The sequence below is a fragment of the Cornus florida genome, unplaced genomic scaffold, assembly GCF_030987335.1.
Source record: "Cornus florida cultivar Cherokee Brave unplaced genomic scaffold, ASM3098733v1 CherokeeBrave_3.0.0_Hap2_Chr10, whole genome shotgun sequence".
NCBI lineage: Eukaryota > Viridiplantae > Streptophyta > Magnoliopsida > Cornales > Cornaceae > Cornus > Cornus florida.
In genome coordinates, this window is record NW_026775580.1 from 58,565,419 (window position 1) to 58,630,890 (window position 65,472).

Here is a 65,472-nt window from a genome sequence, read left to right on the forward strand (position 1 = left end):
TATTTTGATGGTGAAAGTGATCAGTGTCCCTACTTATTAAACTTCACAATGTATTTTTTCTCAAAAATGTGACATAATAACCTGTGAAATGTGTAATTGCCGCATACATGAGAAGACAAAATATTTGGATAACACATTGGTACGTAATGAAGCCAACTCAGTTAAAAAAAAAACAATTACGGAAAATTTTACATTCACTAGAATGGTTATTGAAGATTATTAAAGAAAATCTTATAATTATCCAAGATTTCAAATACGCTAGAATGCTTAACCAATGTCAATTTCAAGTAAAAAAAAATCATAATTTACACTAACGGATGACAAATGAAAGAATTAAAAAATGTTAAATTTAGGTGTGATATTAGTTTTGCAGAGGTGTGAAATTAGTTTAGTAGAACTGTGTAAATAGCTTATTTTGATGGTGAATGTAATCAGTGTCCCTACTTATTAAACTTCACAATATAATTTTTCTCATAAATGTCACATAATAACCTGTGAAATGTGTAATTGCCACATACATGAGAAGAAAAAATATTTGGATAACAAATTGATACCTAATGAAGCCAACTCAATTAAAAAAAAACAATTATATAAGATTTTACATTCACTAGAATGGTTATTGAAGATTATAGAAAAAAATTCTACAATTATCCAACATTTCAAATATGCTAGAATGCTTAACCAATGTCAATTTCAAGTAGAAAAATATCATAATTTACACTAACAGATGACAAATGAAAGAATTAAAAAATGTTAAATTTAGGTGTCAAATTAGTTTTACAGAGGTGTGAAATTAGTTTTACAGAACTGTGTCAATAGCTTATTTTGATAGTGAAGGTGATCAGAGTTCCTATTTGTTAAACTTCGCAATTTTTTTTTCTCATAAATATCAAATATTAACCTCTGAAATGTCTAATAAATCATCTAGAGCAGGCTCCAATATTTATTGGAGCCTGCTCTAGGTGATTTTGAGCCTTCTCTAAATAGAGCAGGCTCAATTACAAAGTGGAGCAGGCTCTACTTTGTAGTAGAGCCGGCTCTACTTGGTAGTGGAGTCGGCTCCACTCCACTTTGGGTGGAGCAGGCTTCTTCATGCATTTTTTCATTTTTTCGTTTCCAGCCCGATTTGGTTGCCGCATGCATTTAATACCAATTTTTTTGATAACACATTCATACCTACTGAAGCCAATTCAGTTCTAAAAATTGCTAATAAAAATGCATAAAGGAGCTGACTCCACCCAAAGTGGAGCCGCCTCCACTACCAAGTAGAGCCTGCTCCACTTTGTAATTGAGCCTGCTCTATTTAGAGAAGGCTCTAAATCACCTAGAGCAGGCTCCAATAAATATTGGAGCCTGCTCTAGGTGATTTATTAGACATTTCAGAGGTTAATATTTGATATTTATGAGAAAAAAAAATTGCGAAATTTAACAAATAGGAACTCTGATCATCTTCACCATCAAAATAAGTTATTGACATAGTTCTGTAAAACTAATTTCACACCTCTGTTAAACTAATTTGACACCTAAATTTAATATTTTTTAATTCTTTCATTTGTCATCTGTTAGTATAAATTATGATATTTTTCTACTTGAAATTGACATTGGTTAAGCATTCTAGCATATTTGAAATTTTGGATAATTATATGATTTTTTTCTATAATCTTCAATAACCATTCTAGTGAATGTAAAATCTTACATAATTGTTTTTTTTAACTGAGTTGGCTTCATTAGGTACCAATTTGTTATCCAAATATTTTTTATTCTCATGTATGCGGCAATTACACATTTCACAGGTTATTATGTGACATTTATGAGAAAAAATACATTGTGAAGTTTAATAAGTAGGGACACTGATTACCTTCACCATCAAAATAAGCTATTTACACAGTTCTACTAAACTAATTTCACACCTCTGCAAAACTAATATCACACCTAAATTTAACATTTTTTAATTCTTTCATTTGTCATCCGTTAGTGTAAATTATGACTTTTTTTTTATTTGAAATTGACATTGGTTAAGCATTCCAGCGTATTTGAAATCTTGGATAATTGTAAGATTTTCTTCAATAATCTTCAATAACCATTCTAGTGAATGTAAAATCTTCCGTAATTGTTTTTTTTTTTAACTGAGTTGGCTTCATTACGTACCAATGTGTTATCCAAATATTTTGCCTTCTCATGTATGCGGCAAGTACACATTTCACAGGTTATTATGTCACATTTATGAGAAAAAATATATTGTGAAGTTTAATAAATAGGGACACTGATCACCTTCACCATCAAAATAAGCTATTCACACAGTTCTGTAAAACTAATTTCACACCTCTGCAAAACTAATTTCATACCTAAATTTAACATTATTTAATTCTTTCATTTGTCATCTATTAGTGTAAATTATGATTTTTTTTTACTTGAAATTGGCATTAGTTAAGCATTCTAGCGTATTTGAAATCTTGGATAATTATAGAATTTTCTTCTATAATCTTAAATAACCATTCTAGTGAATGTAAAATCTTCCCTAATTGTTTTTTTTAACTGAGTTGGTTTCATTAGATACCAATACGTTATCCAAATATTTTGCTCTTGAAGTTCAATGGAGCCGGCTCTAAGTTGTTGAGCCGGCTCTTTGAGTTGGCAACCGGCTCATAATAAATATGGAGCCGGCTCTCAGAATTTTTAGAGCCGGCTCCTTGCCAAGCAAAAAAAAATAAAAATAAAAGAAAAAAATAATAATGGACAGCCGGCTCAAGAAGAAATGTGGAGACGGCTCAACCCAATTTTTTGGAGACGGCTCAATTAATTTGTAGAGCCGGCTCTTTTGGGCTTTTTCAGAGATGCCGAGAGATGGATGTTTACCATATAAGTTAACGGAAGGCAGATTTAATGGAATAATGCGTTTTGCACCATTTTAGTGGAGCCCACAGACATATTACAAACTGAAGCATACGTGGCCAAACTAAGGTCTTTCATCAGCTCACAGTATGGGATTTGAGCCCAATTAAATATACCTCCTTCTATTGGAACAAGGCTTATATTTATAGAGGATTCGGCTAACTGATGGGACAGCTTAGGCAGTAATACTTGGTCCATAAGAAGTTACGCAGCTTAGCCATTTGGGTTTGCTTTGCATCCGTACACTTGTCTTGTATATAAGCTGAGGAGGCAGAGACATTAAGAGTTTATGTCTGTCATGTCTTCCTTTAGCTAACAATGTAAAAGTGACCCTAGTGTCACGGGCCTAGAGATTTGGCGCAGCGGCACGGCCCGTGCGGCACCAAGGCGTTGCTTCAGCTCGCGCAAGCGCCCTGGTCAGCCACCACGACCTGCCCTCCCAAGGATACATGCTGACTGGTTTCGGCCTGCCATGGCCTCGTCAGGGGAACGGCTCCAGCTCCCGACCAGTTTGTGCAGGGATGGCCAACTCCCTTCTTCATAGTCAAGTCCACGACCAGCGACAAGCACCTCGAACTGAACCGAGTCGACCTGCCTGAACTCTGAAGAGGTACCATCCTGTGCTCCTGCACGCCCCTTCCCTGGAACCATTCCCAGTCAAACTCTGCTCTTCGCCAACCAGCATGCGTGTCTTCCATCCTCCAAGCGTCTTAGGAATCACTTCGTGACATTCTCCCCCACCCAAATCCTGCGACGTCCTCGTCGCAGTGCGGCGCTTCACTACTGCGTCCACTCCCTTCCAAAGTCTGCCTCCATGCGGTACGCTCACCTTCCCACCATCGCTTCCTTGTGCAGCTCCCTGCACTGCACTCGCCCAATGATAGGCCTCGGACCAAGGGGACGTCCACTCCTCAAGGACGCGACTCTTCTCCGTCATGCCGCCTCCGCGACATCCCGAGCAAGCAATGGCCTTCTGCCGACTTGATGCTCGCCCTTCACCATGGTTTGCATCACCCAAGGACTAAGCACGAACTTTGGTGCGCGCGGCCCTCCGGCTCTTCAATGCGCAACTTCAACGGACGCCTCTTCCTGGGGAGATGGAGGCTCTCCCCCCCAACTGCATTGATTCCTCCACATCGACGCAACTTCAATGCACCGTCTTCATTCTCTGACCCCTCCCGGACCGACAAGGGGGCACCCCACCATGCTTTACCCCAAGTCCTGCTCTGATACCATTTGTCACGGGCCTAGAGATTTGGCGCAGCGGCACGGCCCGTGCGGCACCAAGGCGTTGCTTCAGCTCGCGCAAGCGCCCTGGTCAGCCACCACGACCTGCCCTCCCAAGGATACATGCTGACTGGTTTCGGCCTGCCATGGCCTCGTCAGGGGAACGGCTCCAGCTCCCGACCAGTTTGTGCAGGGATGGCCAACTCCCTTCTTCATAGTCAAGTCCACGACCAGCGACAAGCACCTCGAACTGAACCGAGTCGACCTGCCTGAACTCTGAAGAGGTACTATCCTGTGCTCCTGCACGCCCCTTCCCTGGAACCATTCCCAGTCAAACTCTGCTCTTCGCCAACCAGCATGCGTGTCTTCCATCCTCCAAGCGTCTTAGGAATCACTTCGTGACACTAGGCTTTGTGCCCAAATGTTACTCCCGGTCTGAACAAAGGCAAGTCAAGGAAAAAATGGACTGTTTAACCAGTCTTGAGAGTTTGTGTGAATCATTGTTCATTGGTCCGGACGAATATTTTGTACGGCGAGCTGCGACCTACTGACCCAAGTCGTGTTTTCACTGGTATCCGAATTGTGCCCTAGTCTGGATGATAAAGGCTTTAGATGTAGTTGATGATGTGGCAATGATCTATGTATGTGTTGCAAGTGTCGAATCAACACTTTCTTCATCACAACTCTCCACCATGAATAGTGGTGGTTAGTACTACTGTTTGGGTCGTTCAATTTGGCTGAGGCATTCACATTGATTGTTATGGGTTGGTATGTAATTACTGTGCATTGGCCAACATGATCTGTGACTAGCGAATGCATTCTTGGGTTTAGTTTCCTTGTCGATCGGCCAAGAAGCATGTCAAAATATTATTTTGAGTACAAACAGCAGGGCGCCCCGAATCGGGTTTGGTAAAATCTTTTCATAGGTGGGATGGGTTTGGGAAAGGGGTGCCCCTACCCAAACACACCCCGTTGACATCCCTTCCCACACATAAACCTGCCAATGGATCGGATATGGACCGGATCAAGGTCGATCCGATCTGAATCCGATAAGCATAACAGGTGATCCGATCCGATCCAATAATCGGACGAATCTTCATGTAATGAATCCGTATCCAAAAACGTATTTTATCGGACGTCCAATCCAATAATCCAATTCGATTAAATTATACATTTTTGCACAAATCAAGCAATTAGGGCAAACAAATCTCTCCCCTTACTGCTCAAAGAAACTAAAAAAAAAAAATCAAATCTCAACCATTTTACTCAACTATGTTTCGTATATTCCAGTTACAAGTAGAACAAATGAATAATAATAATAATAATACGAATAGGCCGTGGCCTAGCGGTACCAAGCCCCTACTTCTCAAAAAGAGGTCATGGTCATCATAAACAAAGAAAATGAAAAATCAGAGAGAGATGAAAGAAAAGGATGTTGGAAAATTTCTGAAATTACTTTGTTTTGAAAGATTGAAAATTAGGGCTTCAAATGAAAAAAAAAAAAAAAAACAAAAAGGGAAAAGTAAAAGCAGATAGTATACGCATACAATATACACCAGAGAGATTTCCATTGATTAATGGTGGAGCTCTCTTTCCCGTCATCGTTTTTCTCAGTCCGAAAGTGATACACCCTTTTGGAACTCTTTTTTTGTGGTTGTATTAAAGCAAGTAAATACGTGATATATATTAGGGTGTTATTATTATGTAGGTGAGAACACCATAATTATGTACATACAAAATTGTGATTAGTCAATTTAAACAAATCTGATGGTTGATAGTCAATTCAAACAAAACTAATTGTTGATATTTAATAAGATATAAAATATAAATATATAATATATAATTTTAATTGGATCGGATTATTAACGGATCGGATCAACCCTAATCCAAATTTGATTTGTTAAATTAACTGATTATTGGATTCAGATCATTACTGGGTTATCGAATTTTTTACTTAATCCATATTCGGATAATCGAATCGACCAATTCACAATCTCAAATTCCTCACAAAATCTTTAACACAATTTAAAGAAATAACCAAGGACATACTGCTTTAGATTGATAGCTCTATGTTGCCTGATCCAATTAATTAAACAATGAAACAAACGGATAATTCTCTCTTTATTTTTATGCGTATGTGTGTGAAACTTATCTTCGATCAACGATCGTCAATCACGTCAATAAACTCTCCCCACTAATACTCTCATTTTGCTGAATCATTACTTTGGAATAAATGAAAGATAACATACTGATATTAGCGCAAGCTGATCCATGTTAAGTAATAATTTAACAAATTAATAAATATATTAAATTATATATTAAGTTATATTCTATTAAATACTATTTAATAGAATGGTTTATTATATTTATATTGATGAAATAATTATATTTAAATTCTCTAGTTATGTTGTTATAACCGTAACACTCTTTTATACTATAAAAAGGCTATATGTTTATCATTCTAAGGGAGGGGGGGGGGGGAGGATGGATACGTATATTTAGTGTGAGTGAGACTCTAAAAGAATAGGTTTTCATCTCTCTATTATACTCTTCCATTGATGGGGGAGGATGGATACGTATATTTAGTGTGAGTGAGACTCTAAAAGAATAGGTTTTCATCTCTCTATTATACTCTTCCATAGATGTATATGTGTATATTGTATTTAAGAGTATTTTATTTATTGAGTTTATGAGCAACTAGACTTATATAGACTTGGACCTAGTCTTCCTGTGGTCGTGCACATAGAGGAGTCCCCGCTGTGAGCTGATCGGGTTGTATCTTGGAGTTGACTAATTTCGCTAAAGCACGAAGGGGAATGTAACGACCCAAACCGGAGGTCCGGATCGCTAACCGGGTCCTTAATCAACCCGAGGACACACGAGAGGTAAAATGGTCATTTTACAATGTGAAAGGATAATCTATCCTTAAATTAGACAAATGAGGTTTATAACAATCATTCTTAGTCATTCCATGATATTTGGTGAGATTCTACGGCCATCTGTTATAATTTCTCAAAGTACCCTTACCCGGTTCAAGGAAAATTCTGACACTATTCTACTAAAACAACCATAACTCTCAACATGAATGGAATTTGAGGATGAGGTTGGTCTCATTGTAAAGCTAACTCAAAATCCTTGAAAATTGACTCAAGAATGACCTTATTTGGGTTCGGAACGAAGAAGTTATGACTGTCCGAAGTCAAGCGTTCCAAGCTGTCAACTAAAGAAGACAAAATAATGCACTGGGGGACTTGAACTGGTTCAGTGGGGCTGAACTGGTTCAAGATGGGCAGTGTGCCAATTCTCAAACCAAAGATTCCCCTTTGAACCGGTTCAATGGGTTGGAACCAGTTCAAGATGCCCAGAACTTCAAAATTGCCCCAAACAGCCTAAAATTGTGATTTTGTGCACCTTAGCACTACTTTGGTCCCTTGGTGACCTTACTCAAAGCCCAAACCTGTCCCAAATCTTTCATTTAATGATGAAACTAACACAATTAGGTAGTAATGAAATCAAATAAGGCCATACATAAGTCCGATATACCATTAAAATTAAACAAAAGCGTCATGCATAAAAAATATGGCCTTAAGGCCTTACATAGATGTTGAAATCATAATGAGACCACAAAATACAAATGAATGGTTTTAAGACCATTTCCAACCATGTAGAAGATACAAAATGATCCCTAATACTATTTATAACAAAAAGAGGTAAAAGACACATCGAGCACAAAAGAGTCCAAATCCGTCAACTTTACTAAATTGGTAGAGGATTGTCGTCCGCCACTTCTTTCCCTGAACCTAAAAAATGTTAAAATTAATGGGGTGAGTATAAGCTCAGTAGGAAGTGTCTTAGTAAGGATGGCAATGTGGCGGGGCAAGGTGGGGCGGGGATCTCATTCCTCATCCCCATCCCCATCCCCGCTGAATTTTTCAATCCCCATCCCTGATTAAAATTTCACCACCACGCCCATACCCGCCCCCGCCCCCGCCCCAGCCCTCGACCTCTTATCCCCATCCCTGCCCCATCCCCGGCCCTGGCCCCGATTAACATATATTATCTTTTTAAAAATACATAATTTTTTTTTTATTTTCATATATATAATAAATCTAATTTAGTAATAAATTATTAAATGTAAGGGTATATTAGTAATTTAATACTTAATCGGGGCGGGGTAGGTTTACCCTATCCCCGCCCCTACCCCCGGCGGGTTTTCAAAATTTACCCCTATCCCCATCCCGGTTTACATAAAAGGGTCCCCATCCCCATTATAAACGGGGTGGGGCGGGGACCCAGTGGGGATGGGGAATTTGCCATCTGTATGTCTAAGACACACTTCTTCTAACCTCGTGAATCCACATAAGGAATAGGCAAAAGGAAACATGATCATACTATAGGGAGTACATGGCAACAACTACAACGATATTGTCATCCAAACACATACACACCATATATTCTAATGAAGTGCAATGTCATGCAAATGTCGTTCCCCATATCCGAAACATTTCCGTTTCAACTTCCAAACCGTTAGTGTAATCCAACCCACGGCACCTCTAAGGCGTCACGAAAGAAGGATTGGCTAACTATTCACGACCACAAGGCACCTCCAAGGCGTCGCATCCGGCCTAGTTAGCTCAACCATACTCCCCTCTAAACTACACTAACACCACGGACCACTAGGCGCCTCCTAGGCGTCCGGTTTTCGCAAAACTTTTCAAAACAATTTTTCCCAAAATTATTTCATTTCATTTCAAAACAAATTTTTCCTTTCTTACCCAATGCAATGCATGAATGCTTCATGCTTTAATCACAATACCATGTCAAGTTCACAATTCCATACAATTTATCTATATCTCATTTACATGCTTTTGTGAAAAATTAAATTAATAAACTCTCAATTAACAATTTTGACAACATAGTACTTGACATTCAAATATTCAAATGTATATAATCAAAATCAATAAACAATACAAATAATTTCTATCACTTTCAACACATTATACACCTTGTCATGCTCATTATACATAAAATGTCCATAACCATAAACAATACTCATAATTTAGTAAACAAACTTAACAACTTTTATAGGAAAACTCACCAAAGTAAAAGAAAATTATGGATTAAAAACCCCTACATCAAAAGGAAACAAAACCCCCAAAAATTACCCAATCCAAACCCTAATTTTTGAAATTCCAAGGTGCACCAAAAACACTTTTGCTCCAATCAAATCGAAGATCTCAACGAGCTCTCCAATTTGCCGCAAACGGCATCAACAAACTCCAAAAGGTTGAGAAGAAATCAAGATTTGAAACTTTGAAGCAAAAGGAAAAAGAAAAAGAAAATGAGAATGAGGGAGAGATAGATTTTTGTAGAGAGAGAGAGAGAAAGAAAGAGAAAAGTGAGGCCAAAAATGGCCATTTTCAAAAAAAAAAAAAAAAAAAATGGTGGGTCCCACCCTTTTTAAAAAAAATTCTTTTCTCCTTTTTCATTTCCACCACACAGACATATATATATATATATATATATACACATATTAAATTACATCAACAAAAACACATTAAATAAAATGAATAAATGCAATTGAACCCAAACTAAACCCCCATGCACAACAATTCCGATAGCGGGTCCCACCCGGGACCGTCCGGCCCAAAAAATAGAAAAATGTCGAATTGGCAACCATTGCATTTTCAAGGGTTCTGAACTCAAAGAAATGCCCCAAGCAACTCTCAAACACACCCGACACACTCCATGGGGTCCGGTACGTAAAACAAGAAAAGACGAAAATACCCTCAAAAATTTCAGAAAATTCCAGAAAATGAAAAATGGTGAAAAACAGAAATATTACAAGGAAGACTATTAGCTTTAGGTCAATGTGTTTACACATGACTCAACAATCAGGCTAGCTCTTTCTTACCTATTTTATTAGTGTCGTTTTCATTCTTAATTTCTATTATTATATTATTGCTAAATTATTTATCATGTTAAGTTCTTATTTATCATTATATCAATATTGTTTAATTGATGTATTATTCAGTTTAATAAAATAATTGTTACTTGATTATTCATTGGTGTTGTTGTTCATTATCTTGAATCATTGTGTATAAATATTGTACTTTATATTTTTCTATAAATATGTGGAAGTTCCACAACAGTCTAAAGCTAATATCTCCTTAGTAATATATTGAGTGGTATTTTCTTGATTTGATTTATTATATTAATCCATTGCTTGTTTATACCATGAGCTTATGAGAAAGGTTTGAGGTGAGTTAAATATTATATTTACATTGCATTGAAAAAAAAAAAATTGAGGTATATATATAATATATGTTGCATGAGTTTTCTGCCTTTCTAAGCATCACTTTTGATGGCATGCTTTTACATTATTAGAAAAATATTTCTGAATTTAAAAAGAACCTTTCTATTTCATACATTGATAAATTTATATACTTTGTGTTGGCCTATTGTATTGTATATTCTGTGTAATTTAATTGGATGGCTTGATGGATATTACTGTTTTGGGAGAAAAAAAATTAAGGAAATTACTTTGTTTTAATGATTTGATGTTTGAAATTAAAACTTGTGTATGTATATATATATATCAGTTTGAATATTATTATTGAGAAAGGATCTGCCTTGAAGAGATTGGCATGCATGGAACCGTTTGTCTGTGAGATACAAATTTTATGCTTGAATTTGTTAGTACATCATGAGTTCCCTAAATAATGAGCATTGAGTTTTAGAAACTGATAGTAGAATAATAAATGCATTTAAATGAAAAGATAATTTATTTAAATACATGTTGAAGTGTTATTATTAAATGAGGCAAGTGTAGATGATTATTGGGTATTCAATGAAAATTATTATTTAGTTCATTTACACATAATTTTTGGTCCGTTTTCATATTACCGAAATAAATAGTAACGTATTTGTAGGAAAATTAATATATTTATGTGAGAAACTAATCATTCTTACACTACTTTCCAAAAATGCAATTTCAAATACGTGCTATATATATATATATATATATATATATATATATATATATATATATATACAGAAGTGTGTAAGTGAATAAGTATAGAGTGAATACATAGTATATATTTAATAGAAAAGAAATGGTGGGGTTTTACTTGATGGACGTTTTAATTAGTTTTAACGGCCTAAACTTATTTTGTTCATACTTAATAATATTGTCATATTTCTGAAATTAATATTTGTGATTCTACTGTGTTGAAGGTGCAACTGTTAGCTGTGCCTCTTCATGCTTATGTCAACAGGCTAGAGGAGCTTGGAGATTTTGAAAATTCTTAGATGCAGCTGTCCAGTGTAATTATTGCTTGGTGCTGACCGGAAAAGAATTAAAGAAGAGTTGAAAAGGTCCCTTGGTCAAGTGAAGATTGGTTCATCCCATAACGTTGGTAGCTCAATCACTATGCTGTCATCACCATTTCGTCATCATCAAATTTATTTTATATGAGTGTATATAAATTAGGAAAAAAAGGAAAGAAAAATTGTAATATAGCATAGGACCAACTTTGCTATAACAAGTGTGCTTACATGGCCGGTCATACTTAATGAAATTAAAGTTTTGTGTAGTAGAGGGAGATCGCACGGGCTTGCTCAGGTTCTCTCATCCAATGTGGTGTGTGTGTGCGCGCGCTTGCATCTCTCTCAATCTTACCACTTCCTACTTTGCTACTTTGTAATGTTGCAATGAAAAAGCAAATGCATCCGGATGCGCTAACAAATTATCCATCTCTGATTTTTCAAATGAGGTATTATCGGTGATGAATTATTTGTGGAAGAAAAAAGAGAGAGAGAGAGAAAAAAAAAAAAAAAAAAAAAAAAAGAAAAGAAAAAAGAATGAAGAGGAGAAAAATGAAAATGAGAGAGAAAAAATGAGGAGAAAAAAAAAACGAAAAATCCAAGAGTTGGGTTGTGAAGGAAAAGAAAGAAAGTTAAAAAGACCAAGTGTCTCATTAGGACACAGTCCTATATATGTTGAGGGGGATAGGCCTAAGCCCCAAGGGAGTCACCTACGGAGGTAACCCAACCTTCTAATTGGCGATTTAATCACATAAAGAAAGGTTCAATGGGTAGAAACAATCCGCACTGTGTGACTCATTGACAACACTACTTTATTAGGAGGTTTCTCGAGGAGATTCTTTCATATTCATCCCTGTGGCATCAGTGTTGTGATTTGACGTTAAGGAAGGGCTTTGCCCTGAATGAATTCGAAGCGAGTATACTCTCGTAGGGTATAGGTCACATATACCCTTGGAGGATTCACCCAAGTGAAAGTCGTAATGAGGCTGCAACAGTGGGAGTTGGGCTGTTCCCTAGAGCTTTAATGAGAATCAAGATACCAGCGCATGACCATTAATCGTGTCAACCCGCCAAACCAAGTCTATCATCAATACTATGTGTGTAGTATGTTAAAGTTTGGCTCAAGGGACCGAATTCAAGACTTAGTTCATTCAGGGTCCTCAAATGGAGACTATTACACTAAGTGTAGGTTCAAGCTCAGAAAACACCTACGCCGATTGCATAATATAAAGTTATTCAATATTATTTTTCTTATTTTTATTAAAATAGGTGGGGACTGTTATGGATATGTTAATAAAAATAAAAAAAATATTTAATATAATTATTTTTTATAAATATTATTATATGAGTTACATAATATTTATATTAATCATTATTACATGAGTTAAATAATATTTATGGGGTATATTATTTCAATCATTATTTCTACCATTATATTACCTTAGACGTTACTTATTTACCTTTTATATATATCTCTTATGAAGACTATCACACTAAGTGTAGGTTCAAGCCCAGAAAGCACCTACGCTGATTGCATAGTATAAAGTTGCTCAATATTATTTTTCTTATTTTATTAAAAAAGGTGGGGACTGTTATGGATACTTTAATAAAAATAAAAATGATATTCAATATAATTATTTATTATAAATATTATTATATGAGTTACATAATATTTGTATTAATGATTATTACATGAGTTAAATAATATTTATGGGGTATATTATTTCAATCATTATTTCTAACATTACATTACCTTAGATGTTACATATTTACTTTGTATATATATCTCTTATGTGTATAGTAATTAAGGGGAGTGATATGTTGTAGAGTATACTTTCGTGTATAAGGCTGTGAGCCTATTTCCTTGAGAGTACTTTTACATATTGAGTTTATGAGCAACTAAACTTATATAGACTTGGACGTAGTCTTCCTGTGGTCGTGCACATGGAGGAGACGCCGCTGTGAGTTAATTGAGTTGTATCTTAGAGCTGACTAGTTTCACCAATACCCGCACGAAAGGGATGACTATCCGCTTTAGGTCAATGTGTTTACATATGTCTCAACAATCAGACCAGCTCTTTTTTACCTATTTTATTATTGTCGTTTTCATTCTTAATTTCTATTATTATATTAATCTAATTATTTATCATGTTAAGTTCTTATTCATCATTATATCCATATTGTTCAATTGATATACTATTCAGTTTAATGAAAGAATCGTTATTAAATTTTTCACATTGGTGTTGTTGTTCATTATCTTGAATTAATTGCGTATGAATACTTTACTTTATATTTTTCCTATAAATATGTGGAATTTCCACAACAATCCATTCTAAGAGAACATAAATTATTATAGTTGATAATATTAATTCCACTCCCGAAAAATACACATTAAGCTCAACTTGTTGATGATCCATTAATATTGCTTGGGCAAAACAAAGGATATACTTGTAGAGGAATGAAACACTAAAAATTCCATATGGCTTATGGATTAAATTTTTTGGTATTGTAATTTTGAAATTGACATTTAAATTCACAAGTAAGTGAATAGATTTAAAACTTATGAAATGCAGTTAAACCATTGTGAGGTACTTAGTTACGTTATTTTATTGGATTTTTTTACTAACTCAATAAATAATTTAATGAGCCAATGAATTTTTTTTCCCTGATCTAAGTGTAATTAATTAGATCAAACTTTGTTTTTCCCTTTTCAAATGGCAAGTCTTTTTCATAATGCAAAGTTTAAATTAAGTCCAAATTTGAATTGAAATTGAGACAATAATTCAAGTTCCCTTTATTGAATGAAATAAAATTTATATTGAAAAGTGGTTGACAAAATGGTCTTTCCAAATCAACAATGTGTCCCTTTGTTAGTTGTATTCTAGAAATGATTGCGATCGAGTAAACAACTCTACAAATAAAAGGATTTAATCAACTTAGAAAATGGAGAGATTTGTATAAATTATACATTTTTAGATTCACATGAAGTGAGATATTTTGTTTCATATTGGAAAATATGTTTGTCAAAACTTGTTGACTGAGTTATAATCATTGGTTTATCTTGAGTCCCGGGCTTTGGAGCTAAATGGCAAATGTCTCAATAACGTGGAATTGGATGAAGATATAATATAGAACACATATGTGAGTGAGAACTCGTGGTTTGAAGGTTAGTGGTTTAGGACTTAGAATTTTGAGTTTTGAATAAAAAAATTCAAATTTAGAAAAGCCCGACTAATCGCACCTTTGATGACCGGTCCAACATATCTCAATTGGAACCTTCAAAATGATTTCTATAGAATCCGGTCGGTCACACTTTTGGTGACCGTTCACACTTTGCCTAATACGTGTGGGATTTTAAGTTTTGATAAAAAAAAAATTTTTTGGGTTTCTTTTAGACTATCTCTATTGAGCCGTCGTGCTCACCCAATATTTAACATTTTCAGGAAATGACAAGGATGTCGTAGATGAAGCACCCTCGCAAACTTAGTTGTAACTTGATGATTACTTTTGCTATCTATTTGTAAAGACATTCTTTTAGATATTTGATAACATGTAATGACCTTATTCTTTTGCAGGCTTTAAGAAAAGTCGTTATATTTGTGGCCATGGAGGCCTTGATTTGTAATTGTATTCTTTTGGATCAAATTTTATCATTTAAGGATATATGAATGTTCATATGGGGATTTAATGATTAATGATGAATATAAGATGTTATTTTGATGATTCAATGTAATGGTTGTATGTTAAATGATGTTTATGGGGTTTAATTTTCATATTGGTTGCCTTGGGATTGCCTTAGAATGGGTTGGGAAGGTGATTCACACGATCATATGGACTTTGGGCACCATCTGACCAGTAAGATGCCCTTATCTTAACGGTTAGATGGGCTTGGCAGTGGATGATTTTAGCCAGATCCCTCATTTGTGCGCACAGATCCTCTGAAGTATGGGCATTTGTGCGCACAGATCATCCCATATATGCGCACAGATCCCCTCATGTATACGTACAGATGGCCCCTACAGTTTGTTGTCTTCATTGGAATGTTGATTTAAATGATTAGATGACCCAAGTGTACGCACCTATGAAGCACGGACATACAGGGTAGGGGCGACATACCAGTGTCGGACACGTGTTCGACATGGACTCTCGTGTCCCAGCCTTGGACACGGGTCCGACACTTTTCTACAGGTGTCCTATTTTTTATTCTTTTTTTATTTTTTCAAGTCAAACACGTCGGAGGACACGGCCGGGACACTTCTAAGGACACGGCAATTCAGATTTTTGTTAGAAAAAAAAAATAGAGATGAAGATATGTGTGTGGATCGATCGAAGACAAAACACCAAACGCAACTATAGATCTAGAGATGGAGGGGATGAAAGAGCAATTAGAAGAGAGGGGAAAGCAACAAAGAGGTGATGAAGAACCTAATGATCATGGTTTGTTGGTGTAGATCGATCGAAGTCTACCAAGTCCCAATCTGATTTAGAGAATTAAAGAGAAAATCTTCTTTTAATGGTTTGATTGAACTTTTGTATGCATATTCATTCATAAATCATTATATTGTAAAATAGAGCCATTAATGAAAGACAAGGGAGACATAAAGTGAAGAGACTAGAGGAAATAGAGACGTTGATTAGAGGAGAGAAAAGATAATCCGTCAATGTGGGAAGACTAGGAAGATAACATTGAAAACTTATCTCTTTTTCAATGTATTTGGTTACAAATTTAACTATTCTAGTATTGGATACAAAGATATAATACTTATTTATTGTTTTTATTTTAATAGAAGTTTGGTTGAAATTAATATAAATGAGTTATGTCCATTAATATAAATAAAATTATAAATGAAATTAAAATTTTATATATAATAAAAATATATATTATTATTTTATCGCCGTGTCCTTGCCGTGTCTTATTTTTTTAAGATTTGCTATATCCGAGTGTCCGTGTTGTATCGAACCCGTGTCCCGTGTCAGTATAGGTGCTCACAAATAGTCCAGTATTTGCATTTTGACCCCAGACTTTAGTATAGTTACATATTTACCCCTGGGCATGTCCTAATTATTGAATGACCATAATAAATGACAGTTTTACCTTTTTTGGGTCCCAAGCCATATATGACCATGCCAAATGACTATTTTATCCTTAGGGGACTCTTGAATCACTATATTGATGGAAAATGACCATAGTACCCATATGTGGTCTTGGGTTCGGGTAAGGACCCGGGTAGCAATTCGAACCCTCAGGTTTAAGTCGTTACATAGTTAATTGACATTATTACCCATTGACTTAAATAATTGACCTATTGATCATACAATTACTTTTTGTTTTTTTTAAAAAAAAATCTTTACCATTCATTTTGTTAGACCAAACCACCTTAACATGATGTGGGTGAAAATTGTGAGTGAAATCCACCTTCATATGTGGCCCTAGTGTTATTTTAAACCCATTTTATTATAAATAAAAAAATTAACTCAAAAAATAGATATATATATTTGTTGCCATCCAGCAATCCTTGGTTTTTGCTTGCAGACTAGACACTTTAAAATTTTTGTTGTTAGGAAAATTAACTCCTTCCAACCCACTCAACGGTCGGCTATTGTTAAGATTTAAATGCTTCATTCATCACACACAAAGTAAATATCATCACATCATATCAACATAAGCATATATGGAAATAATAATCATACATATTCACACAACACAATATTTTACACGAGTCACCCAAGTTTAGGGCTACATCCATGTAGAGAGAGATTTTCACTATTATGAATCAATGAAGGAAATATACAACCAGATATCAAAACTACATTCATTTACTCATCATCTCTTTTGAGGCTACATCTATAAACTCGGGAATTACATACGTTCTCCCCTCTCCTCACAGCACTCACCCTTCAACGCCTCATATATTTTACTCTTATCTCTATTTATAGAGTCTTCAAACCTTTGTTTTTTTTTTTTTTTGGACAAATATTCTATAACTTACCTACAAAGAGTTACCATATAAGTCTTCAACTCTAAAATAGAAATCTTTTGGCTTCCACATTTCTTGGACGGGTGCAATCGGGGTTATCATATCCAACTGGTTCAAGAAAAGTTGAATTGGTTCCAAATAACTTGAAACTATTCAATTCTCCTATAACACTACTTACACATCGAATTCAAGCCACAAAACCTAACAAGTTTTAACTCTCACATATATAATATATATTTTTGTTTCACACACAAAGATTTTTGATATTTCATTATAATCTTCTTTGAAGCTTCATTAACTATTATGATGTAGAGTTGTAATGATCCGGTTATTTTCCTTCCAAGGAAAATAATTAATTACAAAAAACAATTAAATCAAAAATTAAATACTAGAAATATCCTTTTAAAAATTAGGGGTATTACAGCCACCTCATTTTCCTCTTCTCTCAAAAAAAATTTCTGATCTCTATCTTCTTCCAAACCATCTTCTTTTTCATTGGGCACATAAACATCTTCAAGGTTTTAAGCTAAATGAGCACCCAAGCCTGTAGGGGAAGTTATTTCTAATGATTTGTAGTGTCTGAAAAGCCTCTCCATCAAACTCTTCACCTTTCCAATGATCTCATCCACTTCTTCCGATGAATACAATTTCTTGTAACAAAACTTCACATACTTCATCTTAAAACATGGATCTAAAACAACAGTAATAATCAAGATCAAATTCAACTTTCGAATATTACAATACTTCTCAAATTTGGCATTCATCTTAATAGTCATTTCTCTAAAACGCAAATCCTCACTTTTTATCCATCTTAAGAGGACAGTTCGCACTCCAAACACTTCACGAAAGTATTTATTGCAAGTAATATATTTGGACCCTGATATGCGCTTTGTAACATTGTAGAAGTACTCTAAAAATTTAGAAAGAACCCTTATCTTCAACCAATCTTCCTCACTCATCGGCTCCTCAGAAACTTCCAAACTTGTATCTTGTTCCACCAAGCGTAATCCCAAACTAGGATTTTGCTCTGCCAAACGTTTAAGTGCCTTTTGAAAATCAATGGTTAATTTCAACATTAGATATGTTGAGTTCCATCTAGTAAGAACATCCAAATATAAAGACTTTAAACTCCAAATTCTTTCCTCCTCAACGCATTTTTTGAACGCTTGTAATCTTGAAGGAGAACTCCTTACATATTTCACAAACTCACGAATACGAAGGATGGACTTTTTTACCTCATTTATTCCATCATTCACAATAAGGTTCAAAATATGTGCAAAACACCTTACGTGAAATAATTCCCCATTCAGCAACAATCCATTTCTTTTATTTAACTTCTGTGCCAACTTTGCTGCGGCCGTGTCATTTGAACTTGCATTATCTACGGTGATAGTGCACACTTTTTCAAGACCCCAACTTAATAAACATGTATCCACGGCTTGTGCAATAGCCTCACCACGATGTGGAGTTGGAAGCACACAAAAAATTATAATTTTCTTGTGTAACTTCCAATCTCTATCAATAAAATGAGCCGTAAGACATATTACCCAAGGTTTTGAATAGAAGTTCATAAATCGGTAGTGAGACACACACGTGAAGCAGAAAGTTCAAAAAGTGTCTTCAACTTATTTCTTTCACTTAAATATAATTCAATACAATCCTTCGTAATTGTGGTTCGTGAAATCATATGGAATCTTGGTTCTGCATAACTCATAAATCCTTTTAAAACCCTCATTTTCCACAAAACTAAATGGAAATCCATCAACAATAATCATCCTAGCAAGCTCTTCTCGAAGAACATCTTGGTCAAATGTCCAATTGGGATCCTGGTTTTGGGTTGATGCTGAGAATTTTCCAACTTTATCCTTATTATAAGGATAATCACAACGCCCATTAAAGTGCCTACTAAGGGTAGTAGTACCATGACTACTTGGACAATTATATAGTTTGTGACAATAATTACATGTGGCTTGCATGTATGATCTATCCTCCAACAATTCTCTTGTAAAATGGTCCCAAACAAAAGATGTAGTCTTATAGGGTTTTTTTTTTCCTTTTTTTTACGATTTACCTCAAAACAAGTTGCTGAGTTTGAAGTTGGTTGGGTTTCAAGTCCACTTTCTTCCATATCTGACATCTTCAAGAAATGCTTGCTGCAAAAACATAAAAATATATAAAGTATCTAACAATTACAAACCTGAATAATAAATATATTACACAAAATAAAAAATAAAAAATGAAGAGAACAGTTTACTAAAAAAGTAGTAGCCTTTTTATAGCTATTAATGTCTCCTTGAACTTTATATTTTTTCCTTTTACTCAAATTAAAAGTGTCTCCTTCAGCTTCTTCATGTTCCATTTTCTGTGATATGGGCTTTTTGTTATATCTTACGTAGTCTTCAAATTAATTATGTTCTCTTATACACACACACACACACGTGTGTATAATTTTAACATGCATGCATTTTTCAAATTAATGTTTTAATAATATTGTAAATATATATATTGATTGTGTTTTGGGATTAACAGTGAATTACCAAGCTCAAGGAGAAAAGGAATGGTACTTTTTCACACAAAGAGATAAAAAGTATCCAAATGGAAAAAGACCAAATAGAAGTACAGGGAATGGATTCTGGATAATTTGCAATATAATAGAGCATTCCTTAAGAAAGCGGGTGGATATTCAAGTGCATAATGGAGATAAGAAGAATGGAGGAAAAATGGCGCAAGTAATAACAAATCAACCCTCAAGAAACAATATACATTGTAGCATGTTTTTAGAAAAATAAAATTCAAATAGTCAGCAGCTAGAATCCTCAGTACACAAATTCATGTAAAACATATAAAAAACAATCTTTATAAGAAAACAAACAAATATTAGATTCACAGAAGTTACTACATCAAGCACGCTTAATGAAAAAATGCATATTCCCCATAAGACTTGAGCTATAACTAAGAGAGGCAAGAGTATAAGCCCTCAATATCTCCCTCTCCTATGCCTATCCTAGAAAGACACCATTGTTGCTTGAACCATGAATGAGAAAGTATAATCAAGAATCTTCGTGCAAACCATATGCCATCTCGCAGAAAAATTGCAAGATTGATGCACATGATGAAAACACGAAGATGGGTTTCACAAGGACTTGAGAGGCATTCGGAGTCCTAATCCGGTATGGATAATCTTTACCTTGCCATGCTAGTTTCCTGCAACCTGAAGTTATAGTTTTAGCCACCATACCTAATTGAGGCCCTATTGACGATCAAAGAGTCAAGAGAACTATTCTTAGGTGAAACGGGTTCAATGTATGAAGTGTTCTCAGCATAATTTTCTAGACCAAAGCTAAAAAGCAAGGCTCTGAATAGTCAGAAACAGATTCAAGCAAAGGAAGCGCAATGACTGTGAGAGCTAATACAATTGTAACTTTTCTTCTTTCATTGTAGAATTGTTGGAACACATACATGTATAAAGATAACATCAGTCGCAAAAATGAAACGCGAGAGTCTAAAATATGACAACCAAACAGCACACATATAATGCACAACTTGTAACTGTTCAGTCTAATTTTCTTCACACAGCTAAATATAAATGTGATCTCACAGCAACATTTATTTGCCACTCTTATTTATGGTACTTTAGAGAGGATCAGTCGACAACGATGGCAAGTGGCACACTTAAAAATTCATGAAATCAAATACTATTATTAAGCATAATTTAAAGATCGAAAAAGTTAATTATTACCTTAACCCACCAGATAGGGATTACACACAGTGACACACACACACAAAAAACCCTAGTATTGGAACAAAGGAAAAGGCCCAAATCAAACGATCCACATAAATTGAACAACATATATGTGTGAAATGATAATTGCATTGAAAATCGAAGACCCAAATAAGGATAGAGTGTGAATTTAAAGAAAACCTGTTCTCTGGTGGCCAGACCGGCGTTTCAACTTTCGCGGGAGTTGCCGAGAGATGTGAGATAGAAGGAGTCCCCGAGAGATGTGAGATAGAGGTGAGGGAGTCGCTGAGAGATGTGAGATAGAGGGAGTTGCTGGTAGGTTTCAAGCTTCGCTGCTCGTTTTGAGTTTCACAGAAGATCGGTAGGAAGGCGATATAGAGAGAGAAGAGAAGGATGAGGAGAGAGAAAGTTAGGGTTTCTGTTTATCGTGAATTTTTTTTTTATTTTTATGAAATGTTTAATTTGGGCTTTCGGGTTGGGTTCGGGTTGAACCCAGCCCAAACCGAATAAGATTGGGTTTTAAAAAAACCTAACCTGACTGAAACTCGAATTGTGAATTTATATGTCCAGATTTTAAAATTCATGGGCTGGACTCGGGTTGGGCTGGGCTAGTCCGCCCAAGTTGCACCCCTACCCAAAAGTGGCCTTTGTATACAGTTCTATTCCGGTTGGTGTCCAAGAATATCCACTTTGTTTGATTTCATAATTTCGTTTCCAAGTTGATAATATTAAGTATCTATAACTTGATGTATTATATTGGAGGTTCCAGTTATGTTTAATTATAGCACTTTGGTTGATTTTGAAATCTTGATTACAAGTTAGTAACTTTGATAATCTATACTTTGATGTGCTATATTAGAGATTACAACTATGTTGCATTGTATCACTTTGTTGGTTTTAAGTTTTAAACTTCAAGTTGATAAATTTGAGAATATATATATATATATTGTAGTATTGTATTGGAAGTTCCAATTTTGTTGAATTGCATGAATGATGTAGTTTACGCTAGAAATGTTTTAAGTTAGATTGGGATGCTCCCTGAGTCTCATCTTTGACATAGACGCTAGGTGGCATGACCGTATGAATTGATTTATATTAACTTAATAAATTTGTAAAACGTTAAGTCTTTGTATGATCATCTCCTACGAATAGCTTTATGTTACTCACCCACGTAGTGGGGACATTTTTCAGGTATAGGAATCAAGATTTGGGATTTACATTATGTCTTGGATGATTTGTAAACTTGAAGTATAGGATTCATGCAAATGTTAGTATGAAATGCTATTTTTTTTAGCTTTATATGTCAAAACTTGTATATTTGGTTCTAAATATGTAATGTGTACATATGTACACCTTTTGTGATGTATTTGACATGTATGAGATGAAGCCACGGGCCAATGACTTTTATTTTGTATTCTAAGTACTTTTACTTTCAATCTTTATTGTTAAAAAATAGGAAAATGGATTGCTTTAACATCACTACATTTGCATGGGTGGTGGGAAGTGGACTTTAGCACTTCCATATGGTCTCTTCAATTATGCATAAAGTGTGGCCAAGGGCTAAACGGTCATTTAACTCATTTTGTAATTTCAAGTTTCAAATTTTCATTTAAAAGTTCATTTTAGGCATTTTCGGGTTTTGATAGGTCGTTTTTTTTGCATCGGCCATTTTTGGAAGCCGCGGACCATTCCCGCACACTTAAAATCACTTATTACGTTTTTGTGTATAATCGTTTTAGCACACAGCACCATTAAGGGTCAAATGATCACTTGGCCCAAAGTTGCATTTTCTTCATTTTTGGCCTAAACTGATCCAGGGGCATTCTGGGCATTTCACAGTCTGTTTTAAATTTTTCTTTCGATATAGTCGGATAGAAAACATGATTTTAATGGGTGTTTCTTCTTTGTGTTTTTGCAAAAAAATTCATTTAAGGGTCCAAAACAGCTCTCAATTTTGGGAAAGCTGTCAAAAAGTGCTGTTATTAGCATTTTGGGCATAGCCCCCCGCGCACGCGCGGTTGTTTTTGGGCTGCAAAAAAATTCATTTAAGGGTCCAAAATAGCTCTCAATTTTGGGAAAGCTGTCAAAAAGTGCTGTTATTGGCACTTTGGGCATAGCCCCCCGCGCACGCGCGGTTGTTTTTGGGCTTCTTTTTGTCCGTTTTCGTCATTAGGTTATAACTTCTTCGTCCGAATTTCGAATCAGGTGATTTTCGAGCCTAACTTATTATTTTTTTTGTCCTCTATCCAACAGTGTACTTGATTACACTTGGATCTTTCTAAAAAATTACCAGTTTGCCCCTAAGGCTAAAATTATCCATTTTTCGTCGTTAGGCAATAACTTCTTCATCCGGACTCCGAATCAAGCAATTTTTGAGTCTAACTTGATTAATTTTTCATTGTCTATCCAATAGAGTGATTGGTAGCACCCAAATCTTGCTAAAAATTACTATTTTTCCTTTGGGGCTAAACTTTTCCATTTTCCTTTTTAAATTGTTTCCGCTTCGCTTTCTTTTGACTTCCGTGACTTCATGGGAAGCCACGTGTGTGTCTTGGGAATGATGTACATTTTCAAAGATGTCGCTTCTATGTAAAAAGACTATCTTGCCCTTGGGAGCTTGTTTAGTCTTTTTTTGATCTTTTGTTTCACGTTGTTCTTGTTGAGATCCGTGGCCTCATGGAAGGTCACTTTGGCGTCTTAGAGATGTAATGCATCTCTAGAGACTTGATTTCTGCTTTTACTTCCGTATTCGGATCCGTTATCGGGTCAAATTTCGGTTCATTACAGGATGCACTGGTTTGAAAAATCAGGGCCGTCACAAGAATAATAATTTTTTTCTTTTTTGGGAAAGATTGAAGTATATCTCTCTTGTTTATTAATGTATTATGAATTTATATCCATTCTCTTTCATTCTCTCTAAAATTGTTTAAAAAACTTAAACATGTATTAATAATGTTCAATTCAAATGCCTGTTCATGTACTAAAAATTGATGTTAGTAATTTGTTTGGGCTTAAAATGATAGAACACTAATGGTGCATCCTCTCTAAATTCGAAGATGTTAAATAGGGCTTATGTTAGTGGAGTTGTGGATCCAATTGCATCAATGTTAAGGTAATGACATGGATGTGCGACCTTGTGGGCGGGTGTGTGTGAGGGTGTGCAGTTGGCACCAATAGTGTGATGACCCTATGGGTGGGTGCAAGACACTGGCAGGCTACCACACTGGGCGAGCTACGAGTGCATAATCCCACATTGCCTGGGTAAGGGAAATGTGAATTGCTTATATGTGGTGATGTTATCTCCAATTGGTATGAGGCCTTTTGGGGTAAAGCCTAAAAGCAAAACCGTGTGGGCTCAAACCCAAAGCCGACAATATCATACCATGTGGTGGAGTGGGTTATTACAAACAGTATCAGGGGACGCCGGGTCTCCAAGGGGGTGGATTGTGATGACCCTATGGGCGGGTGCAAAATACTGGTAGACTATCACACTGGGCGAGTTACGGGTGCACAATCCCACATTGCCTGGGTAAGGGAAAGGTGAAGTGCTTATATGTGATAGTGTTACCTTCAATTGGTATGAGACCTTTTGGAGTAAAACCCAAGAGCAAAACCATGCGGGCTCAGGCTCAAAGCGGACAATATCATACCATGTAGTGGAGTGGGTCGTTACAAATAGGCTACCACACTAGGCGAGCTACAGGTGCATAATTCCACATCGTTTGGGTGTGGATAGGGCAAGTGCTATATATAGATTCAACACCCTTCTATAACATAACGCGTTTTAAAGTCGTGATGGCCATGAACTTACCGGAACTCCAGAGTTAAGCATGTTTAACCTGGACTAATACCAGGATGGGTTACCCCTGAGAAGTCTCTAGTTCAGGGAAACCAAAAGTGGACAATATTGTGTCTGGTTATGGTAAGGGTTGTTACATATACTTACAGATATTAAGGTAATGTTATGTGGTAGGCTCATTCCCCTACTCCATATCACCCCTATTCGACATCCTCGAAGATGTATCATTACTAATGATAGAATAAAGTGACTTTTTGGTTTAAAATTAGTTAGTTAAATGAACTTCTAACAACAAGCTTAACATATGGCACAGGTAGGGTGACAATTCATGTCCGCATGTCATAATCATGTTGTGTCGATATAAGGGTATTTTACTAAATAGGTGAACATGACTCGTTTAATAATTGTGTCAGGGACCCTGGACACTAACTCGACCTATTTATTAAACGAATTATACGTGTTAACCTGTTTAATGACATATTTGTCAAAATCACAGATTATATTATTTAGATTATTGATAATCCTCAGCCAAAAAAATATTATATCTCAATTCAACCAAATTACTAAATAATCTTTAGTTTACCAAATAGTAAATTAAAAGACACAAGTTTAGATAATTATTATAGAGTCCAATTAATAATCATTGTTATGGAGCAAATATATATTTTTGTAAATGTTCACGTTGAAATAATCTAATTATCCATAGTTAAATGGGCTATATGGGTTGAATCATTCAATCTTAACACGACTTGATTAATTAATTGTACTAATCATGTTAACCCGTTTATCTCGTGTTATATTCAATTAGTATTGAGAGATGCGTTGAACTTTGCCACTAGACATAAGCATATCTGGTACACTCTGGAGATATAAGCATATCATTTACTTTAATGCCTAAAAGAACTCTTAATTGTTTTAGTTATGGTATATCTTTTTGTATATTTATATATAATATATTTATGTCAAAACAAAAATAATTATTAATTTATGCACTGTTATTCATAGTTAGTAAAATACGATATGGAAAAAATTCAGGTACGAAAACGTATGAGTATAATTCGATATTTTTTAAAAAATACGTTTAAAAAATTCGGCAAAAAAATACGGAGACGTAAAAATATGGATATGTACGTGTATAATACGTTATATACACTAAAAATTCGGGATAAAAAATTCGGCTATACACGTCTTATTATTTTCTTATATATATATATATATATATATTTGTAAGGACAATAAAGAATATGTAACAAATAATAAAATAAATATATTACAATTGACACTATCACAATAATCATAAAAAAAAAAATAAAAAAAAAAATTCGTAAGTATATAATATTCTATTAAAACATCTAGGAAGCATGGTGATCTACAAACTTCTAAACTAATAATAATAATAATAATAAAGATATTAACAAAATTTAAAAAATCTCACAACAAAAAAAAAAAAAAATCTATACATCAATAAAAACTTATGATTCTTCAAGAAGTGTTCCACTATTATAATTTTCTACACACACACACACACACACACATATATATATATGTATATATATATTTCATTGCTTTGATTAAAGATCATAATTAGAGTGACAACAATAAGAAATTGTCAGATTGCATAATAAATAACATTATTTTGATGACTTGAAAGATAATGGCTATACCAAGTAAAAGAGAGTAGAAAAAACAATAATTTGCATAACAAATAACATTATTTTGATGGTTTCAAAAATAATGGTTATACCAAGCAAAAGAGAGTGGAAAAGACAATAGTTTATGTTTCAGAAAAATACGCTATTAGAGTGAAGTTCGTAAACGAAAAAAAAAAAAAAAAATAGGTTACGAATTAAACGGAGCAGCCAAAACGAATAAAGGTGTTAGATACGGGGTGATAGTAAAAAAACGCGTATTTTACCGTATCTTTCAACTCTGATCGGCAAACAGAAGTATTTTCTCAAAATTTGTACGTACGCGTTTAATTCGCGTATCATACGCGAATTAACTAACTAGGCTATTATTGTTTTGGTTTGGCATTTAAGTATGGGTTAATTCCACCTACACTCCCTGAACTATGCTAATATTCCACACACACCCCCTCTACGTTTCATAATTCCACTTACCTCACTTGAGATTTTGATTTATGTAGGAAATTACCCCCTGCCGATAAGCAATTGACGATGTCAGCATGAACAAATCTGTACAAGGTCAATTTTGCCCTTCCAATACTTAAAATGACATTTTTAACCTCATTGACCAATGCAAATTTACAAAATTACCCTTAACTTATAAACTTAAAAAGTTTAATCCACAGTATCCTTATATCATCGAACCCAGAACACCATTCACCAATTGCTTCAACTTTGTAAGTCGTCTGAATTAAGCCCACGGTATTAATCCACGCACCAAAATATGGTGACGAAATAAGTCGTTGCTCGCCGAGCTGAAAAAGGAGAAATCCTTTGTTTAGTCCAAACGCCATTGAATCTACGGCTGTGTAGTCACCGTCAAATCTACCATATGATCTAAAGTCCCCTTCTTTGCTGAAAATCTTCTCCGTGTCTTTCTGAACTAAAATCCCCTTGTGGTTGTAGAACCCTCCCTCTTTCAACTGGAAATCTCTCTAATTGGATTTTTTTTTTTTGAAAATTGATCTCTCTAGTTGGAATTTTGTTTTTGGAAATCTCTCTATTTCTAATAATCTCGCCATTAACCTTCTCTTTCTTCGTCGCCTGTTTAACATGGTTATACGTACAAATAATTAATTCTGATCTATTAAACTGTTTTATCAAAACAACAATAGAGACCAGCACATCCATTCAATGTTAGGATGCATTTTATCTCTAGATTTTCATCCTATTTTTTTTTTTTTTTTTCCTTGATTTGATTTGGAAACAAAAAATAATAATAACAATGAATGGAGTTGGGTTTTCCGGTGAGATCAGGTAAGTTCCGGGGGAGGAATTGTCGGCAGGGAGCTGATCATTTATGAACCTTGAGATCGATGGAGATGGAGTTTTTCGGCAAGGTTATGACTCAAATTGCTGAAGGGTGACGGCAGTCACGCACCGCCATTGGGTCCGATCTTCTTGTTGCCGATACAACCTCCTCACATGATTCAGATTTTGGGTTGAAGACTTAGACACCTCATTCGACTTCATCAATCTTTATTCTGCTCTCCCAAACAGACCTTGCAACTACATCGTTTTTTTTTCTCGCAATTGGATCTTGGGTTTGCTAGTGGTGTTGTTTGCAAAGGGTGATTGTGGATGGTGGTTGGTGGTCGGCCGTGGTTGTGGTAGGTCAAGGTGGAGAAATGGCGAGATCGGTTTTTTAACTCACTGGAGATCGCTTCACCCAGTTCAGTCTAGCAATCCCAACTCCGGTGAAGTTTAGTTCAGTCCGACGAAGCTCACAACGGAGTAAGGACTGAAGGTTGAACGGCGGTGTGTCCTTACAATTGAACGGCGCATAGCGAACTATCCTTGCAATTGAACGGCGGGAAGTAAGGAGAACGCCTTGGCTGTGATAAGAACCATCTTTTTTCTGTGGTTGCTGTGTATTTCATCGGTGGCATAGTTTCTTCGTTGCCGGCAATAATGAAGAAGAAAGAAAAAAAAGAAGAAGAAGAAGAATATATATATATATAGTGTGTGTCTATATATATGTGTGTGTGTGTGAGTAGAGAGAGAGAAATTTAATGGTGTTAAAAGGGTGTTAAAGTCTTTTCCTTTTAGTTATAAAATTTAATATATAATTAAATGGTAAAATAGTAAAATTACACATTTCCATTGGTAAATTAGACAACAATTACTGAAAGGGGGTGTAGGTGAAATTATGAAACGTAAAAAGGGTGTGTGTGAAATATTAGCATAGTTTAGGAAGTGTAGATGGAATTAACCCTTTAAGTATCAAGTAATATGCAATCAAATTTTTTTTGTAAGTCTATTCAGATCTAATCGTCTGTCAAAAAAATCAAAGTAAAAAAGGAGATTGACTTCATCTTATGACCTCAACATTGCAATATTTTTTACTTAAAAAACAAATATTATCAATAAAATTTTAAACACACGTTAACACAAATACTCAAAGAAGTGGGTAAAAAATTCACAATATACAAGTTCCAACCAGTAGAACAGAATTGAAGTCATATAAAACACAAGCATTTTTTTGTTTTTGGTACGATTTATTCCGCACAAACTAATGTTTGGTAAATAAAATTTTTATTAATTACATTTGTATGAGAGATCTAAGAAAAATACACAAATAATCAATAAATTATTATTATTATTATTATTTAAAAACACACACACACACTCATTACATTTGTATGAGATCTAAGAAAAATACACAAATAATCAATAAATTATTATTAAAAAACACACACACTCACATCCTCAAGAAGACAAGTTTTACAATATAGAAGTTCAACTAGGAAAAATGATACTTGTATATGCATGACTCGTTTAACTATAAATGATGCTTGGTTACTGATAGATATATAACTTTGTGATCTCTATATTGATTATTAATTAATTAATTAATTTATTGATTATTGATTCACTAGTTCAAAATAAGATGTGATTTTTTTAGCTTTTATATATAATTTTATTTTGCAAGAAAGGGGTATACTGTTTTGTTACGACTTCAATTCTGATACTGTAAAAATAAGTTTTGATCTTTTTATCTCAAATATAGGTCTAATTCCATAAAACCCCATTACTTTCAAAATTTGGTCACAAACCTTCAACTTATTTTAAAAAAACTCACAACACTTTAAAAAATGATCAAATTGCCTCCAAACCCGTGTCCGACCCTAGGTCATGAAAAGTCAAATTTGACCCTATGATTTACTAATAAATAAAAATTTGATATTTATTATTTAAAATTGCGGAACTACCCCTAATTGGGTCTTCTCTCTCTACATTCTCTCTCCTACAACCCGATGACAAACTTGCGCTGGCGACGCTAGGAGAAGAAATTGCCCGGCGATGCAAGGATGAGTGAACGACGACGGTGAGGCTTGTGCTTTGAAGTCGGCAATGCGCGATGAAGTTAGGAGGAACCGGTGGCAATGAAAGGCAGTGAGCAACGACCTACCGGCGAGCACGCAAGGACGGCGGTGCACTAAACTTACTGGTGCGCGGGTCCAAACTGAACTGCGGCAACAGAGTGAACCAGCGAGCACGCAGATCTAAACTGTAGCAATAGAATTTACCGGCGAGGACACATGTCTGAACTACAACCACAAAATGAATAGGCAAGGCAAGTCTAAACAGACAAGACACGGAACTTACCGGCAAGCACGCCAATTGAACTGGCGATGAGAAACGGATCGGTAGCAAGAAATTGGATGCAGTTACTAATTCATGATCTGGCATGTACAGAATGAAAACTTCATTCTCGATTCTAGGAGAATTTTTATGAAAGCCTTTCATTTGCTTCTCTTCGATGGAAGTTTTATTTTCCCAGAATGTATCCTAATTTTTGGCTTAATTCTTCTTCTGATGATCGATTCAACCTCTGATCAAAAAGATATATCTTGGTTATATTTCATCTCTTCGGAGTGCAAGCCCAGACTATGACAATGAGGCCGTGTCAATGTCACGATTCTGGCGGAGAGGTTGTTGGTTAAGTTCTATATATGGGTTATGTTTGGGTGTGATTAGTGCAAAAGTTTTGCAATTGGGTCTTGTGGCTTGGGTTGGGGTCCTGTAATTGTGTTTAGAGCTATTGGGTCTTGCAAGCTGTGACAATGTGCCTGTTGAAGAAGATGAACAGTGCAAAAGTGCATAAGGTGGTGTTTGGGTCGTGGGAAATTAGGTTTAGGTAGTGTTTGGGCTTGTGAGTCTAACAGTAACAACACATATATAATCAGGGGTAATTATGTAATTTTAAATAATAAATATCAAATTTTAATTTAATAGTAAATTATATGGTAAATTTGACATTTCGGTTGGGTTTGGGGAGAATTTGATCATTTTTTTAAATGTTGAGAGTTTTCTTTAAATAAGTTAGAGATTTCTGATCAAATTCTGAAAATAGTAAAAGTTTTATGAAATTACCTCTTAAATATATAATATAATTTTCATTTGCAAGAAAGAGATATTTTGTTCGGTCAAGAGTTAAGACTTCAATTCTGACATTTTTTTTTATTTTTTAAATTAAAAAAAATCAGATTGTAGACAAAAATTGAAAGGCATACACATAGAATCATAGACAGATAGATAGAAAGTCAAATAGTACATTTGATCAATTATGTGATAATCATGATTTTTTTTTTTCTTCTTTTTTGTATAGAGATTTATTTAGAAATTAAAATAGTAGGTCAAAAATCTTAATGGGTCATTTTTTATATTAAAAAGTAAGAAATATTTTTTACGCTAGAAGATTTCATCTAGTTACTCAAATCAATTAATTTCTCTCAAACTATTAGGGTCTGTTTGGTTTGATAGATTTAGATGATGGAAAGTGAAAGTGAAGTGAAAGAAAATAAAATTAAGTTTCCATGGTGCATTTGATTATCATGAAATTTTTCCAAGAAAGTTGTGAGAAAATATTATATTGTTAGTTTGGATAGAATAAAAAAGAAAAGATTGTACTCGTCAAAATTGTCCTTATAATTTTAAATACTAAAAATATAAATAAAGATGAGTAAAATTAATTCATGTATCAAATTTTGTTATTAATAATAATATTCTGAACTTGTGTGAGACACCAAATCACCCGAATTTCTCTACTCAAAAATATTTTAATATAATATAATATATATATGATTTAGACCTTACAATTTATATAGTAATTGTAAGGATTTTGATGAAATCGAATAAAATTAGGATTGTTCTACTAGGTGTTTGTTTGTATATAATAGAATAACCAAAACCAATAGAATTTTACATATAACAATCAAGTTTATGTGGGGATTTTTTTATTTTTTTTATTTCAACTAGAATTATATAACTATTAAATATTTTGTATTATTCTTTTTAAGGAACGTCTATATTTCCTAAAATTTATAATAACTCTAGTATTAAAATTCTAAAACCTAGTTGATATGTATATATATACATATTGAAAATTAATATAATGCACTTAAAAAATATCCACCATAATATGTTATATGTATATATGTATTTGGAAGGGGAAAAAAACACAGAAAGAAAAAAAAAAAGGGAAAAAAAGAATGAAGCAATAAAAATAGATTAAAAAATAATTGCTAAAAATAAGATCTCTACAATTTCACGATTTCATTTACATTTGGAAAAAAAATGTCTATAAAAAAGGGATAAAAAGATAAAGGAAACCCAAGTTATCCAACTTTCCTGAGAAATAAAAATTTTCCCTAGAAATAAAAATTTTCTAAAAAAATATCCACCATAAAAAAATATCCACCATAAAAAATGGGTATAATAGGAATTTAAAATATAACTTAACAACTTTCCTGAGAAATAAAAATTTTCGTGTGTTTTATGCAGGAATCGTTTTAAAGAAAATTAGATACTTGCGAGAATTCAGTTTTCTGAAAATTTTCCATTTCATCATAAACAAACGCAAATTTTTTTTAAATATTTTCCGATTCTTTTCTTTTCTTACTAGTTCTAGCTAATCAAATAAGGGAAAAGAGCCAAAAAATAAAAAATAATTAAAAAAAACCTCCTATACACGTAATGTGCAAATAACTCATGGTGTTAAAAAAAAAAAAAAAAAAAAAAACCTATATTTTTAAATTGAGCAAATAAGGACAATATTTCAAATTGAAGACTAAATACCTCAAATACGCTTCAAACAAAATAAAATTTAAAGATAAGAAATAGAAAATAATAAAAAAAACTAAAAAATTTAAACAAACTAAGGGATTCTATGGACAGAAGTACAGTTGATCAACGCAAGTAGTATTCCTATTCCAATTATAGGAATACAATTCCTATTTTCTCTTATTTTTCCAAAACACTTGCTTACTAAATAGGGTTAGAAGTGGGGTTTAATGGGTCATTTATTATTTGGTTCTTAATGGGGTTAATTAAAGTACCAATAATAAGATTTTCAATATCACCTTTGTTAATCCCGAATCCCCGAGTTGGTCATGTGACAGTACCTAGAATGACTACTTGAAAAAGAGAGAAAAAGATCATTGGTTTGTGCATGCCCTTCTTCTTTAATACCAATATAACATGATTATTACATAAGTAGCACGATAAGACACGCGTAACTCGTTTAATAAATGAATCAAGACTTGACACGATACGAAATGACACGACAAGACAAGTTTAAGTCATTTCTGACACGAACATGACATATTTATTCAACACGTTTAATTAAATGACTTATTTTTAATACGAACGCGACACGTTTAATTAAATTGGTTAATCTAGTTATAAACAGGTTGGCAGGTCAAACACGAATATAACACGTTTAATTACTGAATTGACATGATTACGACACAATTAAATCAAACCCAAACCCACTTATCTCTTATCGTGTTAGAGTGTCGTGTCAAATATTGCCACACATTTCCGCTTTGTTCATTCTCAACAAAAAATTTATAAAACCCTCCAAAAAAAATATTTATTTTAGTATTTATTAATTTTAATATTTCATTTTAATTTTATTTATTGAAAAAAGAAATACCTAAAATTTCCTTAAAGTTATCTAATGAGTGCAATAGTGTCCCGGCACGACCACCTGTCTCGGCCCTAAATAAAATTGAGTTCTTACTTTTCAACTAAAATCAAGATCAAATTGCAATTTACACCATTCAAGTCCAAAAATTTTCAGACTAGGTTCGAGTTAGTCCGGGTTGTGCTCGACTGAGTTGCAACCCTAATTTGTTAGGTATTACCAAGGTAGTATTATTTTTTTAAGCTATGGAGCCCTAATTCAACATCCAACAGTTATAGATAAATATACTAAAAACCCGGGGTCCAAAGAGCAAAACCGCCTTCGAGAGGGACTGTGTATGTATGTCAGCTCTTCTATATAAAACGCCCCCTAACTCCGTTTCAAGGGTTAAACAAAATTCACACACAAAAGAGACCCCTTCACCCTTCGTCTCTCTCTCTCCTCTTTGCTTTGGGGTTTCGCTTCGCTTCTCCTCTTCTCTCTCTATACAACTTTCTCTCTCTATATATACACACATATATACATCTCGGCGTTTTCTCTGTATATTCGACCCTTCGGATGTTTATGCATCCATGCCCCTCTCTATCAACAGCAAGGTCACTCCTTTTCCCTATCTCTCTCTATGTGTGTGTTTGTGTGTTGTGTGTTGTGTTTGATCTCTTTATTCATCTTTTTTTATCAATCGAAACCCTGATACATTTTTCTGGGTTTTGTACTTGTGTGTTTGTTTCTTTAATCTTTTCAATCCTAGATTCGATTCTGATTTTCTGTTGTTTATATGCTTCAGTACATACAAGTAGAGGAGTAGAGGTCACATGGCAACCCTAAGATCGAGCTTTCCGTCAAGGTTGCGGCAGCTTTTATCTGGCGAGGGAGCTATTGGTCCCTCTCTCAAACTCGACTCAGAGCCTGTGAGTACTTCCATCATCATCTCTCTCTCCCTATATATATATGTCTATCTTCGTAATCTGCATGAGTTATATATATGTGCATATACATTTAAAGGAGTACTGCCTGGTTTTTTTTGGGTTTTATTAGAATTGATATTTAATTGTTTAATCATTAGGGTTATAATTGTTTTTGCACTATCAGATTCGATAAAAGGGTCTTTGTTGTAGATGGTACTGTGATTATTGGTAAAGTAGGCATAGTAGTGTATATTGTGGCGATAGTTTTTAAGCAGCGTTAGCTTTAGGGACATTTGGCATTATTGTTTGGTGGTGGTGGAGAGGGTAGATTCTATTGAGATAATAGTTTATGCATCTTTTATATCGTTGTAACTGTGATTTTTTGTGTTTATCAGTCTGGATGGTTTATATTTGATTAGGAAGCATGCCTTATTTAATCTTCAAATGTAATGGCATATTCTGTGAACAATTTTACATGTTGTTCATACTCAAAGGACTTGATAACTCTGAAGAGTTTGAAATTTATAGTTTTGGGACTTACTGCTGCTTGTGTTGGATGTACTGGTAATCTTAAATGTAAATTTTTATGGCTTCATCTTTTATTGTTTATGAGGAAATGGGACTCTGTTGAAAACCATTTGTTTCTAGCCTGAATTTGATGCTAGTTAATTTAGTTTGATATTGCTGAACATGTCCAAGGTGAGGAATGGTGCAATGGAAACACTTAAGCCCTTCTTTTCGTTTTGTTTAATTCTTCAAAACCTCACTCTTTATATTGGGTATAAACTAACTCCTATTTTAGGGGAATTTGTTCAACTTTTTCCCTGAAATGAGTCAAATGACCAATGTAAGTTTTGATTCTGACAAGAAATAACTAACATCTTTATGAATTATTAATCTATCTGAGAATTTAACTTTATTTATTTTTTTTATTTTCTTAATCATATTAGGATCAAATATGGCCAGACAAAAAATTGAGGAATAAATTAAACTAGTCTAATCTTCTAGTTGTATGTAATATTTCATCACTGTCTGAAACTAATTATGGTGCATCATGGCCTAGTTAATCCGGTGGCATCTCCTGGATATTCCCATTGGTAATTGCAGGGTTTTTGACTGCTAAAGTCCTTGGGTTCTATGCGGATGGCAACACAGTGTCTCAGCCTATGGGCTGCACTCACTGCAGTTGGGGAGAATTATCCAGGATAAAAAAGAGAAGGAAACATGATGTCTTGAATATATCAAATGTTGTGTTAGGTTTTTTGAAACCTGTTTAAATAGAGTATATGCGTAAATCAACATGAAACAAAATTTTGGAAAGATAAATTAGAGCATAATTTTCCTATAGTTCCTATAGTCACAACTCATTTATGATTTTATGTTCTCTTCTATTTTTTCATGTATGATATCCATTAATTTTTCGTTATGATGAGGAGAATATGCTAGCCACGCTTGCTGATATCTGCAAATTTGTCATTGCTGCCTGATGGATTTGCCTGTGTGGTGTCATTTAGTAATTGTGCAAGAGCACAGTGTTTTTAGTTGTACACTTGTACAATGTACAACCTTGCCACAGTTTCTGAAAATGCTTCCCACAGTGTCCCCAAAGCTCAGTGGATAAAATCTATTGGATGATATTAGAGATCTTAGTTTATGCCTTCCTAAGAGATTGGGCACTCCTTCAATCTATAAGCATTACCCAACTGGAAATGATGAAATAAGATTCTAAATGTCTCCTTGTGTGGAACAAGTAATGCACTACCCTCCCTACCCCAAACTAATGCCAACAATCACCCCCCTCTTATTTTGTGCATTAATTTTAACAGTGTATATTTACTTGCAGCCTCCTAAAATAAAAGCTTTCATCGACAAGGTGATTCAGAGTCCATTACAAGATATAGCAATACCTCTATCCGGATTTCGTTGGGAATTTGGCAAGGTGATAGCATCTTACTTCTGACATTTCTGTCAAGTTCTTTAATTCTTCACTCTTTCTTATTTGTTTCTTTGACCTCAGGGAAATTTTCATCACTGGAGGCCCCTGTTTCTGCATTTCGATACATATTTCAAGACATACTTGTCATGTAGGAGTGACCTCCTCTTGACAGATGATATTTCCTTGGAAGATGATAGTCCTTTTCCTAAGCAAGCAGTTCTACAGATTTTAAGAGTGATGCAAATAATTTTAGAGAATTGCCATAACAAGAGCTCATTTAATGGCTTAGAGGTGTGTTGGAGATGGTTTCTGAATCACATAATATCTGTTGTGTTAACGGGAGTTAAATGTGGAGCAAAAGTAGATTTTTATATTTTATTGCAATAATTTGTGAGCTTTCTTGTGCTATTTTACTTCTGAGGCATCAATATCTGTTTTCTGTCTGAAACTATATTTATTCTTGTTTATTTTCAGCATTTCAAGCTCCTACTTTCATCAACAGATCCTGAGATTCTTATAGCTACATTAGAGACACTTTCTGCATTAGTAAAGATAAATCCCTCCAAACTACATGCAAGTGGAAAGTTGGTTGGATGTGGTTCTATAAACAGTTGTCTCCTGTCTCTAGCACAAGGATGGGGAAGCAAGGAAGAGGGCTTGGGTTTGTATTCATGTGTAATGGCAAATGAAAGAACCCAGGAAGAAGGGCTGTCCTTGTTTCCATCTGATGTACACGAGGATTGTGACAAGTCCCAGTACCGGTTGGGGTCTACACTTTATTTTGAATTTCATGGTGCCAATTCACAAAGCAGTGGGGAAGATAGTGATGGTACTAACTCTTCTAGTGTGAGTGTTATTCACTTCCCGGATCTTCATTTACAGAAGGAAGACGATCTCTCACTTATGAAACAGTGCGTTGTGCGGTACAATGTTCCTCCAGAGCACAGGTTCTCTTTGCTGACAAGAATCAGATATGCTCGTGCATTCTGTTCTCCTAGAATATGCAGGCTGTACAGTAGGATTTGCCTTCTTGCGTTTACTGTGCTTGTTCAGTCTAATGATGCTCATGATGAACTTGTATCCTTCTTCGCTAATGAGCCAGAATATACAAATGAGTTGATTAGGATTGTGCGATCTGAAGAAACTATTCCTGGAAGCATTAGAACACTTGCAATGCATGCCTTGGGAGCTCAGTTAGCTTCATATTCTTCATCTCATGAGCGGGCACGGGTTTTAAGTGGATCAAGCATCAGTTTTGCAGGGGGGAACCGTATGATTCTCCTGAATGTTCTCCAAAAGGCAATTTTATCACTGAATAACTCCAATGATCCATCTTCTATTGCCTTTGTCGAAGCACTTCTGCAGTTTTATCTGCTACATGTTATATCTTCTTCAAGTTCTGGGAGTGTTATTAGAGGTTCAGGAATGGTTCCAACATTCTTGCCTCTTTTAGAGGATGCTGATCCTATGCATATTCATCTTGTCTGTTTGGCTGTGAAGACTCTACAGAAACTCATGGATTACAGTAATACAGCAGTGACCCTTTTTAAAGACTTGGGAGGAGTTGAGCTTTTAGCACATAGACTACAGATAGAAGTGCAAAGAGTTATTGATTTTTCTGGAGTAAATGATAATTCAATTACCATAGGTGAATGCTCAAGATACCATGATGATCAGTTGTACTTTCAGAAGAGGCTTATCCGGCTTTTATTGAAAGCTCTTGGGTCTGCTACTTATGCTCCAGGAAACGCTATGAGATCTGTGAGCTCGAATGATCTTTCCCTACCTGTCACACTCTCACGGATATTTGAAAATGTAGATAAATTTGGAGGTGACATTTATTCATCAGCTGTGACTGTTATGAGTGAAACTATTCATAAAGACCCTACTTGTTTTCCTGCCTTGCATGAATTGGGCCTTCCCGATGCTTTTTTAGCTTCAGTTGTGGCTGGAATAGTTCCCTCGTCAAAGGCTCTTACATGTGTTCCAAATGGCCTTGGTGCCATTTGTCTTAATGCCAAAGGCCTAGAGGCAGTAAAAGAAACTTCAGCTTTAAGGTTCCTTGTTGACATCTTCACCACAAAGAAGTATGTAGCAGCAATGAATGATGGTATCGTTCCTTTGGCAAATGCTGTGGAAGAGCTTTTGCGTCATGTATCTTCATTGAGAAGCACTGGTGTTGATCTAATCATTGAAATTGTTAATAGAATTGCTTCCATTGGAGACAGTAATTGTGCAGGGTCATCGGGAAAAGTCAATGGGAGTACTGCAATGGAAATGGATTCTGAAGATAAAGAAAACGAAGGTCCTTGTTGTCTGGTTAGTGCCGCAGATTCAACTTCAGAAGGCATCAATAATGAGCAGTTTATCCAATTATGTGTTTTTCATGTGATGGTTCTGGTTCACAGGACAATGGAAAATGCTGAAACATGTCGGTTATTTGTGGAGAAGTCGGGGATTGAAGCTTTACTGAAACTTCTGTTACGCCCAAGTATTGCACAGTCGCCCGAAGGGATGTCTGTTGCTTTACATAGCACCATGGTTTTTAAGGGTTTTACTCAACATCATTCTGCTCCTTTAGCACGGGCCTTTTGTTCCTCTCTTAGGGATCACCTGAAAAAAGCTTTGACTGGATTCAGTGTGGTTCCAGGATCCCTCTTACTGGACCCTAGGATGACTCCAGATGGTGGAATATTTTCTTCACTTTTTCTGGTTGAATTCCTTTTATTTCTTGCTGCCTCAAAAGACAATCGTTGGGTAACTGCGCTGCTTACCGAGTTTGGAAATGGTAGCAAGGATGTTTTGGAAGATATTGGACGTGTCCATCGTGAAGTTTTATGGCTGATTGCTGTACTTGAAGATGCTAAAGTTGAGATGGAGGATGATGGTGCTGGTTCTGCTGCTGCTGAGTCACAACAAACAGAATTGAATACAAATGAAACTGAGGAGCAAAGATTCAATTCATTTAGGCAGTTTCTTGATCCATTGCTGAGAAGAAGGATGTCGGGATGGAGTTTTGAGTCGCAGTTTTTCGACCTTATAAACCTATACCGTGATCTTAGTCGTGCTTCTGGTCTTCAACAAAGACAGGGCATTGATGGTCCTTCGGACATTCGTCTTGGAGCCAGTCACCAATCGCAACAGTCTGGTATCTCTGATGGTAATATTGCTAGTGGTAGAAAGGAAGATGACAAGCAAAGATCCTACTATTCTTCTTGCTGTGACATGGTGAAGTCACTTTCTTTTCATATTACCCATTTATTTCAGGAGTTGGGGAAAGTAATGCTGCTTCCATCTCGTCGCCGTGATGATACACTGACTGTATCCCCGTCTTCAAAATCAGTGGCTTCTATCTTTGCATCCATCTCACTAGACCATATGAATTTTGGAGGTCACGTGAGTCCTTCTGGATCTGAAGCATCTGTATCTACAAAGTGTCGCTATTTTGGTAAGGTTATTGATTTTATTGATGGCATTCTGCTGGACAGGCCAGATTCATGTAATGCTGTTCTGGTAAATTGCTTGTATGGGCGCGGGGTGGTTCAATCAGTTTTGACCACATTTGAGGCCACTAGTCAGTTGCTATTTGCAGTTAACAGGGCTCCTACTTCTCCTATGGAGACTGATGATGGGAATTTAAAGAAAGAAGAAAAAGAAGGAACTGATAATTTGTGGATCTATGGTCCTTTAGCAAGTTATGGTAAACTAATGGATCACCTGGTGACTTCTTCTTTTATTCTATCTCCTTTTACAAAACATTTGCTGACACAGCCTCTGATAAGTGGAGATATTCCGTTCCCACGTGATGCTGAGACTTTTGTGAAGGTCTTACAGTCCATGGTGCTGAAGGCAGTGCTTCCTGTGTGGACTCATTCGCAGTTCACTGATTGCAGCTATGATTTCATTGTAACAGTTGTTTCTATTATTCGTCACATTTATTCTGGTGTTGAAGTGAAAAATGTAAGCAGCACTGGACCTCGGGCAGCTGGTCCTCCCCCAAATGAATCAACGATTTCAACAATTGTAGAGATGGGATTTTCCAGGTCTCGAGCAGAGGAAGCCTTGAGGCAGGTTGGATCGAACAGTGTGGAGCTGGCAATGGAATGGTTGTTCTCACATCCAGAGGAAACCCAGGAGGATGATGAACTTGCACGTGCTCTTGCCATGTCCCTTGGGAACTCTGGACCAGACACGAAGGAAGAGGTTGTGAATGAAAACAATCAGTGTATCGAAGAAGAAACAGTTCAACTCCCTCCTGTGGATGACTTGTTATTGACGTGTACAAAGCTTTTGCAAATGAAGGAATCTCTGGCTTTTCCTGTTCGGGACCTTCTTGTAATGATATGCTCCCAAAATGATGGTCAATACAGGTCCAATGTTTTTTCCTTTCTCATAGAGCAGGTGAAGCTTTGTAGTTTGATTTTTGACAGTGGAAACAGTAACATGTTATCAGCCGTATTTCATGTTCTTGCTTTAATTTTTCATGATGATGCGGTGGCTCGTGAAGTTGCCTCTAAGAGTGGTCTGGTAAAGGTTGCTTCAGATTTACTTTCGCATTGGGCTTCCAGTTCATATGACAGGGAGAAAACCCAAGTTCCGAAATGGGTGACAGCAGCTTTTCTTGCCATTGATGGGCTGTTACAAGTGGATCAGAAGTTAAATGCTAATATTGCTGAGCTGTTGAAGAAGGATGTTGGTGGTAGCCAGCAGACATCTATAATTATTGACGAGGATAAGCAAAACAAGTTGCAGTCACCTTTGGGATCATCTCCAAAGAATGCAGATATACAGGAGCAGAAGATGCTTATTGAGATTGCTTGTGGTTGTATTAGGAAGCAGCTTCCTTCTGAAACAATGCATGCTGTTCTGCAGCTATGTTCAACTCTCACAAGAACCCACTCTGTTGCTGTTAGTTTTCTTGATGCTGGGGGTTTACCTTTGCTGCTTTCCTTGCCTACAAGTAGCCTTTTTCTTGGGTTTGACAATATTGCTGCTACTATAATCCGCCACATTCTTGAAGATCCCCATACTCTTCAGCAAGCTATGGAATCTGAGATAAGGCACAGTGTTGTGACTGCTGCTAACCGACAGTCCAATGGACGGCTTACACCACGCAATTTTCTTTTAAATTTAACTAACGTCATTTCACGGGATCCAGTGGTTTTTATGCAAGCTGCTCAGTCAGTGTGCCAAGTTGAGATGGTGAGTGATAGGCCATACATTGTCTTGCTGAAAGATCGTGACAAGGATAAATTCAAAGAGAAAGAGAAAGAAAAAACAGTGGACAAAGACAAATCCCAGACTACTGATGGGAAGGCAGCTTTGAGTCCTGGGAATGGGCATGGCAAACTTCTTGATGCAAATTCCAAGAATGTCAAAGCTCATCGAAAACCTCCTCAGAGTTTTATTAATGTGATTGAGCTTCTTTTAGATTCAGTTGTCACTTTCATACCTCCTTCGAGAGATGACACTGAGACAAGGGATACTTCATCTTTAACAGACATGGACATTGATGTTACTGGAAATAAGGGGAAGGGAAAAGCCATTGCCTCTGTATCTGAAGAGAATGAGACCAATAACCAGGAAGTTTCTGCATCTTTGGCAAAGATTGTATTCATCTTGAAGCTCTTGACAGAGATTCTCTTGATGTATGCTTCATCTCTTCATGTTCTGCTCCGTAGGGATGCTGAAATTAGCAGTTGCAGGAGTTCTCCATGGGGTCCTACTGGTGGAATTTTTTACCATATTCTCCACAAGTTTCTTCCACATTCTAAAAATTCCAAGAAGGAAAAGAAAACAGATACCGACTGGAGGCATAAACTAGCAAGTAGGGCTAGTCAATTTTTGGTGGCATCTTGTGTTCGCTCCACAGAGGCAAGGAGGAGAGTTTTCATGGAGATCAATAATGTTTTTAACAATTTTGTTGATTCTTCTAAAGGTTTTAGGCCACCAGGAAGTGATATCCAGGCTTTAGTTGATCTGCTTAATGATGTAGTGGCTGCTCGTTCACCTACAGGTTCATACATCTCGGCAGAGGCTTCTGCTACTTTTGTAGATGTTGGTCTGGTTAGATCATTGACTCGAACTCTCCAAGTGTTGGACCTTGATCATGCCGACTCACCCAAAGTTGTTACAGGCCTTGTCAAAGTTCTTGAGTCGGTGACAAAGGAACACATACATGCTGCTGATTCTGGTGCTGGGAAGTCTGACAATTCAACAAAACCTACAGATCACGGTCAGCCTGAAGGAACTGATAATATTGCTGATATATCCCAGTCCATGGAAACTGCTTCGCAACATAATCTGAATCCTATGGCAGCTGACCATATTGAGTCTTTTAATACTGTTCAGAATTATGGTGGATCTGAGGCCGTTACAGAAGATATGGAACATGACCAAGATCTTGATGGAGGGTTTGCCCCGGCATCTGAAGATGATTACATGCGTGAAACTTCCGAGGACACAAGGGGTCTTGAAAATGGCCTAGATACTGTGGAGATAAGATTCGAAATCCAACCCCGTGTGCAGGAGAACCTTGATGAAGATGATGATGAGGAGATGTCAGGGGACGATGGAGATGAAGTCGATGAAGACGAGGATGAGGATGATGAGGAACATAATGATTTGGAAGAAGATGAAGTCCATCACCTGCCTCATCATGACACAGATCAAGAGGACCATGAAATTGATGAAGATGAGTTTGATGAGGAGGTGATGGAGGAAGAGGATGAAGATGATGAAGATGAAGAGGATGGAGTTATACTTAGGCTGGGAGAGGGAATCAATGGGATTAATGTTTTCGACCACATTGAGGTATTTGGTAGAGATCATAGTTTCCCCAATGAAACTCTCCATGTGATGCCAGTCGAAGTTTTTGGCTCTAGACGCCAAGGGCGTACTACATCGATTTACAATCTTTTGGGTAGAACTGGTGATAGTTCTGCCCCCTCCCGGCATCCACTTCTGGTGGAACCTTCTTCCTCAAACACAGCTTCTATCAGACAGTCAGGCAAGTCTGGCTAGTGGATGGTTATTTCCCTTATATTTTGCTATTTGAAGTTTTCATCTTGTACTTTCTGATGATTTTACCTTTTAGTTTTATCTTACCATAATTTGTTCTTATGTGTAATTGTGTGAGTTCTTATTGCATCAGTTCTGATTTTTGATCATTTTTTCTTCAGAGAATGCCCATGATATCTATTCTGGTAGGAACTTGGAGAACACCTCGTCAAGATTGGATGCTATATTCCGATCACTGAGGAATGGCCGCCATGGACACCGGCTCAACTTGTGGGCAGACGATAACCATCCTAGTGGTGGTTCAAATGCATCTGCACTTCCCCAAGGGCTTGAAGATTTACTTGTTTCCCATTTGAGGCGGCCGATCACTGACAAGCCCTCTGATCAGAACACGACAACAGTGGACCCTCAAAGTAACAGTGAGACCGGTCAGCTTCACGAATCTGCTGGAATGGTGCCTGAAACCCCTGCTGAAAACAATACTAACAGTGAAAATAATTATGTGCCTCTGCCCTCTTCTGTAGTGATGGATGGATCAGGTAATGCTGATATAAGACCTGCGGAGAACGAATCTCTGCAGGGAATAGATGCTTCAAGTACACACTCTCAATCTGTTGAAATGCAGTTCGAACAAAACGACACGACTGTACGGGATGTTGAAGCAGTGAGCCAAGAGAGTGGTGGAAGTGGTGCAACTTTGGGGGAGAGCCTTCGAAGTCTGGATGTTGAAATTGGAAGTGCTGATGGGCATGATGAGGGTGGAGAAAGGCAAGGTGCTGCTGATGCTCGAACAAGAAGAACAAATGTGTCATTTGGGAATTCTATACCTGTGAGTGGGAGAGATGCACCCCTCCATAGTGTAACTGAAGTTCCGGAAAATCCTATCCAGGAAGCTGATCAGAGTGGTCCTGCAGAGGAGCAGCAAATTAATGGTGAAGCTGATTCTGGATCAATTGACCCTGCTTTCCTAGATGCGCTTCCTGAGGAGTTGCGTGCTGAAGTTCTTTCTGCTCGACAGGGTCAAGTGGCACAGCCTTCAAATGCTGAACCACAAAACAATGGAGATATTGATCCAGAATTTCTTGCGGCCCTACCCCCAGACATCCGAGAGGAAGTCCTAGCGCAACAACAGGCACAAAGGCTACATCAATCACAGGAACTGGAAGGACAACCAGTTGAAATGGACACAGTGTCAATAATTGCTACATTTCCTTCAGATTTACGAGAAGAGGTACATTTTTAATGGTTGTTTTAGTGTTGATATGTCTTATCGCTTCTACTTGACAATTATTGTATGCATTTATCTCAGGTTCTCTTAACATCCTCTGATGCAATTCTTGCCAATCTTACACCTGCACTTGTTGCGGAAGCAACCATGTTGCGTGAAAGGTTTGCAAATCGTTATAATCGAACACTCTTTGGTATGTATCCTAGAAGTCGTAGGGGTGAGTCTTCTAGACGAGGTGAAGGTATTGGAGCTGGTCTGGACAGAGCTGGTGGAGTCATTACTCGTAGGTCTATGGGAAGCAAGCCAGTTGAAGCTGATGGAGCTCCTCTGGTTGACACAGAAGCTTTGAAAGCCATGATTCGGCTGCTTCGTGTAGTTCAGGTATTCCATTGGTATGATTGATTCATTATTCTTATTGTTCCCTTTTGTGATTTATGTATTGATAGATATTATTTTGCAGCCCCTTTATAAAGGTATGCTGCAGAGGCTTCTCTTGCATTTATGTGCTCATAGTGAAACCAGATCTTCTCTGGTTAAAATCTTGATGGACTTGTTGATGCTCGACATAAGAAAGCCTGCCAATCATTTGAATGCTTCTGAGCCATCATATAGGCTTTATGCCTGCCAGAGTCACGTGATGTATTCTCGTCCTCAATTTTTTGACGGTAATACTTTTATTCTGATTTCTCATTATTTGTTGGGCAAGTCATATGTTCTTTTTAGTGGATTTAAAAGTGAAACCCATATATATATATATTGCCTCGGCAGTGTTGTACAAGTTCTATTTGCATTTTTCTTCTGGCACCAGAATAGGATGGTTTGGTTCCCTTTTCAGGTGATGATATGTATTGAACCCCAAGTTGTTTTGGACTTGTCACTGGGAAGATCATAAAATGCTTTTGATTTTAATTTGATTTAATATGTTAGCTGATGTAGTGTCCAAGGAATGGGCTTAGTCTAGGGCTGCAAATGAACCAAGCGGAGCCGAGCTTGATAATGTTTGGGTTTGGCTTGTTCATTCATGGGTCATTTGGATTGTTCATGAGTAGGCTTGGTTCGTTTCACGAGCTCGTGAAACATATTACCTTTTAAATTTTATTATATTTTCGTGAAACATGTTACTTTTTAAATTTTATTATATTTTCTTTGTGTTTTTATTAATAAAACAGGTAGGAAATCTGTCAAAGGAAAAAAAAAAAAGGAACTATTTCTCTAGCTATTTCACCATCAAATTCACTTCTAAAAACAATAAAACATATTCTTCAGTTAGTATTTCAAATATATGTATATTTGTGGAGGACCCGTTCACTTTTGGGTTTGGGTTTGGGTTTTATTCTCAAGGCAGCTCCTTGACTGTGTGTGTTCGGCAGTTAAAGCATATGCTGGTGTTATGAGTTCATTGCTCATGGAGGGGATTGTGGTCTCAAAACCAAATATGTTATAGGATAGGGGGCTGAATCCACCTTATATAAAATGACCACGGAAATTGATTGTTGGCAAGATATGTCCAGATTATGCAATGGATTTAATTTCAGAGGCCTTTTAAAGTTGGATTTCATTCTTTTCTAACTAAGCATAAATAAAGGATGATTTAGCAAGTTAATTTTCTTTAACCTATCTATTTCAAACCAACACCCCCCCCCCCCCCCCCCCCCCCCCCTTCTCTTTTTCCCTTTTCTTCTGAAGTTTGGAGAGAGAACTTTTGAGGAAATTATAAATTCTATTACTAACTTGTATCTGTCTTTTGCTTCATAGGAGTTCCTCCCTTGGTATCTCGACGTGTTCTTGAAACTCTGACCTTCCTAGCTAGAAATCATCCGTATGTGGCAAAGATTTTGCTTCAGTTTAGGCTGCCACAAGAGTTGGAAAATTCTGATCAGGAGCGTGGAAAAGCTGTGATGGTTATTGAAGAGGATGAAAAAGGAAGTAATCAGCGCCAAGAAGGATATTTATCCATCGCATTGCTTTTGAGCCTCTTGAATCAACCTCTTTATTTGAGGAGTATAGCCCATCTTGAACAGGTATGGTTTTGCACTTTTTTTTTTTTTTCATAGATGAACTTTCTTTCATACTTGTGGTTTCTTATAATATTTTTTCCATGTCGGATTCTTGTTCCAGCTGCTAAATTTATTAGAAGTCATCATTGACAATGCTGAAAGCAAATCTAGTTTACCTACTGAATCCGGCGCACCTACTACTGAACATTCTTCTGGTCCCCAGCTTTCCACATCAGATGCTGAGATAAATACGGGCTCCAGTGTTATATCCTCTGGCTCTGATGTTACATCTTCTAAGGCTGATGACTCTGCCAAACCCTCTTCTTCTGGTGCAAATGTTGAATTTGATACCCAAGCTGTACTTCTTAATCTACCACAAGCAGAACTTCGGCTTCTATGTTCACTGCTTGCACGAGAAGGGTATGATGTTCTCTATAGCCAACCCACCTATACATTTTGTCTATTGTCTTGTATCTTTTATGTTAAATTTTTATTGCACGGTATCTTTTCCTAGTGGCATTTGAAATTTTTTTCGTGTTGTGATTACATGTATAGGTCTGTTTCTTGTGTTGTTACTTCTTTTTGTTTGCATAATTATTCTACTGTTATTTTGTTACGTACCCCATTTATTTAACTGCAAGATTGAATTGGTTCTGTTAGTCGATTGTGCTTTATACTGTGTTCCTGAGCTGTCAAATAATGTAGATGAAGATTCTGACATCCTATACGCTATGTTGGTTTGCTGAACAAGATGATTGGCAATGATGTTTTTTCCCTATAAAATTGATGTTACAGGCATTATGTTCAATTATAAAATAGTAAGAATTATCTATTTTGCATATTATGCTGTCTGTATCATTAACTGAGAATTTTTGTACTTATATATATGTGTGTGTTTGTGTGTGTGTGTTACATGTATTTTTGGGGTTGGGGTGGGGGTTGCTTGGTTGAGGATGGGGATTCAATGCTCTTGAGTTGTGTTTTTATTTTATTTATTTTTATTTTTATTATTTTTATTTATATGTTCCCTGCACATTTTGTTCAACTTTCCTGTGTACTGTAACCATATTCTTTTAATTTAATACCTTGTTTTCATTTCCCCACATTTCTGGTCTTCTTGCTTGGCTTCTGCCAAGTCTTACCAAAATAGAAAATGAAATCAGCTGCTCAGTATGTTGTTGAATTTCCTGATTATTGGGTTTAAATTTTCACTCTTTTTTTGAGGTGAATGCAGTCAATGGATTTATGTTGTATGCTACCTTACAGTTAGTTCTCTTGAATGCATCTTTACCATAAGTCTTGATAACAAATTAGATTCCATAATTGAATTCGTCACATATGAAATATTGATTTATAACTGTGAAAATAAGTACAACCTTGACCTCAAGCTAGTGGCAGGGGATACATAGAGGCTTTAAAGTGCCTAAACGGATATTCATAATATATTCCTTATTTCGTGGTATAGGCTTTATCTAAATATTTTGCTTTCTCTGGAATAGTTTTTTGGTTCACCGGTGCAACTAGGTCAAGTACCATGGGACCTAAAATGTTATTGCAATCTACTTTCTTGGATTGTTTTTTGGTTTCTACTTGTTAGGAGCCAACTTGATTATACTTCTTTTCCCTCGTGGTTGTACCTAACAATTGTATTGCATTATTTTCTTTCACACCTTATTCTTGCTCTTATCATCCCAAACCACCGTGTTTAAATGTTAAGTCCTGCTCCCCCTTCTAAGTCGATGCCAGTAACTTTACTGAAAAGTGTAAAAATTGGGCACAAAATATTTTGGTTGGAGACTAACTGCTGTTTCTGTTCCTTGCATACTTTTGGTCAGACTTAAGCTTCTCGTCATTTGGAATTTAATATTTTTCTGAGCTATATATTCTTACTGTTATCTTGTGATATTGCTTCATTGTCTTTATTTTTCCTCTTTTTCGGGGCCATTTTTTTTAATAAAGAAAGTAGATTTTATACATATAAATGATTGCCCATCTGAAATTAGATTTTTACCTATATAATGGCAATATATTGCCGTGCTTCATTAGACTAATGTGTCCGTGCTTCATTAGACTAATGTGTGTCCTTCTCACACTTGCTGTTCAGGCTACATAAATTCCTTGCCAGGATATATGAGCTATTAATGGTTGATTGACTTGATTCCACGTGTATTTGGTAGTGCTATTTTTGAGTTTTAATTATTCAACACTGTTATTCTTTGTTTGACATATCTCATTTTCTTGCAGTCTGTCAGATAATGCATATGCTCTTGTTGCGGAGGTATTGAAGAAGTTGGTGGCTATTGCTCCCACACATTGTCATCTGTTTATCACTGAGCTAGCAGATTCTGTGAATAATTTGACTAAATCTGCGATGAATGAGTTGCACATATTTGGAGAAGTAGAGAAAGCTCTTCTCACTACTACATCATCTGATGGAGCGGCAATTTTGAGGGTTTTGCAGGCATTGAGCTCTCTTGTTGCTTCACTTAACGAGAAGGAGAAGGATCATCAAAATCTTTCTGAAAAGGAGCATGCAGCTGCTCTTTCTCTGGTGTGCGACATCAATGCAGCTATAGAGCCTTTGTGGCTTGAGCTGAGCTCTTGTATAAGCAAAATAGAGAGCTATTCAGATACCACGCCTGATTTGTCAAATAAATCTTTAGTTTCCACGTATAAACCATCTGGCGTAATGCCTCCACTTCCAGCTGGTACTCAAAACATCTTGCCATACATAGAATCCTTCTTTGTCATGTGTGAAAAGTTGCACCCTGGGCAATCAGATTCTGGTCACGACTTTGGTATTGCTGCAGTATCTGATCTTGAAGAGGCCAGTGCTAGCCAGCAGAGAACATCAGCACCAGTTCCAAAAGTTGATGAAAAACATATAGCTTTTGTGAAATTTTCAGATAAGCATAGGAAGCTCCTAAATGCTTTCATCCGGCAAAACCCTGGGTTGCTTGAGAAGTCCTTTTCTCTCATGCTTAAGGTTCCCCGCTTTATTGATTTTGACAATAAACGTGCTCACTTTAGATCTAAGATAAAGCACCAACATGATCATCATCACAGTCCTTTAAGAATCTCTGTTAGAAGAAATTACATTCTTGAAGATTCATATAATCAACTGCGAATGAGATCAGCACAAGATTTGAAGGGGAGGCTAACTGTTCATTTTCAAGGGGAGGAAGGTATTGATGCTGGTGGGCTTACTAGGGAATGGTATCAGAGTTTGTCCAAGGTTATTTTCGACAAGGGAGCACTACTGTTTACAACAGTGGGCAATGAGTCAACATTTCAGCCAAATCCCAACTCTGCTTACCAAACAGAACATCTCTCTTACTTTAAGTTCATTGGGCGAGTCGTGAGTACCTTTCCATTTGTTCTTATTTGATTGAGTTAATAATTGTATGCTTCTTGCTTAGTCTTCTTCGTGTGTTCCAGGTAGGGAAAGCACTTTTTGACGGACAACTTCTTGATGTTCATTTCACTCGGTCTTTCTACAAGCATATCCTTGGGGTTAAAGTGACTTACCTTGATATTGAAGCTATTGATCCTGATTACTTCAAAAACCTGAAGTGGATGCTCGAGGTGTGTTGCATGGGAAAGTTTACTCTCTCTTCCCCACCCCCCTTTTCTGTGTCTCCCTCCTTCCCTCCCTCCCTCCCTCCCTCCCTCCCTCCCTCCCTGTGTGCATGCTTGTGTCTCACATCTGATGCTTCCATTACTAACTTAGCTACGGACCACAAAACTTTAATACTTGGTTCCTTGCTTACTTTTGCAGAACGACATCAGTGATATTCTAGACCTTACTTTTAGTATGGATGCTGATGAAGAGAAGCTGATATTGTATGAAAGGACAGAGGTAATGATTTCCCTCCATTATAAGTCCATGATTAATTCCACAACTTCTATTTGTCTTTCTCTCTCTCTCTCTCTCTCTCTCTCTCTCTCTCTCTCTCTCTCTCTTTACATGATATACATAATGCAGGTGACTGATTATGAACTTATCCCTGGTGGACGTAATATTCGAGTTACCGAGGAAAACAAGCACAAATATGTTGATCTAGTTGCTGAGCATCGGTTAACTACTGCTATTCGTCCTCAAATAAATTCATTTTTGGATGGATTCACTGAATTGATATCTCGGGATTTGATATCTATTTTTAATGATAAGGAACTAGAGTTATTAATAAGTGGCCTTCCAGACATTGATTGTAAGTTCCTTCACTTGTCTTATTTTCTGAAAGCCCATGAAAATTGGTTGTGTTATAACAAGAGTGTATATTAATGCCTTTCAGTGGATGACATGAGGGCGAATACAGAGTATTCTGGGTATAGTGCTGCATCTCCTGTTATCCAGTGGTTTTGGGAGGTTGTTCAAGGGTTCAGCAAGGAAGATAAGGCTCGTCTTTTGCAGTTTGTCACCGGCACTTCCAAGGTATCTTTCCTTGGCATTTTTTTTTATTCAAACTCTGCCTGTTTGCATTCATTTGGAATTTTATTTCCTCTGAACTTCAACCAACAATTAGAAACTACCGTCGAACCTATGGAATTATGAAAATTATGAAAAATCAATTCATGACAAAAAATTGCGAATGGGCGTTGGGCAGGCCCCCGTCCTTTACCCAACTGTTAACATTTCAAACATGGACACGTGACTATGAATATACAATTAGTCAACCTTTTTAGATGCATCTTCAGGCATCATAGCTTTATGTGTGACATAGATTTATTTATGAATATACAATTAGTTTACCTTTTAGATGTGTGTTCAGACATTATAGCTTTATGTATGATGTAGGTTACCTATTTACTAACTTCAAATAGGGAATTGAATGTCTTTTGGTAGTCGGTCTTGGAATGCTCATAATAGGTGGGGCCTTGGTATGAACTGATGCTCCTCATCGATATAGTTATTGGCCATTGTTGCACAAGGCCAAATCATCTTAATTGATTCTTTTATTTTATCTCCAATTAGTTCTACTTGAGTCATCTCACCCGTTCATTTATTTTAGTTTTTTATTTTAAGATGTAAGTTTATATAATTTGTATGTAAATATGCACATGTTTTGATTCTCATGTTCAAATTACCTACCTTTGTTAGAATTTTTTGACCTTTTATTTTTTATAAGCAGAGACTGCACCACATTTATATTTATTTAGAATAGTCAGCCCTCCTAGGGAATTACTCTATTGTCCCGAGGTCCAAGCCAATTAGTCTTTTTGGTGTAGATTCTTTATTGCTTTCGAATTAAAATCATATGCTGGTAAAAATACATTTTGATGTTGAAGATATATATATTCCATGGCATGTGTTTGTTTGTAGTATTTGTTATAAAATAAATATTTTGGTAGACATTGAGAGTGTTTGGGTTTGACAATGAGCTGTTAATCTGAGCAAATATTCGGAAAATGTTGTTGCAGGTGCCACTAGAAGGATTCAGCGCGCTTCAAGGAATATCAGGCTCACAGAAGTTCCAGATTCACAAGGCCTATGGTAGCGCTGATCACTTGCCTTCAGCTCATACTTGGTAACCTTCTATTCTAATTATCACTTACTGAATATCTATCTTCATCGAGCGAGCGAGCGAGCCAGCGTATCCTTGAAAATAGTTAGCTCACACCTTAGAAGGGATTGATTGATTATCTAATTGTTGGATCATGTATCTTGTTTGTTGTTGGATGCAGTTTCAACCAGTTAGACCTACCAGAGTATCCTTCCAAACAACATCTGGAGGAGAGACTGCTTCTTGCTATTCACGAAGCCAACGAAGGGTTCGGTTTCGGTTGAGAAATTGGAATGGGGGATGGGGTGGACATGATGAGAATTAAAATCATGTGTATAATAATATTATGTCAAAAAAATATGTCTTGAAAGGAAGTTGCAAAGTAAAGGGTGGCATTCCAAGAATCAAGTTTATTAGATGTTAATATACTGTACAGTAGTATGGCAAATGCTTCTGGCACCAGTTTTTGTTTCGCCAATGTGATCCATCTCTCTCTCATTTGCTTCCTTTTTTCTTTGTTCCTTCCCTCCCTTTAACTGTTGATACCACTATGCTCATATAATCTCACAGTTCTCCTTTTTTTGGGCAAGTAAAGTTATTGAAATTTTTATTTGAATGCTTTCAATTTTGAGCTTCAATGATGCTGCATTTGGACAACTTCGTAGAGAGAGAGAGAGAGAGAGGAAAAGGGCAAACAATTATAGATTTTGTAATGGCTGTACCTGTTGTGTTTTATGTTACAAAATTATCATGGTATTCTTGTATTTTTTCAAGTACGAATTTTGGACAGGAATGGGACAAATGTACCCGTATCCCGTTCCATCTAAAAATGAGAATGGTGTACCCGTCCCATTTCATCCCGTTTTATGTTACAAAATTATGATGGTATTCTCGTATTTTACAAAGTACGAATTTTGGACAGGAATGGGACAAATGTACCCCTATCCCGTTCCATCTAAAAATAAGAATGATGTACCCGTCCCATTCCATCCGTTTATGTTACAAAATTATCATCGTATTCTTGTATTTTAAAAAAATATAAATCAATTGAGTTTCCTATCACATAGAGTAATTGAGTTTTTATTTTTTTATTATCTTATATTGATTTTCATATTGCTTTTTCATGCTGAATTTTCTTTCAATAATATAGTAATAGAATACTGGGACATGGATGGGGGATATTGAGAGTTAGAATACCTCGACCCTGGAGAGTTAGAATACTCCTGGTGTTCCAAAACCCCATTCTTAAATTTGGAGAGTGAAATATCTAAAATGCCCTTAGACAAAAAATAATAAAATATTTAATTTTTTTTAAAAGTAAATAATAAAAATAAACAAAAAAGTCAAATTAATAAATAAATAATTAGATTCATTTATTATTATTATTATTATTATTATTATTATTATTTATTAAAAAAAGAAATACCGAAAATTCCCTTTAAACAATTGGTCAAAATTGTTGACCAGGGGACAATTTGCTACAAAATTTCAAAATATATGCACTTTTTTGAAAAGGATAATGTTTCTTGCGCATTTTTTATATAGCATGGGTTATTTTTGCACTTTATCTTTAAAATAAAGCATTTACACCATTTGCTATCAACAGTAAGAATCCATTCTTTAAATTAGATGTCATATTCATACTATCCCTTAATGACTTTGACAAGTTATTAAAGCAATAAAATATATTTTTTTTATTTTTATTTTTCAGTATTTGAAGGTGGTTTAGATTAAAAAATTAAGTTTATCAAGTTAAACGTATATAATAAAACTGTAGAAAATTGACACGTAAGTTATTCAACCACAAAAGTTATTCAACTACAAACCTTTGTTTTGGTTGCAGGACGCATGGATTGTTGGAGCAACGGCAGGCAAAAGTGTAGACATCAATTCTTGCCAAAGAATGAGAGATTGGAGGAATCAAATAGGCTATTATCATTCACGGAAGGCATAGAAAGTCAAAACCATTTGTTTCCATCTTTTGTAGTATGACATTGGCATGAACAGCCTCAATCACTTTTCTAATGTCTTTTTTAGTAATTTGCTACATTTCAATCATCCCAACCATCTAACATGGGTGCGAAATCATAAGGCAAAAACTCCGAATTAAATATTATATTTTGAACGGATTGTACTGTAATAACTTGTAAATAAATGACGAGTAATATACCTTCCAATCACTAAAACACTAGGTGATTTGAACGTCAAACATTAAAATATCATAATGTGTAAATTCAAGTAATTGTCTTTCTTTTTATTATTTTTTTCTCTTCATTGTATGGATATTGATGATAAATTCATGAACTTGAATTTCTTAAAGCCAAAATTCATTGATGTACACCATAATCAGCATATGGGCAAGTACAATTGTTACTGTCAAACAAAAATAAAAGTTAATGAATTACTTTTACCTCACGTGTGGGAGCACGGAATCGGCACCTTGAATTTGGTTAGAATTGGAGGAAGTTTAATTCAAAAATTAAAATTCCTCCGATACCAAATCCAAAGCTCCAATTCCTGCTCCCCAACATAGCATTTGGAATTCCTGTGTACAAAAAAAATCAGAATTGCAACCAGAATAAATCTAGAACCATCAGACAACAACAAATTCTTTGTAATGATGTACACTAAATCAAGAAGCAAGTTAATGTAACAATTAGGACCCATAAAATCAGAGCCTTTACAAGTGATAACTTCCATATGTACAACCTAAAACCCCTTGTAATTCAAAATGGAAACATAAGCTAAGCCAACAACTGCACAACTTCGCATCGCCTTAACCTCTCTGGACCGCAACCATGGATTCAATCCCCAAATTTTCTGCCTTCCTGCTTCATCTCAACAACAATAGTTGCCAGTTCTATTTCTTCGCAAAATGTTAGCTTTTGATAAAATTTTGATTTCCTAACAGTGTTTCATCAATTTAACCTCTAGGGTACCTTGTTCCTCGAGCATCATCCATGATAATATCGTGAAGTCTAGTAGGAAAATCGGTTGGCCATAGAACAACATCACTTCCCGAAAGATCCATCTTTGAAAGGTGATCAGCAGCTCGGTTAGTTTCACGCCACGAGTGAGAGACTCGGTACTTCTCAAACTTCTTTAGAAGTTCCCAAATATGGTTCAAACAACTACTAGCCTTTGGACTATATGGTTGCTCTCTGTTGATGGATTTCACCGCACTCCTTGAATCAGACTCCACCCATATAACTTTAATCCCCAGACTCGAGGCAAGAACAAGGCCTCTCCATATCGCCCATAGTTCAACCAGGAAAATATCATTTAGTGTAGGAGCTTTAGAGACATACGCACATATAGGGTCACCTTTGTAATCACGAAGCAAACCACCAAAACCAACGTTTTCTCGACCTATTGATCCATCGGCATTTAATTTTGTCCATCCGAACTTTGGCTTTTTCCATGTGCACCGTATAATTGATCTTGCAACTGGGCTTAAGAGGCTGCTGCCCCATTTTTCAAAGTTCGTCATTAAAGAAGACTTGACTGGATTGTTCGTTACCAGTTCATTTCTTAGTTCCTCTTCCATGGCCTTGTGCTTCTTCCCTTGAAGGTGTGTATTTAAACATATCTGACTGGTGGTGGTAACCTGGCAGACAGCACAACTCCACTCCTTCTGAACTTTCTTCGGACTGGCCAGATTAATCAAATGACTTTCCACATGGTCATGGGATATGTTATATTCACCCTGACAGACATACATATGATTAAGATTCTAATCAAACACTAATTATGATTTAAAACAATATGGTTGCATTGACCATAGTTGCAATAATCCCTAAGGCCTCCAAAGTTGTTTATTTTATTTCAGAAGTAAACAAGCTACTTAAAAATTGTAATGGAAAATGAAACCTTAACAAATAACAAGTGGCAACGTAATTGGCCTTTTCTCTTTATTTAATGGGCTGAAGGACTGGTCCGCCCTTACGAGTTAGTGGTCTCCGATGGAGGAAAGCAGAGGATGGAGAAGGGCCAATGGATTCAGCTCAAAAATGGAATGCCAATGGGGTAAAATTCGTAGGAGGCCTTATAGGCGACCAGGTGATGACACAGTTGGCTACCAAGTAAGCAGGATGAATACTTTGTCGGAAACCGCGGGGGCATATGTGCTGGGTTGTGACAGAAAAGGTCAGGAGAACCAAATGTCAGCTTGCAGATTTACCTTGCAAAAGATTCATTTCTCTGATTTTTCCAATCCATCCTCGACATATATCTCTCCAAGAGAGCCATGATGCTCACAGAATAATTAAAACCATTCGTTGTGGTAATGGTCGATTTGTCACACTTAGAAGTTCCCAGAGATGTAAGGCCTGATGAAGTGCATGTTGGAAAAAATAATTATAATAAATCACGAAAATTACTTGCACTTAAAAATATGGGTGGAAATAAAAAACCACCAATGGGCGAGTGGCCCGGCGGTACCAAACCCGTACTTCCCAAAGGGAGGTCAAGAGTTCAAGCCTACCATAGCTTGGAGCTATGTTACACGGCCTCCTCAAAAGTAGTAAAGTACCCATGTTGGACACACATTGCTCGGACATGGATATGGGATATGTGTTCGACACTTATGGTTAGACATGTACAAAAAAAATATATTCTATAATTCAATTTAATTATATTATTATTTCAAAATGAGTGAAATGTCTATATTAAACATTATATATTAACTAAAAACATTATTTTACTCTAAAAAATAAAATAAAAATATTAAATAAACAAATATTTAGTAATGTCCATGTGTTCTTTTGTTGGGGATTTAACACGTCCGATGCATAGATACATACTTGTACCCGACACAAATACCCGAGTCCATGTAACACAGGCTTGGACGCGCATAATGGCTTCCTGAAGATAGTCGAAGCCTCCCACAAGGTGCAAGGGATCATGGCAGCTCTATCTTCGGGATTCAATCAAGCCTAGGCAATTCGACCACAGTGTATTTGCACTATACGCTATTGGGTGCAAGACTTAATCTCTTTTCAAAATGCCCAAGTATGAAAATTAGAAGAGAAAACTTCTAAACTGTAACTTAACAAAACTTGAGTACGAGTTGGGATTGAACTTAACCATGCATTAGTGACGGATGTGGGGTCCTTACATAGACCTCTCAAGATGAGTCTCATAAATGTGCTCAAACCTTAAAATACATGAATTAAAAAAATTCAAATTTCTGGACAATATATCAAACTAATCAAAATGTGTCTCATAAATTTGATGAAGAACTTAAAATGATTCATCCTAGAATTAGGTGAACCAAATGGATTCATTGAGAATACCGAAGGTCAAGTGTGAATGAATGTAAAAATATCTCCTTTATTGATACATGAACCATTTAATTACATGCACATACATGTGAACACATTTAAAACTTTATTGTTCAAGAGGGTATGAATCAAAATAATTAGACTTCAATTACATACATATATATTTTCAAAAAGAATATAAAAATATTTAGAAACATATTGGCAATTCAGGAAAGTTATGTGCATAAATAAAGCTACTTAAAAATGGTAATGGACAATGAAACCTTAACAAATAACAATGCAAGCTCTCAAGTGGCAACCTAATTGGCTTTTTCACTTTATTTAATGGACTGAAGGACTGGTCCGCCTTATGAGGTAGTGGGGTCCAATGGAGGAAACCAAAAGCGGAGGAAGGGCCAAGGAACAAACTTGGATTCAGCTAAAAAATGGAATGTCAATGGTGTAAAATTCGTAGGAGGCCTTATAAGTTGCTCAAGTGGTGACACAACTGGAAACCCAGTAGCAGGATGAATACTTTGTTGGGGAATCCCGGGGGCATATGCATTGGGTTTAGTGATAGAAAAAGTCAGGAGAACCAAATTTCAGCTTACAGATTTACCTTGCAAAAGACGTCTTCCTCTGATATATCCAATCCATCCTCGATGTGTATCTCTCCAAGGGAGTCATTATGCTCACTGAATATACAACCATTCGTTGTAGTAATGGTCGGTATGTCACACCCTTGTGAGTTCGCTGAGATGTAGGGCCTGATGAAGTGCATATAGACATAAAAAGCACCACCAAAGTGAGGAACCACCAGCAAGAGGGTGACTATTCCCTTTAAATGAGGCCAAAACGGTAGCCTGAAAACAAAGAAATTTAAGCAGTGAGACTCAATGAATTCCTAGCTAAAGCATAAACCAAAATGGCCCACTAGGATATTAAGCAATAAAACACGAAGCACATGACCAAGATTTCCAATATACAAGATGAAAGAATGGGACAGTTGACGTGTCTTGACGTGTTACAATAAAGGACTCTTTTTGATGTCTAAGTAAGCATTCCTTTGTCTTTCACAACCCACAGATGGAGCCATCAAGAACAATGAGTATAACTACCATCACTAGCAAAGGATCAAATTTAGAGTTCCATTAGATGGCAATGTATCAAGTTTCTTCCTAAGCACTTCCTCTGCTAGCTGTTGTTTCATTTAGTGGCTCATTACTTCATATGATTTCTTGAGTGAAAACTATTATCTAAACCACCAATGGAGCAAGTCATTTTCAGTGGGACATACAAACATGGCACCGAATGCTATTACTTAAAGATTAATGTTTCAACTGTTCAATAAAGCCACTCATAAGTATTCAATTTAAATTGATACATTCCTTCATTCACACAAAAATAAGTCGACATGAAGAAAACACTTTCCTGTAATTATCATGTTATGATGACCTTTTTAACCCCTACAAATGGCTGTTTGTAAGCTGGCAATGTTGTTGATGTGTACTTAATTTTTTTGCTTCTATATAACAAAGTCACTTTGCTTATAAAAAAAAAATTATCATGTCAAACATCTCTTTGAGGTTAAACATGATGTCCTTAGCAATAAGAAAATACAGATGTTGGCTCTGAAGCACATTTGACAATATGTAGCAGTGAGCCATCTCATCTGCCTTTGTCCACTTCTTATAGGCATCCACGAGAGCAGTCATTTTTGCGCAATTATTGACAAAGATTATGTCTTTGTCTAGCCTAATACTAGTATTTGTCATATTGCACTCGATTAACGGGGCTAACTTGGGCAATCACTCTTTGTTATCCCTGATTTGTGCCCCTACTCTGTGCGTGCCAAGTGTCCAGCCCATTCAGCCCCTTAGCTCGTTAATTCAGTAACTAAACAAAAATAATCAACCCCTAGTGCCTTTAGGGGGTAGCCAACAAACAAGCATGCCTCTATTCTTGCTTTGAAACCCCACTTCCATAAGAATAGGTGTCAAGTGTCACAATACTAGTCATGTCTCTATATAACTTGTTTCTATATAACTCGGAAGGGTGTCATATATTAACTAGCCAGCGATAGCCCATCATTTATATCATCTAAGCACTTTCCTTTGCTAAATATAAATAACCACCAAATTTCTTTGGCCTCACTAAAATAATAATATGAAATCTAAAAATTACCACACGAGAAGTTTGGCAAGCATTGACTCCATGATTTTGGTTATAGAAAACAAAACCCAATAAGTGAGACATTGCTGATAATTGAAGGGTTTATCACCCTCTACCGCCCGAATCGAAGCATACCTGTTTCGAAAAATTAACATGAATCAGAAACCTAAATCAAAAAACAAAAATATTGGGTTTAAAAACAAAATTGAAGAATCTTATCTATTAAAAAAGCACATTAAAAAAAAAAAAAAAACCACAAACACACACACAAACACAATTAAAGGGCACCCATATGCATATTGAAGTATTGTAAGAGAAACAGGAATAAATGAGAGGGTTAGATGGCAACTTAATTACAGGGACACAATAAAATAAATGATTAAATGAGAGGGTTAAAGAAGGCTACTTACAGGGGACACACCAAAGTAATTGAAGGCCTGTAAAATCATATACCCAAAAGAAAAAGGAAACAAAAAAAGGGAATGACACAGGTCAGTGAATTTCTAATCATTTCGAGCCCTGATTGGGTTTTAAACAAAATTTAAACTTTTCCACCGATCAAACATAAGATGAAAAATTAAGGGTTGTGCACCAGATTGACTAAAACAAAAATTTGAAACATTTAATGGCATAGAAAATGAGTAAAAATATAATTGGAAACATACCAAGCAAGAACATTGAAGAACTTGGTTACTATCTTGAGAAAACTGCCCCAACCCATCCCATCCATTTCTGTTTTTTCTCTTTTTACCTATAATTTTATAATCTTTGAAAAATGCTCAAACAGTCAACACCCATCTCAGTATTCAGTTATTCTCACATATTATATAGAGAGAGGGAGAGAGACGCATACATTGATTTGTAGCTCTTGGGGAAACGGAGGAAAGGACAGTGACAAGGAAAAGGAGAAGACTCGGGAGGAGACTTGAGTCGGCAGACCGACAAAGTTAGAATTTTAAAATAATTCACTTTTTTTTTTTTTTGGTCAATAAAATAAAAAATTAATTTCACACGTTTTATGTCATTAGGAACTCAAACTCTCAATGAATAGTGTAACGTGAAAAAAAAAATTTCCTCAATTATGTTGGAATTTACAAATAATCTTTTTGAAGTATGATTCATGCATAATGCCTCCTTTTTTTTAACATCTAGACTATTTTAATTATATGACCATAATTCTCTTTACGATTGAATTGCACTTAATCTATTTTTTTTATTGAAATAAATTATAAAAAAAAAATCATACTAATTTGATAATATATTTTAAATTAAATTTGCATAAATTTATCTTTAATTTTTAAAATTAATTGTTTAAATAAAAATCTTAAGTAGAAAATTTTAAAACAATTTAAGTAATTTCTTAATTTTTCATTAATATATTGCATGAAAAGAATGCATTTTTTATTTAAGTAATTTATTAATTTTTCATGAATATATTGTATGAAAAAGAAAGTATTTTTTTAGGGTAAAAAAGTTTAAATTAAGTATAATAAGTTTTATTATAAATAGTAAAGTTGTAATAATAGTTAAGATACTTACAAATATATTTGCTTATTTTTTTAAATTTTTATGATAAATTGATACTTAAAATAAAATTAAAGTAAATAGTATAATTAATATTTAGACTAATAAGCTCTTGGTGTGGTACTATTCATCTTTTTCTTTCCTTTTCTTTTTTTTTTTTTTTTTTTTTATTGTTTCTGTATTTCTCTTTACAACCCAACAAATAAAGATCTATCTAATATATCCCTATTCTATTCTTTTTCCCTTGTTTTGGTTTCCCTTCTCTGTCATCTAATCTGTTTTCTTTCCTAGAAAGAAAGGGAGATTCTTGTACTTGTTTGGATAAGAAATAAGGAGGGAAATGAGTCGGCAGAAAAGGTAATTAACACAAAAACACTCCCCTTTCCTTCCAAAAGCAAAAGAAAGTAGAGGAAAAAGTTAAGTGGTTTGTAACACATTTGTCTTTTAAGTTAATTAGAATATTGCCCATTTTATTCATGTTGCAAAATAAGGGGGTGTAATATTTGGTACTTTGTATTCTTGCGTTCCCTTTATTTTTCAATAGAATAAATATTCATAAAGCATAAAATTTACATTTTTCTATCATTGTCAAGCTTGAGAGTGCTTTTAATTAACAATTATACTAAAAAAAAAAAAAAACAATGAAATGCAAGAGTAAAAAAGTAAAGTGCATATACTATCATTTTTCTAAAATAATTATTCATATATATTTTTTAACAAGAGGATGAGTTGGAACTATTATGCCCTTTTCTTTTTCCTCCATGGTTATACAAACAAGAGAAAAATTATCACCATATATCTATTAGCTTTATTTTCTCTAAAAGTTAAAAACTTCGTATTATTCTTTGTTTCCCTTTCCCTCCTACTAACCCAACCTAGCCCTAAGAAATTCATATAATTTTTAGATCTTCTATAGAAATTTATTATCATGGATAACATTTTTTTTTCAAAATTTTAAATAAAAAAATAGTTGTAATTAATGTAGAACTTGGTTTAAATTGTCCTTTAAATTTGGATGACACGTTTACAATTTACATGACATTTTAATGTAGTAATAGCACATTTTGAATAGAATGGGAAATTAAATTATGACTTTCCACATCACCTGAGAGCTATGAAGCACCGACACATGTGTATGACCTAATGCACACGCGTGTCCGACGCCTTCAATCTGTATCACAAATTTTTATTATTAAAAATTGCAATCAACATGGCTGTGGACACGTCAGGATACGGCTGAAGACACGACGGTTTGTTGATCAGAACCTTTATATATATATATATATATATATATATATATATATATATATATATAATACACACAAGAAAATGAATATGAAGAGAGAATTATGGGAAGAGAGAAAAGTGTCATATACAAATATTATCATTTTTAATGGTTGTCTTGTTACAAGAATTGCTTTGGATTACTTCGGAATAAAAAGACATTCTTGTTCATTTGGGCTTGTACATCTTTATTTTATTTTTAATAAAAATACGAGATGTTCCATGAGACTTAAATATCATTTTTAATAATATAGATAAAATAAATTGAACAAAATTTAATTTAATTTATATAAAAATAAATTATATTATTATTTTATTGCCGTATTTTTGTCGTGTCCGTGTCTTATTTTTTGAGACTTGCCGCATTGCCGTATTCGTATCGTGTCGTACTTGTGTCTCGTGTCTTTGCTTCATAGCCATATATCCATTAACTTTATTTGCTCTAAAAGTTAATAACTTAGTATTATTCTTTGTTTTCCTTTCCCTCCTACTAACCCAACCTAACCCTAAGAAATTCATATAATATTTAGATCATCTATAGAAATTTATTATCATGGATACTATATTTTTTCAAAATTTTTTTTTAAAAAATAGTTGTAATTAATGTAGAACTTGTTTTTGATGTCCTTTAAATTTGGATGACACGTTTACAATTTACATGACATTTTAATGTAGTAATGGCACATTTTGAATAGAATCAAAAATTAAATTGTAATGTCCCACGTCACCTGAGAGAGATTTGAAGACACTTATACGTGTGAATACCCCTTAGTTGGTAGACGCAATTTGAACAAAATCGTGAGTGCTGAGATAAAAATATTACAAAACAAATAATATTTATACGAACTGGGCGGATCGTGACAATAAAATTTCCACCATATTTCTTCTTATGCAAACAAATTATATTTTATTGAAATGACATAATTTAAAATCTTAAAATCCCATTTTAAGGGGTGCTCATCAGTCTTGTCTTACTAATTCATAGAAGTAACCAAACACTCAGCAGGTTGATAGAACTCTGTTAAATAAATTCAAATACCAATAGTTGGAGAACTTGTTCAATTTTATTGATTAAATCAATCTCTAATATTTTTTTGGTTCAAATAAATACACACAGTGACGGACCCAGAAATTTGTTTGGGTGGGGGTGATTTTAAACAATAATGAGGGCGTGAGTGAGAAGGAAAAAAAAAAAAAAAAAGTCAATGGGGGTAAAGGATTAAGTTATGGGGCATTTATAAAGTTTTGCAAGATTCTCTAGGTAAAAATAGGAATTTTTAAATTCCAGTGGGGGCAAAGGATAAACTTATGGGGGTATTTATATAATTACCTAAGATTTTCTAGATAAAATACAAAATTCTAAAATTTCAGTAGGGGCAAGTACCCCCACTGGGCCTCACATGGATCCGTCCCTGAATACACACTCATAATATTGTTCCTAATAAGACTCGTATACTCAATCTCTCATTTGAAGCATACAATTTGATTAACCCGGTAGAAATGAATATTAAATAATCATTTAATCAAAAATAAAATAAACATTTTTTTTTTTTTAAATTGTTGGTTAGTGTATTAGAATAACTCAAATAAATAAATAAGTGGGAATATGCCATGAGCTAATTTTAAAGTAGGAATGGCAAAAAGGCAATGTTAAAACAAACCATTTGACACCTAGCAAGAGGGACCACAGCAATAAAGTAACCTAATCTAAAGGACCACATAATGAAATTGAAAGAGGGCAAAAATGAAGTTGAAAGAATGGCTTGACTTGAACGACTCCACCATAACTAATCATTGGGAGGGATTGAAAATATGGCACAGAAAACCAATACCATCTCCGTACAAGTATTCATCATTTTAGCCGAGAGAAAAACTCCTTTAATATTTAAATTTTGGGTAAATATCACTCTTAATATTTTTTTAGAATATATAAGTGTATTAAGTTTTAAAAAATGATTAAAGAAGAGTTTGAGGTCACTGTTTAATTGCAAATTTAGTCTTGTGCATTGCATATGACATCTTTAAGATATAAAATTTTGAAAATACTATTTTTCTCTTTCAATAATTCCCTTATATATAAGAAGAAGAAGAAAAAAATGACACTTTAATCATTTTATATTTTATTATTTTTTACCTTTTTTGTATTCGGTTATAGAGGGATACTTGAGTCCGCATTTAGGTCCTTATTTTCTCAAAAATTAAAGGTTACGAATTTTTTACGCTGGCGACCCTTTCGCCAATGAAGTAGGAAGATCCTAATCCCTTTGGCAACCAAAGTTCTGATCGGGAAGAGTGAAAACCACCCATGGATCAGAGCCTGAATTTGAAATGGGTAAAATATTCTTTTTATATGGTGACCTAAGTCACATAGAGAGCGAATTCGAGCGAAAATTTAAGTCACATAGAATAGAAACGGGAGTGAAGGTGCGTGCAAAGCGTGAAAGCGACACTCGTCGACAAAATTTAAGTGACTTAGATAGTAACCACAACATGATAGGAATTACTAGTATATAATATCTTATTCCTATCTTTCTGGACAACATAGATGGTGGCAACAATTCCCAGCTTAAGGATTGTACAGCTGAGAGATTTGGCTCTAATTAGTAACATCCCAATCAATATAATACCTTGCAAAGATGTAGAAGGCCATTGAATGCAGATAGCTCCAGGTTCTACATGTAAATTTGCAATAAAAAATAGATTGTCATGGTATTTAATATTTTGGTGCCTTATGACTTTCTTGGGTAAAATATAGATAGGACGCCAATAAAATTGATTGGCAAAGAGAACTAATTTAACAAACTTTTTCCACCCATCAAAATAGAGCTAATGAGAAGTACAACTCTAAACCCCTTTGGTGATTTTGTCAACAAGCTCGAATAAAGTAAGGTTATGTTTGGCTATATGAAATTAAAGATTTGGAGTTGGAATCGGTAGAATTGAATAAAAACAATTTAGAAAATTGAACTAATTTTTTTTTTTTAATTTCACAAATTTTAATTTCAAAACTCCAATTCAATGCAGCGGAACAAAACTTAAAAAGAATTTCCAATAATTT

At 35.4% G+C, this 65,472-nt stretch overlaps 2 protein-coding genes across 3 annotated transcripts; one reads left to right on the forward strand and one right to left on the reverse strand.

Annotated features, from left to right (window-relative positions):
• Positions 1-33,966: 33,966 nt before the first annotated feature.
• On the forward strand, positions 33,967-52,767 carry LOC132279613 (E3 ubiquitin-protein ligase UPL2-like). The gene is made up of 17 exons (XM_059781632.1): positions 33,967-34,176; positions 34,368-34,491; positions 36,332-36,427; positions 36,506-36,715; positions 36,899-43,433; positions 43,606-44,675; positions 44,754-45,053; positions 45,133-45,337; positions 46,428-46,693; positions 46,791-47,089; positions 48,914-50,027; positions 50,108-50,254; positions 50,448-50,528; positions 50,655-50,880; positions 50,965-51,104; positions 52,091-52,197; positions 52,355-52,767. The coding sequence occupies exons 2-17, from the start codon at positions 34,396-34,398 to the stop codon at positions 52,455-52,457; spliced, it is 10,995 nt and encodes a 3,664-aa protein (XP_059637615.1). The 5' UTR covers positions 33,967-34,176; positions 34,368-34,395; the 3' UTR covers positions 52,458-52,767.
• A 1,999-nt stretch (positions 52,768-54,766) lies between these two features.
• LOC132278583 (uncharacterized) lies at positions 54,767-60,524 on the reverse strand. Of its 2 annotated transcripts, XM_059780406.1 has the most exons (5): positions 60,272-60,524; positions 60,017-60,043; positions 59,619-59,741; positions 58,054-58,297; positions 54,767-55,879 (listed from the first exon to the last, which is right to left on the reverse strand). In XM_059780406.1, the coding sequence occupies exons 1-5, from the start codon at positions 60,334-60,336 to the stop codon at positions 55,097-55,099; spliced, it is 1,242 nt and encodes a 413-aa protein (XP_059636389.1). In that variant the 5' UTR covers positions 60,337-60,524; the 3' UTR covers positions 54,767-55,096. The 2 variants fall into 2 exon arrangements, with proteins under 2 accessions (XP_059636389.1, XP_059636390.1); XM_059780407.1 differs by lacking the exon at positions 60,017-60,043.
• Between the last annotated feature and the right edge of the window lie 4,948 nt (positions 60,525-65,472).

What these genes read in the sequence shown, in the direction of transcription:
- LOC132279613 (XM_059781632.1), top strand. Translation starts at nt 34,396, where the DNA reads ATGGCAACCCTAAGATCGAGCTTTCCGTCAAGGTTGCGGCAGCTTTTA. An exon ending in CTTCAGATTTACGAGAAGAG is followed by an intron (nt 44,676 to 44,753) that starts GTACATTTTTAA and finishes CATTTATCTCAG; the next exon opens with GTTCTCTTAACATCCTCTGA. An exon ending in GTATAGCCCATCTTGAACAG is followed by an intron (nt 46,694 to 46,790) that starts GTATGGTTTTGC and finishes TTCTTGTTCCAG; the next exon opens with CTGCTAAATTTATTAGAAGT.
- LOC132278583 (XM_059780406.1), bottom strand. Translation starts at nt 60,336, where the DNA reads ATGGATGGGATGGGTTGGGGCAGTTTTCTCAAGATAGTAACCAAGTTC. An exon ending in ATTACTTTGGTGTGTCCCCT is followed by an intron (nt 59,742 to 60,016) that starts GTAAGTAGCCTT and finishes TTTTCGAAACAG; the next exon opens with GTATGCTTCGATTCGGGCGG. An exon ending in CTTGCCAAACTTCTCGTGTG is followed by an intron (nt 58,298 to 59,618) that starts GTAATTTTTAGA and finishes CTTTGTTTTCAG; the next exon opens with GCTACCGTTTTGGCCTCATT.